The 72,089-nt window shown below is 35.0% G+C and overlaps 1 protein-coding gene across 4 annotated transcripts; it reads left to right on the top strand.

The window, feature by feature from the left end:
• The first annotated feature begins 21,047 nt into the window (after positions 1-21,047).
• Positions 21,048-47,760, top strand: TMEM106B (transmembrane protein 106B). 4 transcript variants are annotated; one of them, XM_038004678.2, is made up of 9 exons: positions 21,238-21,352; positions 22,034-22,121; positions 24,642-24,860; positions 28,283-28,346; positions 34,226-34,385; positions 39,759-39,899; positions 40,470-40,519; positions 41,147-41,200; positions 41,935-47,760. In XM_038004678.2, exons 3-9 carry the CDS (start codon positions 24,644-24,646, stop codon positions 42,071-42,073), a joined length of 825 nt encoding a protein of 274 aa, XP_037860606.1. In that variant the 5' UTR covers positions 21,238-21,352; positions 22,034-22,121; positions 24,642-24,643; the 3' UTR covers positions 42,074-47,760. The 4 variants fall into 4 exon arrangements, with proteins under 4 accessions (XP_007980221.1, XP_007980219.1, XP_037860606.1 ...); XM_007982030.3 differs by lacking the exon at positions 22,034-22,121 and having other exon boundaries at positions 21,048-21,352; XM_007982028.3 differs by lacking the exons at positions 21,238-21,352; positions 22,034-22,121 and adding an exon at positions 21,102-21,230.
• The last annotated feature ends 24,329 nt before the right edge of the window (positions 47,761-72,089 follow it).

Here is a 72,089-nt window from a genome sequence, read left to right as displayed (position 1 = left end):
TCCCTCATGAATAGATTGATGCCCTCCCTGAGGCAAGACGCAGGGATGGGAGTGAACTGCAGTGAGAACTGGTTGTTAAAAATAAACTGGCACCTTGCTCCCTTCTCGCTTGCTTTCTCTCTCACCACGTGAAGAGAGAATTTCTGCACATCTGATTCCTGTTAGTCTTCTGTCATGAGTGGAAGCAGCCTGAAGCTTTCATCAGATGCGCAATCTTTCAGCCAGTGAAATTATAAGCCAAATAAACCTTTTTTTCTTTATAAATTACCCAGCCTCAGGGATTGTTTATATCAACATAAAAAGATTAAGACAAAGGTTAAAGACATTTTTAAAAATTTAAACACCATTGACAACTTTTTTTTTCAATTTGAAACTAAATTGGAAGTATTTCTCTAAAGGGCAGAATTAGCTGGTAATGAATTAGCTGGTAATTATGGTTGACAGAATGATTCAGTGCCTTCTTGCTTAGTCCAGTACTATCACATTTTGGTTGACACTGTTGACACCTTGAGACAATCAAAAACAGACTGTGGAAAAATACTTTATTAAAACTCCATCTTAAATTTCTTTCTCTGGAGGACATACTGAGGCCATCAATGACTCTTAAATTTGAGTATTTCCATCCAGCATCTAGAACATTAAATATACCAGGACTGCCGAGTGTGGTGGCTCAAGACTGTAATCCCAGCACTTTGGGAGGCCGAGACGGGCGGATCACGAGGTCAGGAGATGGAGACCATCCTGGCTAACATGGTGAAACCCCGTCTCTACTAAAAAATACAAAAAACTAGCCAAGTGAGGGGGCGGGCGCCTGTAGTCCCAGCTACTCGGGAGACTGAGGCAGGAGAATGGCGTAAACCCGGGAGGCAGAGCTTGCAGTGAGCTGCGATCCGGCCACTGCACTCCAGCCTGGTGGACAGAGCGAGACTCTGTCTCAAAATATATATATATATGACTTCTAGCTATCTAAAATAATAATCCTTGTATTTCAGGCAGTATGGCTTAGAAGAAAAGGAAGTGCATTCGATTTCCAAGTTATAATAATGTACAAGATAAATAGGATATTACTAGAGTTATAGCCTACAATGTAATTCATTATTTAGAACCACATAACATTTATTGTGAAATTTCCAAATTCTGTAATCATCAATTTATAAGGTATTGTCAGTATTATTGCATTATAGTCGTTTTAAAGGCTTAACATTTATATTCCCAGAGTGCTCGCGGTGATGAATTCATTATAAAGATAATGTTCCAACTTATACAAAGAAAAAGTAAAGGAGACAAATCAACATACTGCCCTCATATTTTGGAACATTTTCTTGCAGTCTTAGCCTATTCAATGCATTTGCAGTTCTGTATCCTCCATTTTCTCTTTGCATTATTATTATTTCCCATATTTCTCTAGAGTCCTTTTGGCAACATTTCAATAGTAGATCTATTAATATTAATTTAATTAGCTACTTCCACATTTTTGAATTTAAGTTTTATTTTATTTTGTAACTTTGAAAACAAAGATGAAAAATACTCTTAGGAATATTTCAAACTTGGTTATTACGTATTTCTGGTTATAAGACTTTTTTTCATAAAAAAGTTGGAAAGAAGATTACACAAACATGGTAAAAAAAACAAAACAGAAAAAACTCCTTTACTCACCATTATACAGAGATAAAATTTATAAACTATGTCTCTAGATTCTTATTTATCTTTTCAGAAAGAGGCAATCTATAAACTATCCTTTCCTCTAGGAATGCTTTGATATTGATATTCTTTACCAGATTTCTGTGACTCATTGCTTCAGTATACTGATCCAGTTTGTGTGGTCATTAGTAAATCATACTGAATTGCTATTTATAAGACAAATTTTCATTAGCATGATAAAAATTAAGTCTCAACTGAGAATTAGAAATTAATAAAAGAGAAAAAATAAAGGATTAGATAACAAATACTACTTAATTCGACATGAATATTCATATTCAGTAAATTATGCTAAAATATTCATGTTAAATAAAATATGCTAAAATATTTATATTAAAAATATGCTAAAATAAGGTCATTTCAAAAATATTAAAACAAACTGGCTTCCTAGAGTCCTTCCAGACTGATGAGGAGAAGCTTATAGATCATTCACCATCCTTTGGTCAATGATATCTTTGATTGATAGTATAAGATATCATCTTTGTATTTTATCTTATTTACATCTAAAGTCATACATCATAATATGTTTCTATGTTAGCCACTTAGTGTAAGTAAAATAGTATATTTACGTTAGAGACTAAAAATTTATCATAACATCCCCCTAATAGGCATGCAATCCTTAAAGTGTGGCATCAACCTTATAAAGGGGAAGGTGGATTATCTGCATATACATACGCATACAAATATTCATATATCCACAAATTTGGATTCAGATCCATCTGAATTTTCAGCCTTGTGCTTTCCAGTCATACTGTTTCTTCTCTATATGAGAAGGCATAAGCATAAAAATAACCATTCTTTTTGTGTTTGTTTGTTTTTGTTTTTAAACTCTTCTGCATCTAAGAGGTAAAAATAGATTCTTTTAAAAATTCCCTAATTAATTATAGCAATAACCAAGACATGTACCCATGTGTAAGCAAATTATTGTAAGAAACTTCAGAATATTCTGTACCAATATGTAAACATGTCATTGTAAGGAACTTCAAAATATTCTGAAGTAAACTTACAGTAACAATACCCACAAGCTAATGTGTTCTGTGACAACTTAGAAAGCAATTCTTTTTCTGTGTGACGTTTCATATAAACATGGTAATTTAATCCAAGTTTTATGATGTATTTACCATTGTAATTTATTGATCATTCAACAGATTTTTTTAAATAGACCACTTAATAACCATATTACAATATGAATAATATCTAGAACAAAAAAAAATTCTGACTTTGGAGTTGGAGATCAGCCTGGTCAATATGGTGAAACTCCATCTTACTAAAAATACAAAAATTAGTTGGGCGTGGTGGTGGGTGCCTGTAGTCCCAGCTACTCGGGAGACTGAGGTAGGAGAATCTCTTGAACCTGGGAGGTGGAGGCAGCAGTGAGCCGAGATCATGCCACTGAACTCTAGCCTGGGAAACAGAATGAGTCTCCATCTCAAAAAAAAAAAAAAAAATCATTCTGACTTTGAAATTTAATATTTTAGGCCTTTGAATAATGCAGAAAAGTATTTAGAGTATAGATGATGAATTAACTAGTTGATAAGAGCAGCATACTAACGAGATTTTGGGTCCTTTACACTTCATTTAGTTTTGCATATCTTTTGCATATCTCAAAAATATACCCTTAAATTTTAAGACTGTGTGTCTTGGATTTGTATGTAATGTGCGTGTGTATATAAGTGTGTGAGACAGAGGAGTGAGCACACTGAATTAAGGTAAATGATACTTATATTAAGAGCTATAAGTACATGTGTTTCTTACACTGGATTGATAGCACTGTTTATTTGAAAGTGACATTTAACCATATTGCTTGTTAATTAAGTTACAACATCCTCTAAATCTAAAGTCTATTATGGTCTCCATTATATCATGTACAATTCTATAATTGATAAAATAGTTTTGGTGGGTCTTTTCAGCATATTTACCAGTGCTAATTCCAGGAATTAAACCTATTTATTCAATTGCTGTCCTGTGGCCTCAAAAAAATAAAATAAATAAAATAAAATAAAATAAAAACAGTCACTAAACTGCAATGCATCTTACTAACTTGATATAATAAAATCATCATATGTGTATCATAGAGCAGCTATAGTGAAACAAAACACTCTCTTCCCTTTTCGAGACTATTAAGAAACCAAATTTGATAGGTAGAGTGAATCCATGGGGAAAGCTCAGATAAAACAGTAAAACAATATAGATAGTGCTGCTCTGTAGAATTATGATCCTGTTAAGGAAAATTTCTCTGCAGAATGTTATCTAACTATCATCAATGACTGCTACACTGTTCACATTACAATAGCTACATTGTGTAGCAAATGGAGAGTAGATCTGTTTCAAGCATGCAATATCATATTAAAAGACTGATGCTTGGCCATTATTCAGGCATCTCATTTCTCTCCTCAAAGTTAAAACATACATGTCATGATGTTACTATCAACATTTCATGATTATATCACTGCATTTTCCTAAAAAAATTATTTAGCATTGACTATGTCTAATTTTTATTTACCCAAAATTTATTTACACAAAATTTTATATTGATGTTAATGTGATTAATCAAATAGTATTTTGTTATGCCATTGTTACTACTGATTACAGCATTTACAAATGTCTAAGGTAAGTCATTACAAGCAGGCCATTTTCAGGCATTTCTACTGTACCACAATGGTGGTGGGTTTTTGCTAACATAAATTTGTAATTTGTTAATGTAAACTAAAATGTTTTAAGAGAACACTTCAGTTCAATCTATATAAGCATGCTGATTTATAGTCAGTGAGCTATAGCAAAACAAAAAGCTAAGAGGCTTTAAAGAGAAGAGACTGGTGAGGTGGAAGTACATGGATGAGAAAAGCAGTAGAAAAACAAGAAAGTTAAGTCACAATCACATGAATTTTTAATCTTAAAATCAATATTCTTGAAACAGTAAACTCTAGAAAATGTTCTCTTTTCCACTAGGAAGTGGAGGAAATGGAGGAGGAAAAATGTTTACGAGTTGCTGGGCGTTCCAAATGAGGAGAAGAAAACAGTGTTCCGTTTTTCTGCCTCTAGAGTAGAGGTGCTACCCATCACTGTTGTCAAACCCTGTGGTCCATTTTAATGAGTGCTCTCTGAGTGGCTTTGATTAGCAAGATATTTTTTAAGTAAGTCTTCCTTCCTTTCTAGAGTATGATTCATGAGCTTTACAGAGAGGTTCAAATGCTTATGAGAATTCCATGCAATAAGTGTGTGTGTGTGTGTGTGCGTGTGTGTGTGTAAAGAAACAAAGAATTGATGCTAGTGAGGAAGTAGACAAGTGAGCAAACACAAATAGAGATAATTAGTAATAATGAAAGATGAAAAAATGACTACCGGATGAGTGGAGTTAATTAATTTTCCCTATTTCAGGCTTTAGCACTATTTGGCTGGAGAAAATATACATGGTTCAAATGACAGTAAAATATTTTTAGTCTCTTTAAGATGCATTTATTCAACAATTATTTATTGTTCACCTATAGTATTTCAGGCATTGTGATCTCGGATAAACTTACTTTTCAAACTTTCTGATAAACATGAATTTTAGGACTTTCCAAATTCCTGATAAACGTGAATTTTAGCTCTTTTGCTTTTTTTTTTTTTTTTTAAAAAAAAAAAAAAAAAACAGGGTCTTATGCTGTTACCCAGTGAGTGCAGTGGTGTGATCACAGCTTACTGCATCCTGGAACTCCTGGACTCATGCCCTTCTCCCACCAGCCTCCTGTGCTCTTTTTACTTAGTATCTTGTGAGTTCAATTTGTGAAAAATGTTTAAAAGGTGGATGAACATTGTAATAAAAAAACACCCATTTAACTTAAAAATACAGGAAGAAACTTTGAATTCGCATGTTTTACTTTGGAAATCAGAGGGAGAAGCATTCCTACAGGGCTACATTTTCTCTTTGAAAGAACACCTGGTCTGCCTTTTTGCCACACCTGAGAGATGCCTAGGCTATTTACATATCACGTTAAAAATTTCAAAGATCTACAACCACCATAAGGATCAAAATTCTTTCCTGAGGCACTTTTTCAAAACAAGATTTATATTTACTAATTATTATGTAAAAAAATATTAATTGGGGAAGTAGTTGAAAGTATTGTATTTCTCGTCTAGTTTCTATGTGAGGTTCCAATATGAAAAACATATCAGTGGAAATTGGAATGATTTGTACCAAGAGGAAAAAAATTGTCTTTACTGTAAAAATAATATACTATGAAAATAATGATTATAACAATTATTACACATCATTTCATCTGTTGGCACCTAGGCCTTAATGCTTAAGAAGAAACACTTCAATACTTTTTGGCTGTTTTTTTACTATTTTAAACAACTTGCTTTCAGATACTGTGGTTAACAGTGTTTTGGTTCAATAATCTTAATACTATATTCAGAATTATTAGTTTAATATCAGTATAAGTTAGTTTATAATTAATACTCCAGGGGCAATTTTGTACTGGTATGCAAAAAGTAAGATGATGAATGTATTTATGCTCTTTTCAACTTGGATTATTTTTTCCAAAATTAGTAGAACTCTGTAGTCTTCTTATTGCCTTAATTTGAGTAGACCACATGGCAGCTACCCAGAGAATACCAGAAAATCCGTAATAGAATAAGAGATAGGTACAATACACTCACCCACCAAAAATAATAATAATAAGCTGTACCTGGAACTATAAAACTGGCACTAAATATTTTATAAGGAATATAAGAAAGACATCAACCTTTTTAGAAATATATCCAATAAAGACATGCTTAAAACAAACTTTGAAGAATTACAAAAAATCCATGTAGACTAAGAATTACGAAAATTTTTAAAACCAATATAGGACACAAACATTGAGAGACACAACAGAATAGCTAATGCATTTGGAAATCACAAGAAGTAAACTCAGAATTGGTCAAAAAGAAGGCAACATCCCTACATATACCAGAACAAATTGTATTGCAATTTCTTAATAAAAAGGGAATCTGGAAACCCACTGTTACACATAATTATGTTCAGTTGATTGCAAAGTAAATTTTATAGTTTTCATTCCATAATGACTTCAGTGGTTCTAAACATAAACATAATTCTTTATAGATTCCTAATAAAAGAATCGTCCCAGGCATATTTGCAACGATGACCCCTATGTTATTATTCTAGCCAAATTCTGGTGCCAGGAGTAGGAAGACAAACTAAGCAGAAACTTCTCACAGATTATTGTTTTTAACAAGGCTTATTTTTGTTTGGGTGCTCTACTTATCATATATACATGCCTGATCTCTTGTGAAACTAAAGCCTTATAGGAATGTCAAGGTTAGAAGTGAGGCTCTGTAATTTTCCATTAGTCATCAGTTAGTAGAGTCAAGCAGCAAAGTGTGTCTTTTGATTGGTTTACCTAGCTGGTGCCAAAGTCTATTCAAATGTCTCCTAATGTTGCTTACTTTTGTATTTGTGACTCAAAGTACTATGTCAAGTATTCTATGAGCTTTTCAAAATATTTCAATAAAAATAGGTTTGCAAATGTAATAGGAATTATTATATTAAGAAAAAAGTTCAAATAAATCTATAAATGAGTGGGGAAAAATGTACTTCCATATAAATCATTAATTCTTAATAATGAGGATAATAAAAGTAAGACACTGATGATATACTATATACTTAACATTAGCTATGGAAAAATGATTAGCCAGTAAAAACACACAAAACAGCAATCTGTGTGATGAGCACATTGCAAGCAAAAAGTAGAGCAGGAATGAACCACAATGGCAGGAAGAACAAGCCAGGAAAGTCTGAGGAAGAACAAGGATTGCAGAATCCTGGCAAAGTGTTTACAGTTGGGTTCTCTTGCAGAAGACATCAGTACCCACCTAAATAGCCATCCTGGCAAAACTCTGGCCCACATGCCTAGGGGTCAGACAGTGAAGGGGTAAAACCTGCAACAAATGTGACCAGCTAAACAAAAGGGCACACTTGTGTGGAATTAATCCACCAAGTCTGCAGGACAAAATTCTCATTTCTTTTTTCTAGTGTCTAACAGCATTCTCAAATTCCTTCTTTCAAGTACATCATAACTGCCATTATCATCCAATATCAGCTCTTTAAAGCTACTCAACTTTGTCTCTTGGTTCCTAGGAGTCAGTCTGTGTCTACTGTCTGTTTCAAAATTTTGGATATTGCACATGCCCATTTTCTGTCTTCTGAGTCTCTTTGTCCAATTAGTTTTTTATTTTATTTTATTTTTATTTATTTTTTATTATACTTTAAGTTCTAGGGTACATGTGCACAACATGCAGGTTTGTTACATATGTATAGTTGTGCCATGTTGGTGTGCTGCACCCATCAACCTGTCAGCACCCATCAACTTGTCATTTACATCAGGTATAACTTCTAATGCCATCCCTCCCCACTCCCTCCTCCCCATGATAGGCCCCAGTGTGTGATGTTCCCCTTCCAGAGTCCAAGTGATCTCATTGTTCAATTCTCACCTATGAGTGAGAACATGCGGTGTTTGGTTTTCTGTCCTTGCGATACTTTGCTGAGAGTGATGGTTTCCAGCTGCATCCATGTCCCTACAAAGGACACGAACTCATCCTTTTTTATGGCTGCATAGTATTCCATGGTGCATATGTGCCACATTTTCTTAATCCAGTCTGACACTGATGGACATTTGGGTTGATTCCAAGTCTTTGCTATTGTGAATAGTGCCACAATGAACATACGTGTGCATGTGTCTTTATAGCAGCATGATTTATAACCCTTTGGGTACATACCCAGCAATGGGATGGCTAGGTCATATGGTATTTCTAGTTCTAGATCCTTGAGGAATTGCCCTACTATTTTCCACAATGGTTGAACCAGTTTACAATCCCACCAACAGTGTAAAAGTGTTCCTATTTCTCCACATCCTCTCCAGCACCTGTTGTTTCCTGACTTTTTAATGATTGCCATTCTAACTGGTGTGAGATGGTATCTCATTGTGGTTTTGATTTGCATTTCTCTGATGGCCAGTGATGACGAGCATTTTTTCATGTGTCTGTTGGCTGTATGCATGTCTTCTTTTGAGAAATGACTATTCATATCCTTTGCCCACTTTTTGATGGGGTTGTTTGCTTTGTTCTCATAAATTTGTTTGAGTTCTCTGTAGGTTCCGGATATTAATCCTTTGTCAGATGAGTAGATTGCAAAAATGTTCTCCCATTCTGTAGGTTGCCTGTTCACTCTGATGGTAGTTTCTTTTGCTGTGCAGAAGCTCTTTAGTTTAATTAGATCCCATTTGTCAGTTATGGCTTTTGTTGCCGTTGCTTTTGGTGTTTTAGACATGAAGTCTTTGCCCATGCCTATGTCCTGAATGGTATTGCCTAGGTTTTCTTCTAGGGTTTTTATGGTTTTAGGTGTAACATTTAAGTCTCTAATCTATCTTGAATTAATTTTCGTATAAAGAGTAAGGAAAGGATCTAGTTTCAGCTTTCTACTTATGGCTAGCCACTTTTCCCAGCACCATTTATTAAATAGGGAATCCTTTCCCCATTTCTTGTTTTTCTCAGGTTTGTCAAAGATCAGATGGCTGTAGATGTGTGGTATTATTTCTGAGGACTCTGTTCTGTTCCATTGGTCTATGTCTCTGTTTTGGTACCAGTACCATGCTGTTTTGGTTACTGTAGCCTTGTAGTACAGTTTGAAGTCAGGTAGCGTGATGCCTCCAGCTTTGTTCTTTTGACTTAGGATTGTCTTGGAGATGCGGGGTCTTTTTTGGTTCTATATGAACTTTAAAGCAGTTTTTTTCCAATTCTGTGAAGAAAGTCATTGGTAGCTTAATGGGGATAGCATTGAATCTATAAATTACCTTGGGCAGTATGGCCATTTTCATGATATTGATTCTTCCTATCCATGAGCATGGTATGTTCTTCCATTTGTTTGTGTCCTCTTTTATTTCACTGAGCTGTGGTTTATAGTTCTCCTTGAAGAGGTCGTTTACATCCCTTGTAAGTTGGCTTCCTAGGTATTTTATTCTCTTTGAAGCAATTGTGAATGGAAGTTCATTCATGATTTGCCTCTCTGTTTCTCTATTAATGGTGTGTAAGAATGCATGTGATTTTTGCACATTGATTTTGTATCCTGAGACTTTGCTGAAGTTGCTTATCAGCTTAAGGAGATTTTGGGCTGAGAAGATGGAGTTTTCTAAATATATAATCATGTCATCTCCAAACAGGGACAATTTGACTTCTTCTTTTCCTAACTGAATACCCTTGATTTCTTTCTCTTGCCTGATTGCCCTAGCCAGAACTTCCAACACTATGTTGAATAGGAGTGGTGAGAGAGGGCATCCCTGTCTTGTGCCAGTTTTCAAAGGGAATGCTTCCAGTTTTTGCCCATTCAGTATGATATTGGCTGTGGATTTGTCATACATAGCTCTTATTATTTTGAGATACGTTCCATCAATACTGAATTTATTGAGAGTTTTTAGCGTGAAGGGATGTTGAATTTTGTCAAAGGCCTTTTCTGCATCTATTGAGATAATCATGTGGTTTTTGTCTTTGGTTCTGTTTATATGCTGGATTACAATTACTTCTTAAAATAAATCAGAAAATGACTAATAGTAAACATGAAAGAGAATTTAAGACAGATAACAACATTTTCATGATATTTACTACATGCATTATATTTAAAAGTGATACCAAAATTATTTATGATCAGATGGAGCCAAGTATACAGGAGAAAATACAGCTGTCCAAATATAGAGTCAAAGAGTCAAGTCCCATTAATTATTCACCCCTTTATTTTATTTTTCATAAAAGTGATTTATTTCAAATTATAGTAATATTAACATGTATTTCAAAACCAACATATCATTTCTCTAATTTATGAAATGATATTGTGAAGACACTGCAATGAATGATAAAGACACAAAGACACAAAAAGGGACTTTAAAATTTACCCAGTTACTCAAGGTCAGTAGAGGCAATGGGTACAAATTCCAGGAAAACAGTTTGGGCAACAGAGATCAAAAGAGAAAGCAAAAAACCTAGGCAACATAGGCCAACCAAAGGCAAATCTTGTACACAATTGAAATTTATCGCCCAAGTCTGAATATTAATGGGATTTATAGGATACCAACATCAAATAGGTCCCTGAACTAATGAATTGGATTTGTAACTTTATTGAGGAAAACAAAGTAAAGACTTTTGAGCCTCGTAAATGAAAAGCCAAGACAAATCAGAACCTCCATGCTGAAAGACAATGTAAGATAAAGAGAAAAAAATAGATTGTAAAACTTTCTCTAAGAATAAATTTTTAATAGTTTATTGAAGTGTAATTTACATATAATAAACTATGTATTTTAAGTGATCAGTTCAAAGAGTTTGTGCAATTGCCCGCAACCCTGTAACTGTCACCGAAAACGAAATGAAGAATACTTATACAATCCCAGAAGTTTCCCTTATGTTAATTTTCCTGTCAATTTCTACCTCTACCTGAGGCAACCACTTTCTGCTTTCTATAACCAAGTATTTATTTTGCCTTTTCTGGGAATTCATATAAATAGAATCACATTACATGAATTATTTGGCATCTAGATTTGTTTGCACAACAAAATGTTGAGACTTGTCCATATTGCTTATACCAGTAGCTCCTTTTCATTGATGGAAAGAGCATGCCATTATATAAATTATGAATGTACAAATATATGTCACCTTGCTTATCCCGTTGATGGATATTTGGTGTCTTTTTTCCTCCAAGTTATGACTAAGTATAAGGCTGCTATGAATACTCATGTACAAATATTATTGTGGACATGTTTGATGTCCTTGTAGATCTCTGGGTCTAGAATGCAGGTGTTTATAAGAAACTGCCAGTTCTCAGTTGGGCACGGTGGCTTATGCCTATAATCCCAGCATTTTGGGAGGCTGAGACAGGTGGATCACCTGAGGTCAGGAGTTCGAGTCCAACCTGGCCAACATGGTGAAACCGCGTCTCTACTAAAAAATACAAAAAAATTAGCCAGGCGTGGTACTACTTGGGAGCCTGAGGCAGGAGAATCGCTTGAACCTGGGAGGTGGAGGTTGCAGTGAACCAAGATCATGCCACTGCATTCCAGCCTGGGCGATAAGAGCAAAACTCCATCTCAAAAAAAGAAAAAAAAAAAAAAAAAAAAAAGGAATGGAAGAAACTGCCAGTTCTCTAAAGAATTGATTTTTACATCCTGCTAGTAATACATGAGCATTTTTAATTATTTCACACGTTTATCAATAAAATGTCCATGTACCCCATGCCCAGTTTTCCTATAACACCTTACATTAGTATGGTACATTTGTTACAATTAATGAACCAATACTGATACATTGGTCATACTTTATTCTGATTCCCTTAGTCTGTACTTAATACACTCTTCCTGTTTCAGGATTCCATCCGAGAAGTATTATTACATTTAATTGTCCTGTCTTCTTAAGCATGAAACTGTGACAGTTTCTCAGACTTCCACTCTTCCACTCTTTTGACGACCCTCACAGTTTTGAGGAGTACTGGTTAGGTATTTTGTAAAATGTCCCTCACTTGGGATTTGTCTAATGTTTTCCTCATGACTAGGTTGGGTGTGATGGTTAATTTTATATGTCAACGTGGGTGAGTCACGGTGCCCAAACATGTAATCAAACATTATTCTGGATGTTTCTGTGTGGTTTTGCTTGGGTAAAGCTTATATTTAAATCAGTGGACTTTGAGTAAAGCAGATTGCCGTCCAATAATGTGGGTGGGCTTCATGCAATCAGTAGAAGGCCTGAATAGAACAGAAGTCTGACCACCCCACAGCAAGAGGGAATTCTGCTAACAGATGGCGTTTGGACTTCAACTGTAACATTGGCTCTGAGTTTCCATCCTGACTGCCTTTGTACTGGAACTGCTACTCTTTCCTGACTCTCCAGCCTACCAGCCTCCCCCTTCAGATTTTGGATTCACCAAGTCTCCATAATCATGTAAGTCAATTTCTTAATATAAACCTCTCTCTCTCTCTCTCACCCACAGACACAGACACACACACAGACACAGACACACACACAGACACAGACACACACACAGACACAGACACATACATTCTACTGGTCTATTTCTCTGGAGAATCCTAACCAATACACTGGGGTTATAGGCTTGGGGAGGAAGACTCAGGAAAAAAAAAGTGCCATTCTCATCACACTATATCTAGCGTACATAATATAAACATGACTTATCCCTGTTGTCAACCTTGATTATCTGACTGAGGTAGTATTGGTCATTTCTCAACTGTGTTTACTATTTCTCTACTTACTATACTATGCTCTTTGGAAGGAAATCACCATATGCAGCCCACACTTAGGAAGTAGGGAGTCATGTTCTGCCTCCTTGAGGGTGTTATATTTACATAAATTATTGGGGGCCAGGTGCAGTGGCTTATGCCTGTAATTCCAGCAATTTAGGAAGCTAAGGTGGGAGGATCACTTGAGACCACAAGTTTGAGACTGGCCTGCACAACACAGTGAGACCTCATCTCCACAAAAAAATATATATTAATAATTTTTTTTTAATTAACCAGGTGTGGTGACACACACCTGTGGTCTTAGCTATTCCAGAGGCTGAGGTGAGAGGATTACATGAGCCCAGGAGGTCAAGGTTGCAGTGAGCCATGATCTTGCCACTGCACTACAGCCTGGGTGACAGAATGAGATCTTGTCTCAAAAAAAATGTGTATATATACATATATACACACACACATATGTATACATACATATATACACACATATATGTGTATGTGTGTATATATATATAAAATATATATTTGGAATTCTTCTACATAGGAGATTTGTCTATTTCCCCCCACTCATTTCCTTAGTCATTTATTCATACCGGTAAGAACTCATGGATGTATATTTTATAATTTCGGTTATCATCCAATACTACTTTATTTATATTAATATTATTGCTCAAAGTATACCAGCTTTGGCCATTGGGAGTTCTTTCCGTTGCCTCCTGTGTCCCTTTGACAGGCCCTCATTACTCTCAGTTCCTGTGAGTTGTGTGTATAACTGAATTTGCTAATATTTTATTAACATATTTGTACCTCTATTTTCTTTTCTGATAATATATTTATCAGGTTATGATTTCAGGGCTATGCTGCTTCATAGAATAAGTTGGGAAATGTTCCCTCCTCTATTTTTAAAAGTTATTCATTTATTTAAGATTGGTTTTATTATACTTCTTCACTTAATGTTTGATATAATTCACTGGTAAAGCCATCTGAGATTTGAGTTTTCTTTGTGAGAAAGTTAACAGTCACAAGTTCAATCTCCCTAATAGAAACAGGGTTGTGGAGATTTTTCTATTCTTTGCCAGTTGGGTAAGCTATATTTTAAAAAATATTTATTCATTTATATCTAAGCTAATGAATTTATTAACACAAAACAGAGCTTTTCCACCTCAACATTATTGGCATTTGGGGCCAGGTAGGTCTTTGTTATGATAGGATAGTGTGTATTACAGGATGTTTAGCAACTTCCTTGGCCTGTGTCCACAAGTTGTGTAGTAACTTTCCTCCCAGGTTGTGACAACCAAACCATTTTCAGATATTGCCAAATCTCCCCACTGGGAAAAATCACCACCATTTGAGAGCTACTGTCTTAAAGTTATTCATAATATCCCCTTGTTATGTCTTTAATGTTTGTAAGATTTGTAACAATGTCTCCTCTTTTTAAAACGATATTAGTTATTTGTATTTTCTCCATTATTTCTTTGTTAGGGGTTTACTAATCTTTTCAAAGAACTGACTTTTGACTTTATTTCTCTTTTATTTCATTAATTTCTGCTTTTATATTTATTATTTCATTTCTTCAAAGTTGGATTTTGTCTTCTCTTTTGTTTGTTAATGTAGACACTTAACTAGTTCCCTATAAGCCTTTATTTTTTTATTTTAGGCATTAATGTTATAAATTTCCATTTTACTGGTAATTTGGGTGCATCCAACAAATTTTGATAAATTTTTATTATCATAGATTTCAAAACATTTTTCATTTTACTTGTGATTTGTGCGACTCATGAATTACTCAGAAGCAAAATACTTAATGTCTGTATATTTTAGTATTTTCTAGATAATTTTCTGTCACTGAGTTTTATTTTAGGTCATGAATCATATACTCTGTGATTCTGGTCTTTTGAAATTTATTGAGACTTCTTTTTTGTATGCTGTCACCTGATTAGTTTATCTTGTTGGGTGTTTGTGCAGTTGAAAAAAAATGTGCTTTTTAGTTGATGGATATCATATTCTATTAACTCAATTATGTCAAGTTAGTAGATGGTGTTAATGAAATCTTCTATATTTCCCTGATTTTTATTATTCTATCAATTACTTATTATATACTTGACTATTTCCCCCATGTAATTCTGTTAAGTATTTCTTTGTGTTTTATAAGTGCTACATATTCTTAAATAATGAAGACTTTTATCCTTATGAATGTGCTTCATATCTCTGGTAATACTATGTGAGTTGAGGTCTTACTTTTCTGATATTAATATGGTCATATCTTTCCTATGCTTATTGTTTTCATGGTATATTTCCCCCATCCTTTGATTTTATGCATTTTTTTTAAAAGTTTGCCTTCAGTCAGTCTGGGCAAAATAAAGAAATCCTGTTTCTACAAAAAGTAAAATAATTAACTTGGCATAGTGACATGTGCCTGTAGTCCCAGGTTCTTGAAAGGCTGAGGTGGAAGGATCACATGAGCCCAGAGAAGTCTAAGGTGTAGTAAGCCATGATTGTGCCACTGTGCTCCAGCCTGGACGACAGAGTAAAATCCCATCTCAAGAAGAAGAAAAAAAAGAAAATTGCCTTCAGTAACAAATTACTACTTAAAAATGTAAGAACACTGCAACGCTATAATTCTATTTACATTCTCTCCTATACAATATGGCTTCATTGGCATGTATTTTACTTCAACATATGTTATAAACCCAAAATATACGGTTATTACATTTACTTTAGTCAATAATCTTTTAAATATATATGTCTCTATAGATAAATATGTAGAGATATGATATATGGGATACACATAAAATGAAGATAATACAAAATATTTCTATATGTTTATTTATATATCAGGACTTCCATTTGGTGTCATTTCACATTAGCATAAAGAGTTTCTAGACATTCTGCTGGAGGTGTTCTGGAATAAATTTGCTCAGTTCTGTCTGTGTGAAAATAGCTTTCTTTTGCTTTCAATTTTTTTGCTAGATATTGAATTTAAATTGATATATTTTATGTTCTTAGACACTTCAAATATGCTATTCCATTTTCTGTGGCCTCCATCACTTTTGATATAGAAGTTAGTACTGATATTATTATTGTACCCCAGTATGTAATGTGTATCTTATGACTAATTTTAGGACTTTTTCTATTTGCTGTTTCCCTAGGTTTAGTGTTCTTTAAATTTGTTTTTTGTTTTGTTTTGTTTTTAGGAGTCACTGAGTTTCTTGAATATATGGATTTACATATTCAGTCAGCTTTGGAGATTTCTAAGTTTTTATCTTTCCAATATTTCTTCTATTCCCTTTCTGCTCCTTGGATTCCAAGTACATATATGCTAAATGATTTGATATTATCCTAAAGATATCAGATGCTCCCTTCCATTTGTCCTTGATTTTGCTCTTTATATTCAGTTTATATAATTTCTACTGACCTGTCTCAAGTTTACGGGGTTTTTTTCCCTCTGTTATGTCTAATTTGGTGACAATCCTAAAAAGTGAACTTTTTACTTCTAATATTTATTTCTAATATTTAAACTTGCTTTTTATAAATAGTTCCCATCTTTTTGCTAAAATTCCCTGTCTGTTCATGCATGTTTTCCACTTTTTACATAGATGCTGTAACATATTTATCAAAGTGATTGTAAAGTCTCTGCCAGATACACCAAATCTGGGCTATTTCTGTATTTTCCCTTGTTAACTATTTTCTCTCTTGACCATGGCTCACATTTTCTTGCTCCTTCATGTCTCATAATTTTTACTATAGGCTAGATATTGTATAAAAGAAAACAGAAAATAATATGTACCTCAAAAAACATCTTGCCATTTTTTCTATCAGGATTATTGTTTGGAAGGCTGAATCAAATCTTTCGACAGTGAGTCAAAAACCCACATTCTGGGTTTTGTAAAAGTTTCAATTCAGTTTACTATTGCTTTCAAATGTGTTGAGTTCTTGGCACTGGCAAAACTCTCAAGATTAATGTGCACCTACTAGCTCATACCACCAAAGTATTCAATACTTTCTTAGCTCAAACACCTAGCTTCCAATATCTCAACAGGTTGTTCTATTTACTCTCCAGTCTTGCCTGTCTTTCCTGTGCCTCAGGAGAGTTCTGGGCAGCCTGCCACCCTCCCTCCAGCCTTCAGAGAGCTGCTGCAGTACAATGTTTAAAGGCCTAGAATCTGCAAAGAAATTTATCTCAGCAATCATGCCCTACCCCATGCCTTTGAAATACGACATTTGAGCACTTAATGAAGACCTTTGGGAGATAATTGGAGAATGAGTGCACACTCATTCTCTCACTGGAACGGCATGAGACTGTAATCTATCATCCTGGTCCACACATGTCATTTGGCAGGTCTCCCTTTGGCCCTGTTTATGGTGCATTCCTCCTCCCACTGTTTTGTAGGTGATTAAAGCAACTATAATTCTATTCCCTCTTAGGAAGCTCTCCTTATCTTTTGGATTTAAGTTTACTTAAATTTGTGTCTTCATTTTTTTGATAAGTTTTTTAAAACTGTTTCTTAAAAAAACCTTGTCTACCTTGTGTTTATTATGAAGAAATAGTCTTTTATAACTTATAAATCCTGTTTGGACTCTGTGTTTTCCTTATTTTATATTTGGAACACCTCCTTAAGGATTTCTGGACCCAATTCTCCTCTTTTCAGCAGCAGTGATGATCACTTAGAAAAAGAGTGAAAATATCCTCTTTTTTCCCCCTAACCAGTTAACTTTACTCACTGTCATCACTTATCTTTGTGTAGTAAAAGTTGCAGACAGAATTCACTCTTCCAAATTTAATACAGATATTCATGCCACAGTGGTTAATAGCTGTGGCTTTGCAGTCAAAATATCCGAGTTCTAGTTGCTAGCTGTGTGGCCATGTGCAAATCATAATACCTTGGATCCTCTATTTCCATTGTTTGAAATAAGATATGGGATAATAACAGAACCTAATCCATAGCATTTCTATAAAAATTAGATGATATAAACCACACAATGCCTAGCACAATAAATTCATTCATTCCCTAAGTGTCATCAAACTCCTAAAATTATTCTCACTAGAAATTGTGATTATGACAAAAACCCTATAAAAGATGATTTGGATATTTGGGAAATAAAGTTTTAACACATGGGGAGAGATTAGCTCCATGCAGGTGTGAAGCAAGATGAATGAGACCGAGGAAATACAGAAGATCCTGCCTAAAAAGGAGTACAGAGACATAAGTAAGAGTTTCAGATAGGTAAGTTATCTGCAGAATTTAATACAGACCTCTGCTTTTAAAATAAAGGGAATGACAAAGTTGTGTCAATAGAGTCAGGAGTTTACTGCCTGTGAATTAAGTCAGGTGGCACAGGGGGAAATGGTAGTTTTGCTTATGGTAGCTGTGCTATGTATCTGAGGCACTATCTCTGAAAATCAGTCAGAAAAACTTCAATCTTTTCAACCCCAGGTTTCCAATGTAATCTAACCAGGTTTCTAACATAATCTGACCAGCATGACAGTGGAAGGGGGTGAGCTGAGAGAGACTTATATATTAACATTTGACAAATTATATGCTTCAGAATAATTATGTTCCTTATCTGATCATAATTTTTAACAGCTAATTTCTAGAAAAGTGATTTTTGCAAAAATTTTAGTTATGGCTGACTGCTATTAGGATTTGGGGGATTTGGGGAATTTACCATTAAAGGAGATAAAAGAGAATTGAAATGAGAGATAAGGCTGTTTTCAAGATCTAATATAACCTAGAGAAATCCCTTAGCTTCAGCACCATACTAAATATAACCAGAAATCATTAAGAAAGAATGTTCTTCTATTCAAATTTATCCCAGACTGTTAAAATCATTGGCCTTTACATCTGATAGCACCTAGACCAGTACTGAACTCAGAACTGAGGAAATCGTTGTCAATCAAATAATTGGAAGCTTTTCAGAAAATTTTCCTTTCAACATGTGCTTTGATGAAAAATAAGGGCATAGGAACAAATGTACCAAATATTCAATATCTGTCTTTAAAGTACTTCCTTGTTATATGGATGATAAATTTGTCCTAATAATATCTAATATTTACTGATTGCCCTGCAGGTATCAGCTCCCATCTATAACCCTTTGAGATAGACATTATTACTATCTTCATTTTGCAGATAATACAAATTAGGTATAAAGAGGGCTGAGTATTTTGCACACTCTTACAGAGATTTTGTATATCTCTGTCAGGCTGGGCTCATTTTCAGGCCATATGGCTCCTAAGGCTGTGCTCCCAACCCTGCCACTAAACTACTTCTTACAGAGACATTCTCCTAGGAAGACTTATTCCTATGTGAATTTCAGGAATTTGGATAAAGAACTGTGCTATGGCTAGCATGTTTTAAGTTAAATGATGAGGTTAATTGAGAAAATACTAAGTACTCCCTCAAGAATTAAAGAAAAAAAGTAATTTTTTCACTTAAGAATAATATGTTACATTATAGAACCATTTGCCAATTTAACAATAATAAAGAAAAAACACAAATGCTCTCAAACTACAGGCAACTGTTTATATTTTGTATAAATAGTTTCAAGGCAGATATGTAATATTTCAAGGCAGATACGTAACATACATTTATATCTATGTGTTATCTATATGTGAATATACTTTACATCCTATTATAATACCTCATATCCTATACTTTGCATCCTGATTTTAATTTTATATCACTCTATGTATAACATCCTTATAACATGATTTTTACTGGCTTTGTAAATAATCAATAGATGGCTATTCCGTAATTTTAAAAACTTAGTAATTCTGAAGGGAACATTATATCTCCACAGGTGGACTGTAAATAATTTTGAGAAAAAATTTCCCCCATGATTCTGATTTGTTTTAACCAAACTATTAATCTTGAAATTTCAAACAATGTTAATGGAAGACACCCTGACCCTCCCCTTTGGAAAATATGGGCTAAATAAAAGGGATTGAAAAATAATGATTTTATCAATGTCCCTTGTTGGACATTGAGTTGTAAATGGACACACCTCACACCCAAATCTTTTTAGAGGTCTCATTTGGTTTAGGATACTTCTGAAACAGTGGAATTGCTGGGCCAAACGATGTGAATATTTTAATAGTCTTGATACATATTGACTGCCTGCCAGAAAACTTAGGAGTTTTAAATCTCCGACAACATTGTATGACAAAGCTCATTGTCTCACATATGGATCTACAGTAATCCTTTTAAACATTACATTGGATGTTGCTCTGACTTGTATTTTCTACTTTTACATAGCTTCATTTCCCAATTGCCGGAACACACTGATCCTGTTAGAAGAGAGAAATATATGACTCTCACTTCCTTGCTCCTGTGACTATAACAATGCCTACCATTCATTAAACGTTCAACTCTCCCCAGGCAATGAGACTAGAGTGTCCTTAATATTATTACCGGCATCTCACTGATCCCCTCAAACCGACTTTTTGTCGTTGTTCTTATCTTCTAAGTGAAATGACCTAGACATTGGGGGAGGGCAGCCCCCACCCACAGCGAAGAGCTGAAGTACTGGGATCTGAAGCGGGATTTCACACACCTGTAACTAGCACCAGTGTTAAGGGGTGGGGAGGGGCAGCGTGGGCAAAGCAAAACGAAACCGAACAAAAACAAAAAATACGGCCTTGCCGCTTGGTGTTTCCTTCTAGTTGACAAGTTTCTAAATTAAAATAGAAGTAGCTTTGCTTCTGTCAGTTGCGTGTGTACGGACCAGTTTATCCCATTCCTAGAGACCAGAGTGTCAGCGACAACTCGCATTGCGTGAGCAAAGAGGCTGCTCAGCTGAAAGCTGAGGCAGATAGTGCACATGTTTCCCCTTTGCAAAAGAAAATGGTCTGACATGGGAAAAAGGAAGAGTGACTATTCCTAGGTAATTCGTGGCTAGAGTGGACACACTTTACTTTGAAGTCTGGGGGACACCAAGGTAATGAAACCCGGAGAGCGCACAATCTCACACGATCTGTGCCTCAGGGCTCATGCAGGAGGAAGAAGGGCGCATGCGTCAGGCGCACGCCACTGGCTCCCCCGCCCCTCGGGGAGCACTCTGCGCAGGCGCGGGCGCAGGTTACAGCGGCGCCTGTCCTCTGCTGATGCCGTCGTTGTTCTATCCCTCCCCCGTCCCAGCTCTGCGGCGGCCGCGCGCTCCAGGCCGGTCGCTCCACCCCCCGGTTCCCGGGACTGTGGACTCCGTGACCCTGTCCTTGGCCCTGTCCGCGCCGAAGCAGCCCGGGACTGCGCAGCGCCCCGCGTGCCGGTGAGCGACCCCGGACGTGCAGTCCCCAAGTCCCCTTCCGGAGCGGGGCTGAGCTGCTGCGCTGCGGCTTCGGCCGGGCCTGACAAGGAGGGGAGGCCGGCTGGGTGCTGGGCCTGCCGCAGGTACGGCGGCGCTCAGGGCTCGAGATCGAGGTGCTGTTTCGCCTTTTATGAGGCCCAGCCAGGGAACACCGGGCTTCGGCCCAAGCCCGGCCTCTGGGTTGCCTCTAGGCCCTCACCCCTTGAGCGCCAGGTGGCCCTCTTGCTTTTGCTGTTGATGAATTTTCTTGCGGTGGTGCCGGGATGTTATTTTTCAGCTTTACAGAGTAGACTTTATGCTAGGTGTTGTTTATGGAGCTTTTTAAAGGCGCTGGTTTCCTTCGTTCTCAAGCCCTTTTAGAACTAAAACCAGTGTCTGCACAGACGATCAGGAGCCATTTAAATTGGAGTGCTGTGATATATTTTTTCCTCTCCAAATTGAGTCTGATATCCATGTTGGCTTTCAGTAAAGGAGGGAACCGCTATAATAACATTGAGCACCGAGAGGTTGGAGAAGAGGGTCTAGCACCCCTTTTTTAAACCATTGAGTCTCCAAGAATAAAAGTGGTTAAACTTGTCAGTTCTCTAAGGAAAATCTAGTAGAGAAGGCAAGGGATTCCCAGTTTTTGACAAAGTCTGGCACTTGCCCAAACACCTACCTAAAACAATCGATCACGGCAGCTGTTAGATTAGGACAGAAAACAGGCCCAAACGGAGAACCACTTGAGTTTTCCTTTCTGTGTCTTTTCTCTCAACGCCCTCCAGTAAGATGCAGCTTACACCCTGGCTCTGTGGACTGAGATCTCAGAAAGGGTGCCTCGAAGGCTGAAAGGGTGCCCTTAAGACCTTGCTGGTAAGGCCCAATGATCCCAGTTCATCTAGTGTTCCGCATAGACCCCAAGGTCATTGTGTGGGGACAGTGATGTTAAGTCTTCCCTAACCTACCTGTGGCTGGCAGGTGTTGATTTGACCGGGGTATTGTGTCATTGAGCTAAATTAAGACAGTGATTTTTTAGAAGTAATAAATCATTTGTATTTTTAATGTGGGCAATTATTTTTATAAATACATAGTTTTTTTTTTTTAAAGACTGAAAATCGCATTTTACAGTTTCGTTTGTACACCATTTGTATATTGTTTTCTGTTTGACAGCAACAAGTGGATGGCATGCGAGTTTTATTTTTTTATCTTTGTATTTATTTTGTATATATTCATGGGCAATTTGCTACAAGTGCAATTTGCTACATTGATATACGACATCCTAGTGAAGTCAGGGCCCTCAGTGCATCCAACACTGGAGCAACACACATTGTACCCACCAAGCAACCTCCCATCAGGCATGCCAATTCTAAAAAGTAAAAGTTTCTTCATACTCTAGGATGAATTGACTTATTTGGAGTATCTGTTTTGTTTAATCAAATAAGTGAGAATTTTTGAAAGAAATACTATCTGTCTTAATGTCTGTAATCTATTTTTAGGAACCGCTAAAAGACATATCAAATTTAGAAGGAGTAGAATTATGTTACTTTTAAGTTTTACTTTTTCACTTTATTTTTTCTCAAGATATAAGCAGGAAAATGCCAGCAGGGTGTACTGTATGACTATTAAGTTCTTTTCAGCTTTAAAAGGGTATGACCTTAAGTATAAAGTTACTTCATTATCTACTTGCAGAAGTTATTTTTGTGTAGGCACTAGTCCTAATTATTTCTACTTAGATTTTTACATGTGTATTTAATTTTCCCATGTTATTTTGATACTCTCATCCTAAAAGTTTGAAGTTAGTATTCTAAATTTTGCTGCTTTGTAAATTATATTTAATATTTTGGAACACTGGCTTCATAATTTTAACTCTGTCAACTGCTGAATGAAAAAAACTTGCATGATTTTGGAATTTGGGGGCTTTTTATTGTTGTTGCAAGTGTTTAAATGTTTAAAGCAAGAAATTTAAGGATGGAAGAGTGGTGATTGTATTTATCACAAAGGTGCACGAATTTTCAGAGGCTGAAACGTACTGTTTTGAAGTTACTTGGACATATACATCAAATACCTAGCTATCATCTACCCAAAGCAATTTTTGCCTTTAGTGCCGACTGGTTAAAAGGTAGAATGTATTTTTATTTTATTCTAAGGAAAATGAAACCTGCATGTTTCTTTTCAGAGAACCTGCAGATGTAGACTTTTGTCAAATGTTAATGTTTGAAAGCCCATTCTCATCATAAGCATGATAGGATATCATTTCACATTATTTTCTTTAAAAAACACTTCTGGACTGTAGTAAATGACTCCTTTGTTTCAGACATTATTTTGATTGGATATTATCCTAATCCAAAAGGTAGTTTGAACATTCTCTTAAAGTTTGTTCTGTAAACCAGAAATAAAATTCTGAGCCCCCCAACTAACTGAGTGGACCCTGCTTCTCTGTCAAGGGCATTCCAAAGTAAACCTAAAAATGTGGTTCTGGCCATGATGTAAAGGTGGGCGGAGGGGATTGAACATACCTTGTTATACCTTCCTCTCTTTGGAATTCAGGCACAACTGACCAGCATTGATGAAAAGAGAGATTTTAAAACTAACAAAAGAGTCTCTTTGTAGCAGTAAGATATCAAATCCCAACCTGACTCTAATATAGAATCACTTGACAGATAGCAGGCCCTGAAAGAAATCAAAATATCTTACCCCAAATATATTTCTTTGAAATAGTCTTGCAAAGCTGTCTCTTGTGGGGAAGATCCACATTCTGTACAGAATCCCCTTTCCTTTCCAGATCTTTTCCTTAATCCAGCAGAGATTTAACCAAGAGCCTGGAATATTTTAAGGTGTAATAAGAGACATTTACAAACTGTTCTCTCTCAAGCCTGCTACCTGGAGGCATCATCTACATAATAAGAACCTTGGCTTCCACAACCTCCTCCCTTGTCTTAACTACAAGCATTTCTTTCTGCTGACTTCAACTCCTCAGGTAGAGTTTAACCCGTTTCAACCAATTGCCATTAGAAAATATTTAAATCCACCTTTGCACCTATGACCTGGATACCCCCCAACCTTCCACCCCTGCTTCAAACTGTCCTGCTTTTCTGGGCTGAATTAATGTATAACTTACATGTATTGATTTATGCCTCTGCCTGTAATTTCTGTCTCCAAAATGAATAAATCAAGCTGTAACCCAACTACCTTGAGGACATTTTCTCAGGACCTGTTGAGACTGTGCCTCAGGCCTTGGTCACTCATATTTGGCTCAGAATAAGTCCCTTCAAATATTTTACAGTGTTTAACTCTTCCTTTACTGTTCTAAATTAATTAGTGTAAATATCTCATAGAGTTCTTGAATGTACTTTTTTCCCTGAAGTTTACTGTAAGATTTTTATTTTTCTTTAGACATGGGAAAGTCTCTTTCTCATTTGCCTTTGCATTCAAGCAAAGAAGATGCTTATGATGGAGTCACATCTGAAAATATGAGGAATGGATTGGTTAATAGTGAAGTCCATAATGAAGATGGAAGAAATGGAGATGTCTCTCAGTTTCCATATGTGGAATTTACAGGAAGAGATAGTGTCACCTGCCCTACTTGTCAGGGAACAGGAAGAATTCCTAGGGGTATGTGTTATTGCATTGCTTTCCCTTTAAATAATGATTTCAGAAATTTGCTCAAATACTATAAAAACTATGGGTCTCAGGAACCACCTGTTTTAGAAGACTGTTAGAATTAAAGTTGAAACATCATATAAGTTATCTTCAGGCAAAAAGATGCAAAAGAAACAAATAAAAAAATATTAATTAAGGTTCCTAAAGCAGTGAAGAAAACCACCTCACTACCTCCAGTATTTTTTCATTCCCTTCTACTATTATAACAGATATTCACTGTCTTGTGAACAAAAACTTTTAATCCTATTTGGCATCTATAGAGATGACATCATAGTTATTTGCTACTTTGCTATATCAGATGTTAGAAGCAATTTAAGTAATTTGTTGACCTAATTTTTTTTTTTTTTTTAAGAGATGAGATCTCGCAATTGTTGGCCAGGCTGGTCTTGAACTCCTGTCCTCAAGCAATCCTCCCATCTTGGCCTCCCAGAGTGCTAGGATTGTAGCAGTGAGCCACCATGCCCAGCCAGAATTAATGTGTAAGGAAGCTTATTCTTTCATGTTATTTTAAAAATTTTATTATTTTTAATAATAAGGATAGAATTTCCCCATGTTTCCCAGGATGATGTTGAGTTCTTGGGCTCAAGCCATCATCCAGCCTTGGCCTCTCAAAGTGTTAGAATTACAGCTGTGAGCCACCACGCCTGGCCAACCTAATATTTTTAATTCATTATCTAAAGAAGAAGAATAAGCTGCCTGTGCCGTAATCAGTTATTTCTAAAAGAAACTCTATGAAGAGGGATGGTATGTGAAAACGAGCCAAATTGAAAAAAAAAAAAAATTGTTTGTGATGTATCACAGGGGACGTCAGAAGGAAATAATCCCCTATGTGCTGCTTGTAAGTTACTTTAGGAACAGTGGCAATAAGTAGAAATAATAAAGATACCTTATGCTGTTCTCATTATCTTCTTGGTGAAAGTTGATATGTGACCCTGGAGACACCCAGAGGGAAAAAGGACAAAGTGAAAGTATAAAGTATACCAGAGTCTTAAAATTGCTGTGGGTTGGAATTGAAGTTTACATTTGCATTGGCCTTTGAGTATGATGGTTTTATCTTCACAGGGATAATAGCTGTTTAAGAATAAAATAATTATTGTAGTTGAAGGGATTAATGCACCAGACTCAGGGGGTAGAGGAGTACTGTTTTACCAGTCTGGTTACATTTTTGAGGTGTGACTAGTAAACTTTTTTGGCCACCTGGATACAGATTATGGAAAGTAGGAAATCAAGGATAACTGCAGAGTTTTTTGTTTTTTTAGGTTCGTTTGAGCAACTGAAAGAATGTAGTAACGATTTATTAAAATTGAAAAAAAGATTATTTGAGTGTATATGTCACAGGAGAGTTCAGGAGCTCAAGTTTACACATGTATATTTGGAGATACCTATTTGATATGGAAATGGATATGTTCATTAGGCAGTTAGTTATCATAAAGGTCAGGAATTCAATTGCAGGGCCCAGCCTCAAGTTATCAATGTATAGATGACACTTAAAGCTCAGCTGGATGACAGCACCAAGCTAATCAGTGCAGATAGCAAAATGAGACCCTGTGGCATATCAGGGTCAGTGAAAGAATTAACAAAGGACCCTGAGAAAGAACAGCAAGAGAGGAGGAATCACTGTGTCTGATATCATGGAATATAAGTGAAGAAAGTGTACCAAGGAGAAAAGAGTTACCAAATGTTGGATGCTACTGATAGATTAGGTAGTGTGAAGACTGAGAACTGACCATAGGATTTGGTGACATGGAGGCCACAGGAGAGTTTAAAAGAGCAGTTTTGGTAAAGGCATGTGTAGCATGTATAGAGTGGGCTCAAGAGTGCATAGGAGATGTTACATAGAGAGAAAACAGATTTTCTGAGGAGTTTGACTCCATAGCAGAGAGAAGAGAGGTGGTCCTTAGAAGGGGCTGTGAGGTCAGGAGAGGGATTTTTTTAAATATATGTGTATATATATATAAGATGGAGTGAATAATAGACACTTGTATGCTGATGAGAATTATCTGTAGAGTAAACATTCGTAATTCAGGAGATAAGAGGAACTATTGGAGTAATGTTCTTGAACAGACGAAAGGGCAGATCTGCTGCACAGGAGCAAAGAGCTGCTCTTTTTTCTATAAAGGGTAAGTTGTTAACACGGGTAGTTTATTCTTGGTAATAAAAGAGAAGGTAAAGTATGGACACAGAAACAGCTACGTGGATAGATGTGATAGTAGAAGCTTGTAGAAATTATCTTCTGTTTATCACATAATGAACTAAGAATGAGGATAGCGAAGAAGATATTAAAGATTTGAAGAGAGTTGAAGTTATAAAATTGTGGTCTTGGAGAGTCAGCTTGAGAGTATGAACTTGGGCAATGTAGTATGATTGTTTACTTCATTGAGTGCTACTTGACATGAGTGATCAAAAATGAAACCAGTTGTGTATTTTTCTGTGTCCATGTTTAGCTGTGTTGATATACGCACAGGAGCCAGAGGGCTGGTTTTAACCAGGGTTGTAGTTTTAGCCAAATGAATACCGCTAAACAAGGTGAGATATGTAAACACACAAAAACACAGATATCCATATTGTATGCATTTGTATAATTTTTTATAATTATATATGGGTGTGATGGGGGAGCACAGACGAGAGGAAGAGTATAGAAGTGTTGGAGGGAATAACAGAAGCATTTTAGAAAGCTTTTAAAGAGAACTTGACTATCCGGTACCTTAATAGTTAATATGATAGGCCAACTTCTAATAAGCTTATAAAACTGGCATTTAAAGGTCCATTTATCCTTTAAACTTACGTATTTAGCTCTACCCAAGAAAGAAATAATGGATTTTGAAGTGACTTTAATGTGAATTGGGGTGAGACCTGAAAGGGCCCTGGAAGACTCATTATGTAGGGGGCTCTTAAAGCTTGAGACTTCTACTTCAAAAGCCAGTTTTGGTTTTTGAGTGGGACAATGTCAGAAGCTCTGCAGTAATAGAGGTTTCAGGAAAGGGAGATAGCAATATGTTTCTTCTTTTATCATCCAGACAACCAAATCAGAGTCTTAATGGACAACAGTGAAGCAGAAGGAAGGCCTGGTAAATTTAGCTCTTCTGAAAGCTGGGACTTTTTAAATTTTTTTTCAGTGGAAGAAAAAGTAATGGAGCCCTTATTTGTTACAATTTTTTTTTTTTTTTTTTTTTTAGCTCGACATCTAGGTATGAAAAACCACACTGTCTTCTCTAGAACTTCTGCTGTGTACTTTCTGAAGACTTAGCAATTTACTAAAGGAAAGAGATGAGTGCCAGATGATATTCTGGTCTTTCCAAACCAGATTGTGATGGGGAGCCATTGTATTTTTAACTAATCATAGTAATTTCTAAACCTACTTCTTTCACGTTTAGGGCAAGAAAACCAACTGGTGGCATTGATTCCATATAGTGATCAGAGATTAAGGCCAAGAAGAACGTAAGTGATTCTAAGAACATGGCAGTGTTTTATGTTTTATTTTTTTTTTTTGTATTTTTTCAAATTATGTATACATAAACAACTCTAGTTAAAACTATTAAAAGGAAAAATGCTGTCACGTTGTTAAATTATGTCATCATATGCTTTGTATCCTTAAACAGACAAACAAAAAAGGAATTTCTGTTTGGGGTAAGGTCTTGAAAGCAGTATGGTATCTTTATCTTCTCAAATCTATGGAAATAGATCTAGAATAGCAGTAGGAAACACATACACTCACATAAAATTTTCATTAAAAATTAGATAAGGTATGCTCCACAACCCCAGAATAAAAATTGGTATTTAAACATGATGACAACAGGGACCCCAACTGGCTTAGCAACTGTGTGGAGGTTGTGAAGGAAAGCAAAAAGAGAGTTACTAAGGATCCTATGAGCCCTGATACACAAAGCAAATACTTTGTCCCAAAAGAAGAGGACACCCAGCAAATATTTCCAAGAATAATCTGCAAAAATGACAAGATTTGCATGCTGTAGCTTGGAGAAAGTACAAAAAGACCACAGAGATGTACTAAGCATCTTCGAGAAGATCAGAAGGAACTGGACCATCCTAAATCCTCAGCGACCTTAGGCAATGTCAAAACAAAAATTCTTGCAAAAGGATACAGATACCTATCCTCAAGAAAAAAGTTGTTGAGTAGAAAACAGTGTCTACAGGACAGGAGTTAGGAATGAAGGAGAGAACACATTCAGATATTAGGGAGATCATCTCAAAACTGTGGAGATAAATACACATGGAGGCCATGTTTTCAAATACTTTGTATGTCAACAGAGGATGGATCCCTTGAACAGTGAAGCTAGCAAAGTGACGCTGGCATATTCCATCACCAAAAATGGAACCTTTTCTTAAAAGTACAAAAGCTCTTTTCATTTAAACATGAGCAACTGGAAAGGATCACAACAAAGCATTATACAAATCTACTTTTTAAGAAATTGAAGAAAGTAAGCTGAGCAAAATACTGACACTTTAATAAAGGCATGTGAGAAGAGCAGATGAACACTTTAACTTAATACTATATATAGAAGCTACAACTGGACAGCATAAGGCAGAAATTGAGAAGCTCAGAAATGAGACAACTAAACAATCAGAGTATGTGAAAGGAGAATTTACAGACCTCTGGAAAGAATTAGAAGAAAAACACATCCACAAAACTGGAAGAACACAAGTACAAATACGTTGGAAGTAGAGTCAGGGAAATAAACAGGAGGAATGAAGACATACACAACAAATTAAACGATTTGAGAAAAAATGTCTAAAAGTCAAATAAACTGAACATGTGTGTAATTGGAGCATCTGAAGAAGAAAACCAAAGGAATAGAACTGAACAAATGCAAAACATTAAATCAAGAACACAGAGACCTACATATTGAAAAGACATCACAATCCTGAAAAAAATCAACCCATGTTAGTGAAATTCTTGAACTTTAAGGTTAAGAAAACAACAGCAAAACTCCTAAATACCCAGGCAAAAGGATCAGTTAATTTATAAAGGTTAGAAAATCAGATTGACATGCTGCTGCTTGACTACAGTGCCACAAACAGATAAGCAGTGGAGTGATGTATTTAGTCATCAGGAAAATAAAACGAACCAAGGATTTTATAAATAGTCTGACCTTTTATTACAAAATGTATAAACAGATATGAATATGAAGGAAATTAGGATGAATCCCTTCATAACCTAAAAGTGGGAGAACTTTTTAAACTATGATTTTAAATGCAGAAAAGGTAAATTTGATAAGTAAACTTTTACAGAATGAAGACAAAACCTTAACTGAAGTCAAAATACAAATAGCAAACTGAGTAGTAATGTTTACACATCATATCACAGACAGAGGGCCAATATCCTTACTCTAAAAAGAGCTTCAGAATTTGCGAAGAAAAAGGCCAACCTCCAAAGCGAAGTAGAAGCTACGAACAGCCAGTTCACAAAAAAGAAATGCAAATGACTTTTAAACATTTGAAAAGATGTCCAATCTTGCTCATAATAGAAATGCAAATTAAAACTACACTTAGATGCCATTTCTGTCACATTGGCAAAAATCCAAAATGTTGACAACATACTTTGTTGGCAGTAGTGACTGAAAACAAGTATATTCATTCCTTGCTAGTGAATGAAAATGTGGCGTTATTTGCCAAATTACATCTGCATTTACTTTTTGGCTCAGGAATCCTACTTTGAAAAATTTATTCTAAGGATAGTTGTCAAATATAGTAAATTGTATTTGCACAAATTATTCATTGTGCCAATGTTTGCAGAAGCAAACAACTGGAAACAATGTAAATACCCATAATAGAGGACTGATGGAATGAGATATTACATGTACACAATGATAAAATGGAAGAACTATTTTACTACAGTGTGATATTGAGAATATGTTTTTCTTTGAAAACACCACACACTCACACCCACACACATATACACACAGACTGACTTATAAGCCCTAAGGACTAAATAGATTATGATGGATTCACCCGCCCATAAGTAATTAAAAATAAAACACTAAAGTGTAGAAAATCGGATAAAACCAAATCAAACAAAACAATGGGATGATAAACCAAATCTAATAGAATTGGTTCCCCTCAGAGTTTGGGAAGGAATTTGGAAGAGGGAGTGGATAAGCAAGTAAAGAGTGTGTGTGTGTGTGTGTGTGTGTGTGTCTGTGTACATATTTTTTTACGTAAAAGATAAAAGTGAAAGTAACTGCCAAAAATTGAGATAAAAGGAAACATTATTCTAACTGTATATGAAATTGGTGACACTAACAAAACTGAAAGATTTTAAGTGACTTGAAAACATTGTGCTATGATTGTAGATGTCTAGTAAGTTGTGTTCCAAATGGCCAAGAAAATCACAACAAATTTTAAACTGTACTTAATAGTTGTATTATTAGGAGTACCTTTGGTGTAATTTGGAAATTTTATATGTAAATAAGTAATTATGTAAATCCCTTAGGAAGCAAGATTTTTAGCGTTAAGAGCAAAGAGATACAAAATCAAAGAAATTGAATTTTCCACTTTTGACCCAAATAGAATAATGCCTGAAATACTTCCACCTGAAATCACTAAAAAAATGGACAAATATAGTAAACAATATTTTCCAACATTGGACATCAGCCAGCACAGGGCAGTGATTCCTGAGAAAGCAAAAACAAAGGAGATACGCCCTATAATTGCACCAGCAAGCCCTGTGATTGTACCAACTTACTGTCTGAGGAAGGTTCCAAGCTGCAGCACAAGGAAGGAACCAACCCAGGCAGAGCTCAGAGGTCTTCCTCAATTGAGGAGGTGGAACTGGGTGTCCAGAAAACCAAGCTGACTAGAGTTTGCAGGGCTGAGTACCAGACGGTAGAGAGCTGCAGAGGGTGCTCTTAAGACTGCAGCTGCGTCCTGGTCAACATATATGTGTGGGGAACATACTTGAGGCTGAGGAAAGACTACCCAATAGGAGCAGAGGGAATAGTCCTCAGAGCTCACACAAGGCCAAGAACAGTTGTTTCTCAATTTGTAATAAAATTATAATATTTTAGGAACAACTCTGAGTCCTTATTCCTTTACAAATTAAGTGAGTTGTGGTGAGATTAGAAAATTATCAGTTGCTTTTGTCTGTATACTTTAGCTATGTCATTTAATCCTCAAACATGGATTTTAAAGTGGAAGAGAAGTAAACTGCGTTAAATACTGTGGGTAGGAAATGGCAAAAATGGAATTCTAACTTGATTGCAGATATACCACACAACTTTCATAACTTCATCAGCACCTTGTAACTCCCAGGATTTGGGTGTTATCGCTAGAGCCGTAAGAAAAATCATTGCTAATTAATTTTGTGATGGAGACATATATTTTGTCAGTAAACTAGCCAATGTTTCAATTTGGAATGAAATACTACATGAAATGTTGTTGTATTGTCCTACCAGGTTCAATAATGTTTGTTATGGCTAAAACCTTGATATACAGAGTAATTTAGAACATGATTCATTTATTCACAACTAGGACTGACTCATAAGCCCTAAGAACTAAATAGATTATGATGGATTCACCCACCTATAAGTAATTAAAAATAAAACCCTAACGTGTAGAAAATCCAACAAAGTTCAGATTTTATTATGATGTTAAATTCTTCTTATGCTTTTTTATGTATTTTGGTGTATTGTAGATACTATAAACGTGTTTAAATTTCCTATTAGGTAATTCAGTGGGGATCACTACCCTACTCAGGTTGAGAGAGTCCAGAATGAGTAAGTGGGAACTACTTTGTTTGCTCAAGACAACAGTATGGGCTTCGTAGCAGTGATATAGCAAATTTGTGTTTGCTTATATTATTTTGTTTTTTAATAAACCAGTTTGCTCTGTTCTTAACTTGGGTGGCTTAAAACACTAAGAAGTATTTTAAAAATATCTGCAGGAGGCACTTTAATAGTTGTAATACATACAAAGATTAAATCCATCAGAGCATTTAGAAAGGAATTGGTGGCGAAGAGAGAGTGGAAGAAACAATAAAATGGAAAATTTTTGTATAAGTAGAATGTAAGGAAAATAAGAAATAATTGTCATGCAAGACTCAAATAAAAAAGGATGTTGTAGGCATCCAGCAGAGGGCTTGTATATTAGAGAGAACAGGAAATAGTCCTTTGGAACTCTGGGTTTGAGGTTAACCTTGAAAAGAGGAAATTTTTACCTACAAATATTGGAAAGAGCAAGAAAAGGAAGAAATACATTTCAGGAGAGTTAGAAGAATGTCAAAGGCATGTAAGGATTAGTTTCTTCCTTGTCTTATACCTGTGTAATATATCTTTTGATTAAAAAAAGAAATGTAACAACACCTTCAAAGCAGAGTTGATCAATGTAAAAAATATTTTAAAAACTGAGTACATAAGTACTTTGAGATGAGAATACTCAAAAAAGAGACTATAGTAAGAATCATTTATTAGGCATGTAGTTATGTCATTTTTTTTTTTTTTTAAATATGGAGGATGTGCAGGTTTGTTAGATAGGTAGATGTGTGCCATGGTGGTTTGTTGTACCTGTCAACCCATCCCCTAGGTTTTTAAGCCCAGCATGATTAGCTGTTTGTCCTCATGCTCTCCCTTCCCCATCATTATTTTTAAGATGGTTCTGATGAGCAGTCACTTTAGGGGATCATGCAATGGCAAAACTCATGTAAAAATTCTGCTTCAGTGAATTCAGAGGGAGTTTTGAAATGTGTATTTGTATGAAGCGCCTCAACTTGATTCTAATGTGAAAACTGCTCTGGCAATCACTAAAGTAAATGTTCTATTTCTTTTAAGCCCAAAATTTCAGTGTTTAAAAATGTGATTACATTTTTTTTTTTTTTTTTTTTTTTTTTGAGATGGAGTCTCACTCTCTTGTCCAGGCAGGAGTGCGGTGGCACGATCTCGGCTCACTCCAACCTCTGGCTCCCGGGTTCAAGCTATTCTCCTGCCTCAGCCTCCTGAGTACCTGGGATATCAGGCACACATCACCATGCCTGGCTAATTTTTGTGTTTTTAGTAGAGACAGGGCTTCACCATGTTGGTCAGACTGGTCTCAAACTCCTGACCTCGTGATCCACCCGCCTCAGCCTCTCAAAGTGCTGGGATTACAGGCATGAGCCACTGCGTGCCGCCGATTTCATCTTTTGAAGGGAACATCTTAACACTTAGTGCTCAGAGTCAACGATACCCAATACTTTCAAATGTGAAAATTTGGTAACATTTAATGTATGTTGCTGCTAATATACAGGGGAAATTGAACATATCTTCTCTAATGTTACATTATATAATTCTTGATGCACATGTACTTAAATACCCTCTTTTCCTTTTCAGAAAGCTGTATGTGATGGCTTCTGTGTTTGTCTGTCTGCTCCTTTCCGGATTGGCTGTGTTTTTCCTTTTTCCTCGCTCTATCGACGTGAAATACATTGGTGTAAAATCAGCATATGTCAGTTATGATGTTCAGAAGCGTACAATTTATTTAAATATCACAGTGAGTATAAATTTATATGAAAAATGTTTAACTTCATTCTTTTATCCTATTAAGCAGCACCTTTGTCCCCATTGAGAAGAGGTGTTTGCTAAATGTGACACTGGTCAGTGTGCTTTCTGTATGCCTTTGCTGTATTGACCTTCAGTACCATTTCTGGTTCTGCTAAAAATAGCAATAATAAATACTGGCAATTCTGCATATGCAGAATCATTTAGCATTTGAAAATGTCTTTAGGAGGGTAAAATAAACTAAAAAAAGAGAAAAGGTATTACAATTTACTTTTCAACATTTGACTCTGAATAACTTCTAGCAAAGTGTTGACATAGTTGATTCGATAGATTTTATAAATGTAACATTTTCATTTCATTGTATTTGGGAAATGCAGTTTTTGCCACCTTTAACAGACCATTCCTTTATCAGCTTTAAAGATGACATACAAGTGACTGGTTTCTGTTTTGTAAATTAGCATATGTGAAAATGCCCTGTGGTTTTTTTTAATTATACTCTAAGTTCTAGGGTACATGTGCACAACGTGCAGGTTTGTTATATATGTATACAGGTGCCATGATGGTGTTCTGCACCTATTAACTTGTCATTTACATTAGATATTTCTCCTAATGCTATCCCCCTACCCCACCACAGACCCCGGTGTGTGATGTTCCCCACCCTGTGTCCAGATGTTCTCACTGTTCAATTCCCACCTATGAGTGAGAACATACTGTGTTTGATTTTCTGTCCTTGCAATAGTTTGTTCAGAATGATGGTTTCCAGCTTCATCCACGTCCCTACAAAGGACATGAACTCATCCTTTTTTATGGCTGCATGGTATTCCATGGTATATGTGTGCCACATTTTCTTAATCCAGTCTATCATTGATGGACATTTCAGTTGGTTCCAAGTCTTTGCTATTGTGAATAGTGCCGCAGTAAACATACGTGTGCATGTGTCTTTATAGCAGCATGATTTATAATCCTTTGGGTATATACCCAGTAATGGGATGGCTGGATCAAATGATATTTCTAGTTCTAGATCCTTGAGGAATCGCCACACTGTCTTCCATAGTGGTTGAACTAGTTTACACTCCCACCAACAGTGTAGAAGTGTTCCTATTTCTCCACATCCTTCCAGCTTCTGTTGTTTCCCGAACTTTTTAATGACTGCCATTCTAACTGGTGTGAGATGGTATCTCATTGTGGTTTTGATTTGAATTTCTCTGATGGCCAGTGATGATGAGCATTTTTTCATGTGTCTGTTGGCTGCATAAATGTCTTCTTTTGAGAAGTGTCTGTTCATATCCTTCACCCACTTTTTGATGGGTTTTTTTGATTTTTTTCTTGTAGATTTATTTAAGTTCTTTGTAGATTCTGGATATTAGCCCTTTGTCAGATACGTAGATTACAAACATTTTCTCCTATTCTGTAGATTGCCTGTTCACTCTGATGGTAGTTTATTTTGCTGTAGAGAAGCTCTTTAATTAGATCCCATTTTTTAATTTTGGCTTTTGTTGCCATTGCTTTTGATGTTTTAGTCATGAACACCTTGCCCATGCCTATGTCCTGAATCGTATTGTCTAGGTTTTCTTCTAGGATTTTTATGGTTTTAGGTCTAACAGTTAAGTCTTTAATCCATCTTGAATTAATTTTTGTATAAGGTATAAGGAAGGGATCCAGTTTCAGCTTTCTACATATGGCTAGCCAGTTTTCCCAGCACCATTTATTAAATAGGGAATCCTTTCCCCATTTATTGTTTTTGTCAGGTTTGTCAAAGATCAAATGATTGTAGATGTGTGGTATTATTTCTGAGGGCTCTGTTCTGTTCCATTGGTGTATATCTCTGTTTTGATACCAGTACCATGCTGTTTTGATTACTGTAGCCTTGTAGTATAGTTTGAAGTGATGCCTCCAGCTTTGTTTTTTTTGCAAACAATGTGTGTTTTTTAGAACATTGTTTTTGGAAGGACTGTGTAGCCTTGCCACTCATGAAAACAAAACAAACAAAAAGCTCAGAGAGGTTTTCTACCTGTTTTACATGTTAACATTTGTTTGAAAAGAGCATGGTTTGCTAACTGTTGAATTAGGAAAAGGGATGATGTATATTGGCCAGCCATGAAATATATCTGAGTGACAGTGATCTGCCAGGAAGAGTGATAGTTGTTTTTTCTTGCAGAGGTGAGTTACAGTATGATTAAGGTTGAGGTAGAGATGTCTGTAGTGGTTGTTGGAAAGAGGGAGGTTTGTCGGGACAGTGAGTGAGACGGAATGTTATGTTAAAGTGGAATCACTACTTAATTGCAGAGAAAAAGTAACTCCCGTGGATCCATTTATCCTTATTGCTTTCTGTCAAAAGTTGCTGGTTTAAGGGCTTTTTCTTTAAAAACAATATAGGAAAAATATATATATATATATATATATGTGAATAAAACATTTATAACACAATGCTAGTTGTAAATTATTTTACACAACTGGGGAATTGTTGGGTATTTTCTCAGCCCTTTGGAACAAGGAACATATTTTCTTTTTTGTCCACTGTTTAAAACATTGACCAGACTTTTTTTGGCCTACCTCCAAAGCCTTTTTTAGTGTCAAAGAACATAAATATGTACTACTAATAAAAAGCCATGTGATGTTTTCTTTTAAGTACCATAAAGTATATTTAAATGTGAATATCATACTCTATTTTAAATAATTGTGCAGAAATTCTCACATTTTGGAATACTGCCACTTAAACTGAGACAGACTGAATATTAAATGAAAAATAAGATTATTATTTGGATGAACATTAAGTTTAACTAGACGACAATAAGATGCTGAATTTTCTGTACATTATCAGTATTTTGAAAATTGAACTGCTTTGCTTTCTTAAAATTAGTACATATTAGTAGTACTACTTTTTAGTAACATTTGTCTTTCTACTTATGAAAATATTTGTCATTATAAGACATTTGAAAACTATAAAGATTTTTACTTCTACTACCTAGGTCAAACTATTACCACATACATATATTTATGAGCAATGCATATACATTTACAAATGTAATCATTCTCATGTGTAAAGGATACACACACACTCATTCACATATATACAAATGCACATTTCAACTAGGTCACAGTACATTTTCCCGTGTCAAATGGTCTTGTGTAGTCTTTTCCATGATCATATTGTAATTAATTCAACCATTTTCTTAATGGATGTTTAATTTTGCTATTACAAATATTCAGAAAACATCTATATGTTTAAACTTTGTTTCCATTTCAGGTTATTTCTTTAGGATAAATTCCTGAAAGTATATTTGCCAATTAAAGATGATAGGTAGTTTAGGGTCTTTGTTAATAATTACAGTGATCTCTTTTCATCTTTTAAGTTAAATGAATTCTCACTACTCTGAGCAACAGATGTCTAACCTTTATTACTAAATTTTTATTTATTGTCTTATTTTTTCGTTGTCTTAATTCTCATAAGCATTTATATTCTCAACCTGTTTTATGTCATTGATCCTTTAAATATTCTAATGAAACTTATGGACAGTACAGAAAAAGACAGGTACCAGCATAATTTTGCATATACAAAGACTTCCAAGATTCTTCTAAATTTCAATCCTTGGTCTTATCAGGAGATCCATTGACCTCAAATTAACTATATCTTTCCTATCATATCTAGAAATGAAATTGACATGAACATTAAGAACCAGCTAAAACGTTTATATATTTAGATAAAGGTTATTTTTACTATGAGAACTTTTTTGAAATTTCTTTACTTTTGTGACTATACCAATGTAAATGACTCCATAAATGTAATCATATAATTGCTGACTCTAGCATATTCGTTCATCCTTTTTTACTAAAACTATTTTCTCTCCTTCAACTGATCCCATATTGCATCTTTTCATATCTTTCTCCATATTCCTGTTAACATGTATATATATACTCACATATTCAGCTTTATAAAAATAAGTATTTTTTAAAAATATTATTAAGTACTTACTTACGTACATCTTGGTTTTCCCATTTGTTAATACCTTGTAAAAATCTTCCCTGATTATCTGGCTTGGTTCTTTTTGATGGCTCCATAATTTTTCATATAAGGACTTAATATAATTTATTCATTGTTTTATGAATAGAATTCATTTTATTTTCAGGATTTTTTTTCCCCATTTCAAATAACACTGTCATTAGCATCCTAATGTTTTTATTTCTGTGGAATAGGTGCTCAGAAGTAGGATTGCTAGATCAAAGTCTGTACATAGTTCTAATTTTAATGTATATGACTGAATTACTGATGAAATGGCTGTAATACTTCACATATTTGCTAGCAGTATAAAAACATACCCTTTTCCCATATCTGTGCCAGGAATAGAATTTGTTGCTTTCTATAAATTATACTAGTTCAAGGAATTTAAAGCAATATTCCATTTTTACTTAAATTACCTTTTTCTTAACTGTAAATGAAGTTGAGCACTGTGAAATATTTTTGGCCATTTAGCTTTGTACCTTTTTGATTTGTTTATGTATATTGTTTGTTCTTTTTTCATTTTCTGTTAGAGTTTTGTCTTTTCAATTTCACGGGCTCTTTCCATATTCTAGATTATAACTGATGTTTACAAATATTTCTTCTATTTATCATTTAGTGTCTACTGATTTTGTTTATGATACCTTTTGGTATGACTGTTTTAGATCTTTTATATATCTGTTATTTTTTATTTAACATTTTTAAATTTTTTAATGACTGTTTTCTACAGTAATTTAAGACAATAATTGTAAATTAGAAATGTATAAGGTGATCCCAGCTATTAGTTCTTAGTTAAGCATGTGAATGATGTAACCACATTTCTCCCCAACCAACCAGACTTGAATCTAGCCCATTTCTTCTTCATAGTGAGCTGGTGTAAATCTATACTAATGTATAAGTTGAAATAGCAGTTTCTTTTAAACAAAAAAGATGATTTTAGGTACTGTTGAACATTTTAAATGATCATCTTTATATTTAATAGAATAGCAAACAGCTTACTAATAAAGTTTGTGGAGACATGTATATATATTGAGTTAGTAAAAATGTAGATTAAATCTTAAAATTATTTTTATTAAACATTTGCTAAGGCCACAAATAAATTTTCTGACATTAATTTGTCCATATTCTGAAACTATACATTTTCTGTTTTTTTAAATGTTGAATCATGTGTTTATTCTTGGCATATTACATACATAGTACTCATGCATAAAACCAAATAATTGGTTTAATTTTCTTTGACATTGTGGTATTTCTTTTTCTTAATTAATGAAGCATAGCCACAGCTGAAGTTACTTTCTTTAATTTTAAATACATATTTGTATGTTTATTTTTAGCTAACTTGTACATTTTCTGTCTCCTTTTTTGTAGAACACACTAAATATAACGAACAATAACTATTATTCTGTCGAAGTTGAAAACATCACTGCCCAAGTTCAATTTGCGAAAACAGTTATTGGAAAGGCACGCTTAAACAACATAACCAATATTGGTCCACTTGATATGAAACAAGTAAGACTCAATTATGAAATGCCTTGTAAGAGTGAAATGAATATCAACTTTGTATATCATATAACTTGAAGGAGGTGGGGGATTTCCTCAAAAACTTGATTTAAAAATGTGTCTCCGCTGGGTACAGTGGCTCATGCCTGTGATACTAGCACCCTTGGGAAGCTGAGCTTGGTGGACTGCTTGAGCCCAGGAATTCAAGACCAGCCTGGGCAACATGGTGAAACCTCATCTCTACAAAAAATACAAAAATGTGCTGAGTGTGGTGGTGTGCACCTCTCGTCCCACCTACTGGGGAGGCTGATGTGGGAGGATCACTTGAACCCAGTAGGTCGAGGCTTGCAAGCCGTGATCGCACTGCTGTACTCCAAACTGGGTGACACAGTGAGATCCTGTCTCAAAGAAAAATAAAAGAAAAAGAAATGTGTCTTGTAGACTTACAAGATGAAATCTTTGAGAATCAAGCTTGTAAAGGGAGAAAATTTTCTAATTCTTTGAAGTTATGAAGTATATCTGAAATATTTGATGTTTTGATCCTGTTCACTATTGATTTTTTTCCCTTTTACCTTTCAGATTGATTACACAGTACCTACCATTATAGCAGAGGAAATGAGTTATATGTAGTAAGTTCTGATTTATAACTTTTTATTATCAAGTAATGAAATGTATAAAATAAGGTATTAAGAATATACATATTTTTTAATTTCCATAATCAGTCAAAAAGAGTACATTATGCAGTATTCTGGTTTCTGGTCCTCTCTCTTCTTTTTCAACATATATAATATTCATGTATATATACACATAAAATTTGTTTTTTTTATTTCAGAATTAGGGTCATATATACCATGTCACTTTATTTTTAGTAACTATGTTAACTATGTTACTATGTTAAACTTAGTTACTATATTAAAATAATTATAAATTTTCATCATCTTTTGAAAGCTTAGATATAGAATTTTAGGGTAAATAACCTAGTTATCAAAATTTCAGAAGATGAGCAAAATATGTAAGTAATTTATAGCCTGCATTTAAACAACCCTGCAACTGCTGTGGTGTGAATACATACATGTTTTTCTAGTAAGAAGGCATGAATATATCAGTCATTGTTTGAAGTATAGAAAATGCTCAACCAATAAATGCTTATTATATATTCTTAAGTAGCATCTGTTAGCTTTAATATAGGAAGGAGAATTTATATTTATAATTTATAATGTAATAACTTGTATTCACGTTTTAATTTCTTTTAACAGTGATTTCTGTACTCTGATATCCATCAAAGTGCATAACATAGTACTCATGATGCAGTAAGTACGAATCTTTTTTGAAAGAGATTTTTCTTGTCAAAATTCTAGATTTATAACATTGGCTTATAATATACACAACATCTTTATAAATGCCACCTCAGTTGGGTTTTAAGCCTTACAAGAGTGCTGTGAGGTTGAGTAAATATCACCCACTTTAAAAATCAGGAAATGGTTGGTCACAGAAGTAGTGAAAGACTACATGACTGCTAAATAGTGAATCTGGATGTCACAAGAGTTCAGGAAAATGGAAAGGATATGGTGAACTGAGCCGCACATCCAATTCCTTACTCCCTTGATAAATAGTCATTAACAGTAATAAGAAGTAGTAATATTATTGGTTTGTAAATTGGGTGTTATCTAAGCCAATAAAACATTGTTGGTTACAGGTTTGGTGTTTTGACCATTAGCTGACATTTGATTAACCTTTTTTTCTATGATAAGAGAACCATGGTCACTTTTAAGCATATAATAAACTTTTATATTTTTAACGGAAGATAATTGTCTTAAAATATTACATTTATTATGTGTAATTATATCGACAGGGTTCACTCAGCTATCCATTTTTGTTGTCTGTTGGGGAAATGTTCCTTAAGAGGACTGTGTGCACAATATTAAATTATCATTAATCAAATATTCTCTTCTAGGAGATAATTTTTATATGTAAAAGTAGTCTCATTATGGAAAAACTTCTAATATAACTATTAAATGTCTCTCCCCACTTACATTATTTTTAGAGTTACTGTGACAACAACATACTTTGGCCACTCTGAACAGATATCCCAGGAGAGGTATCAGTATGTCGACTGTGGAAGAAACACAACTTATCAGTTAGGGCAGTCTGAATATTTAAATGTACTTCAGCCACAACAGTAAAAACTGGAAGAGATGGATTTAAAGAAGAAATATCTATTGATATTTCCTACACTCTCAGTGAAGAGGTATTTCCTAATAGGAGATCTTAAATTGAACCAACCTAAAGTTTACACTTCTATTTTAAGAGTACAGTTAAAAGTATGTGGACCTGCAGTTCTTGTAACTCTCCACTCTGTGTTAATGATGTATTTGTACTAGAATCTTTTACTTGAATCTAAATTTACTGTTTGACTTCCTTCTCCAGCCTATCCCCTGCAGGGAAAAGCTGATACTTCCCCTATAGTACAATAAATAATTATTTAAAAGTCATCGCTCCAGTCACTACCGAAAACATAATTTTGGTGATAAACATAATTTGAGAAACTTAATTTCTGAATGTTTTTATAGAAAATTACTTAAAGTCTATTATTCATGGAAGACTTTTAAATAACCTTTTTTCCTGTTTTATAAATTCCCATTGTTATATGGTAGTATTTCAGCTACACAATATTTTAGCTTTCAGCTAAACATTTATAGCTTTTCATTTGTTGACGCTGTAATCATCTGCATGTTTTTGTTACTTGCTTCACGTTAGTGATTGCCTAACACTTGTAAGCCAAAATAATCTTTGCAAAATTCCATACCTAAAATTTTGAAAGTCCCTGATGTTTTCACACGTCTTTCTGTATTATAGTTTTGTGAAATCTTTGTGTGATCTTCAAACATTATCATTTAATGTACAATACTGTAAATAAACTGTGCATGGCTTTTGTACAGCTTTAGTAAATGTCAAATAAAGTGGTACAGATTCATTAAAACAAGTTTCTCGTAAAAATACAATAAATAGGAAAACGAAATTCAGAAACCCATAGATTGGGAATAGGTTCCAATTACATGTTGGATCTGTCATAAAATAAATTGGGAATATTTTGATGCTCCATTTTTTTTATGTTGCTTTTCATGCTAGAGAATGGTGTATACATATTTTCCAACTGTTAGGTACCCAGTTATCAATTTTATCAATGTTTTACAGAAGGAAACTTTTTTTTGATAGATATTGTTCAAGAAATCCTATCATTAAATGATGGTGGCTATATCAAAATAAAACTTATTTAGAAATTTAATCACTTTGCACATCACTTGGAATATGATGCCTCTAGTAGTTACTTTTTTATAGTTTTCTACTTTTAGTTTTAATTTTATTTAAAATTGTTTTCAAATATAGATTATTGACTTACTTTGCTGTTTTGTATTTTCAATATCATTTTTCATTTAATTTTTTTTGTTTTTTCACTTACCAAGTTCTAGGGACATTTAAAATATGTATCATTAAGTGTAGGAGTGATGATACCAAAAAATGTAGGTGGGTTGAGATTAATTTCATTCTGTTTTCTCGTGACAGAAATCAGGTTTCCCTTTCCCCATCCCCTAAGTGCCTAACTTAGGTCTGAAACAGCCTGTTTATTAGTCTGACTCTCTCAAGCGTAAAACGTAAGCTTTATTTGTTTAATTCTGCCTTTAAACACACTCAGGTTTCCCCTTAATTTTCATATTATTTTCTCCAAGTTTTCCTGAGTGAATATCTTAAATTCGTTGAATGTGCTTTTTCTTTCTTTCTTTTTTTTTTTTTTAAACACTAGTCTTCCCTTAATTCATTGCTAACTCAAGCCATCCTTGCTATTAAACCCAAATCAGTCCTTTAAGTTCATTATGGCCTTTCTAGTAAAAAAACAACAACAACAACAAAATCCTTCATTTTCATTTTTCTTCTATATTTTCTGACTACTACTGCGTACTTCTTTAATACATTGATTCTGTTTGGTTTTTTTGTTTGTTTGTTTTGTTTTGTTTTGTTTTGTTTTGTTTTGTTTTGAGACGGAGTATGGCTCTGTCACCCAGGCTGGAGTGCAGTGGCCGGATCTCAGCTCACTGCAAGCTCCGCCTCCCGGGTTCACGCCATTCTCCTGGCTCAGCCTCCTGAGTAGCTGGGACTACAGGTGCCCGCCACCTCGCCCGGCTAGTTTTTTGTATTTTTTTTTAGTAGAGACGGGGTTTCATCGTGTTAGCCAGGATGGTCTCGATCTCCTGACCTCGTGATCCGCCCGTCTCGGCCTCCCAAAGTGCTGGGATTACAGGCTTGAGCCACCGCGCCCGGCCTCTGTTTGTATTTTTTATATCATTCTCATTTTCTCATTTGACATGATCTATGTCTATATATGATATAGGTCCCCTTTTGTCTCAACATTTTTAATTATGTGACTTCAAAAATCACCTGTATCTCTAGTAGGGCTTCCAAATCTGCTTCTCCATATGTGGCCAGTCACTTGTTTGCTTTCATATTTAGCTAGTGAGCTACACATTTACTAAAATGTGTAAATTTTACACATTTAGTGACTGTGCAAAATCAAAAAAATGTTAAAAGACATTTTATCATATCCTTTCTATTATGTTCCCACCCTGTCTTCATGTCCCATTTACTTCATTATCACCATTCATTTAAAATTATCTTTTAGATATGCTCATACAAAAATCAATCCTTGTTTTCTTGCTTGTGTCTTTTAACCTTAGAAAATTTCTTGCTTATGGCTTTTAACCTTGGAAAATTACATTGTGTAAATTAAACAGATTTTTCTGATGATCTGTGCTTCTTATATCCTATTAGAGTACATGCATAGTATCTCCTGAAAAGGATGGAAAGTAGAAGAAACATTTGCTTTTAAGTCACTTAATTTTGAATCTTTTTTCATTTTTTGAATTATTTATTTTTTTTTTTTTACTACATCTAGTTTCACTGGAGTTTGAGTCAGAAAAAAACAAGAATTTGCAACAAGTAAAAAAGATAGAAGAGAAATTAAGATGGCATGTGACTACTTTCAGAGAGAGTTAAGTAACTGTCAGAATAAGCCTGGAACAAAACAGGCTGTCAATTAATAAAACTACTAACACACATTCAGGTGAAGCAGAAGTATAGCCATAAAACATCCAGAAAGAGTGAATGAGGCTTTTAGCTTTTCTTAGGTCAGTGTCCAGTGTGCTTTTTCCCATGGGAATAGGATAGGTATTAATACACTTTTCTAAACTGCTCTCAGACCTTATCCAGAGGACATGGTAAAGATATGTTACAGAAATTTTTCTGATACTTCCTGTAACTTTCTTTTAAGTTACACCCTAGTAGACTGGCCATTCTAATAAAATCCAGTACTATAACAAACGTCTGTATGTTGATAGCACATTGGCCCTTTTTAGAGTTCTTTCCTATGTTTTTCTTATATGATTTCCCACAGTTCCATGAGTCCAACAAAGGAGAGTAATAGGCTCCTTATCTTTTAGAAGGGGAAGGAAAGGCATGGAGAAGTTGAGGGACTGGCTGAAGATCCCATACTTAACTAAGTAGTATAATTGGAGCCAGACCAAGTCTCTCTGTCTCCCATATCTGTGTTCTGTCGTTTAAAATATATATTGGAAATCCCTGCTGACTCAGATTGGTATGATTAAAAATGAGAGGAAAGTTCAAATAGTAGTGACAATCAAACTAATACTGCTGGACTAAGATTTTGGTAGCATCTAAAATGTTTTAAGTGGAGAATGAACACTTATAAAATGCTTTAGAACATAATCTTTAGCTTAATTTTCTGTTAAAATTTAGTACCCCTTCATCATTCCAATAAAGACTGATCCATTGTCTAAGGAAATTATTTATAAATAAGAGATTAATGTATTTGAGATTTGAAATAAGAATAGTGTGAAAATATTAGATACCACATAAATTGTTTGAAATTACTAAATAACCATCTTAAGTATGGGAACATTTAAATGGCTCTATTTTGTGTACAGTTTTCCTGTGCCTTTTTTGTTAGGCCAATGAAGCAATTATTTTCTCTAAGAAAATGACAATAAAATATAGCACACTTCAGATTGTCTGATTTACAGTTTGGAAAGGACACTGCAATGTTCAAATAGGTAGGAGACCATCAAAAACACAATTAAAATAATGTGTTAGGAGACTTGAAACTTTAGTCCAATAAATCCTTCATGGTTCTTAGCCTTATTATTGTGATATAATTCTAGATATTTTCTTGGAGGTCATGTGCCCAACTCTCCCCCACCCCATTTTGTTTGTCTTTAAAGTTCTTAGAATAAACAGTTATTTATATAATAATTATATTTTATTTAAGAAAATAATTTGTTAGATACTTTTTAAGAGATGTAAATTTTTAAATTTACAAATACATATGGGTCTTTGATAAGCAATATGAATTGAATTTCAGGTTACTAGGGTTATAAGCAAAAGGTTGCTTACCATAATGTCATTAGGTCAGGATTTTTAGCTCACATCTGGAAGCAGCAACTACTTGACTCAAGTACATATAAAAGTAATTAGTTTTATTCTCTCTTTTTTATAAAATTGGGTTTCAGATAAGATGTTTATCTTACACTACTTTCTCTTAGGGAAAAATTTTACATGTTTGAGATGGTGGAGTAAAAAGACTATTAAACATTTCTTTTAAAAAATTATTTTTACATTATAACAATATATTTATGATGTGTTTAGATCAAAAATTTAACTTCTGTGTCCCAGATCTACTTTCAAAGTGAAATTTTCATTTGTCAGCTGAAATTTCTGACTAGAACTAACATTCGTGTATTTTTGTGCTTAGTCAGAATACAAATTTCACAGTGAATTTTTGAAGTTTGTCCTTAAATTGGATAAAATCAAGTGATTAAAGTTACTAAAGAGAGAAAAATGGTAATTTCCATTTTTAAAACTAATTTGGTTGTGTTTATAGTTACTCGTACAAGTATTTATCACAGACTCTAAATTGAAAAATATAGTATGATCTATATTTGACCCTAAAATTGTTCCATAAATTAACAAAGATATGGCAAATTTTTCATAACTAAATCTAAGTCTTCTAAAAGGAAGCTGTTACCCTTCTGTTTTTAATTACATTAATTGAAATGTGTTTAAGAGATGATTTCAGCATATTTTGTATATTAAAAAAAAAAAAGGATTAGTATTGGGCCAATGGCCAAAAGGTAATATTACTACCATGTAGATTGTTATAGTTCAAATTGTCCCACTTCCCCCAGAATTTTAGAAACTAGAATTCTGGGAGATACTGTATCAGCTGTAGTTGGGTAATTCCAAGTGCTGATAGTACTATTCATCTTTTTTATTACTGTGTCAGATGAAACAAATGCCAAGTTGCAAAAGATGCAGATTTTTATTATATAATGGTTTTAGGCGTAAATTATTAACAAGCCATGCCTTGTATGTTTCATCTTATATTTTTCTTTAGAACTAAACTATAATAGATTTTGGAAAACGATTTGATGTGCTTGCTCACTTGATTCACTTGGTCAGATATTTGAATGATGGTATTACCTAGATTCTAATCCTTGATTCTAGTTATATAATAAATAATAATATAGAATGTGAAAATATGTTTGGGCACTTACTGTTTATATTATGTAGTAGCCTCCATCATGATACACTACATTTATGAATTGAGCAGTTCTGTAATTGTAATTATTATTGCTGTTCATGTAACAAAACATGCTTATGATAGTAGCAAACAAATAGAAATGCCCCCAAAATGCTATTTTTTTAATTCAGTTGTAACTATTACTCTTGTAGTTGTGTATGACACAATAAAATTTGTAAAAAAAAATTTAGCATGAAAAATAAAATTTGTATCACTCATGTATTTTGGCTATGCTTTTGAAATTTCCTTGACATAAACAAATCAGTGTAGATATTGAAAATCTTTTACCTTTAATCTTTTTCATCCTTATAGTCCTTACCTGAACTCCACTTTAGCATTCTCTTTGATTTCTTTCATTCATTTAACTTCCAATCAGTGCTCAAGCTTTATCCCTTCTACCTCTGTAATGTCTCTGGAATTTATCTCATACATGAAATTTCCCTTGATATTATGGACGTACCTTGGAGATACTACAGGTTTGGTTCCACCCCATATCGATCAAGTGATGTAATAAAGCAAGTTACACACCTATTTTTGGTTTTCCAGTGCATATGAAAGTTAGGTTTACATCATACTATAGTCTATTAAGTGTACAATAGCATTATGTCAAAAAACACAATATACATGCCTTAATAAAAAAAAATAGTCTCTGTGCAGTGGCTCCCACCTGTAATCCCAGCACTTTCAGAGGCCAAGGTGGGAGGATCACCAGAGCCCAGAAGTTCAAGACCAAACTGGTCAACATGGCGAGACCCTATATAAAATACACACACACACACACACACACACACACACACATTATTGCTAAAAAATGTTAACAATCATCTGAACGTACAGAAGTTTGTACTCCTTTTGCTGGCAGAGGATCTTGTCTGGATGTCGTTTGCTGACATCCATGTAGTGGTTACTAAAGTTGGAGTGGCTATGGCAATTTCTTAAGACAGCAATGAAGTTTATCACATCTATTGCCTTGTCCTTTCATGAAAGATTTCTCTAGCATGTGATGCTGTTTTGATAGCATTTTACCAATGATACCTTTTTTCAAAATTGGAGCCAGTCCTCTCAAACTCTGCCACTGCTTTATCAACCATGTCAACCATGTTTAAATAATTTTCTAAGTTCTTTATTGTCATTTCAGCAATGGTCTCAGCATCTTCACCAGGAGTAGATTCCAACTCAAGAAACCACTTTCTTTGCTCATTCATAAGAAAATTCCTCATCTGTTCAAGTTTCGTCATCAAGTTGTAGCAATTCAGTCACATCTACAGATTCCATTGCTAAATTTTAGTTCCTTTGCTATTTCCACATCTGCTGTGACTTCCTTCACTGAAGTCATGAACTTTGAGGGCAAAATTATCCATGAGAGTTGAAGTCAACTTCTTTCAAACTCCTGTTAATATTCATATTTAGACCTCCTCCCCTGAATCACAAATGTTCTTAATGGCATCTAGAATGGCAAATCTTTTCTGGAAGGTTTCAATTTACTTTGTCCAGATCCATCAGAGGAATCACTACCTATGAAGCTATGGTCTTACAAAATGTATTTCTTATATAGTAAGATTCAAAAGTCAAATTTACTCCCTGATCCATGGCTGCAGAATGCATGTTGTGTTAAGAGGCATGAAAACAACATTGAATCTACTTGTACATCATCAGAGTTGTTGGGTGAGTAGTGATATTTTGAAAGGAATTCTTTTTTCCAAGGAGTAGGTCTCAACAATGGGCTTAAAATATTCAGCAAACCGTGTTGTAAACAGATGTGCTATTATCCAGACTGTTCCATTTATTGAACACAGGCAGAGTAGGTAAAAGTTTTAAGGGTCCCAGGATTTTCAGGATGGCAAATGAGCATTGGCTTCAACTTAAAGTCACCGGCTACATTCACCACTAAAGAGACTCAGTCTGTCCTTTAAAACTTTAAAGGCAAGCACTAACTTTTCTTTAGCTATGAAAGTTTTAGATGGCACCTTTTTGTAAAAGAAGGTTGTTTTATCTAAATTGAAAATATGTTGTTTAGTGTAACCACTTTCATCAGTGATCTTGGCTAGATATTCTGGATAACACTGCAGGTTCTCCATCAGCACCTACTGCTTCACCTTGCACTTTTATATTATGGAAACAACTTATTTCCTTAAACATCATTAACCAACCTCTTGGTAGCTTCCAACTTTTCTTCGATAGCTTCCTCGTCTCTCTCAGCCTTCATAGAATTGAAGCGTGTTAGGGCTTCGGTCAGATTAGGCTTTCACTTAAGGCAATGTTGTGGCTGGTTTGATCTATCCAGATCACTAAAACATTCCCATATCAGCAATAAGGCTGTTTCATTTTCTTACTATTCATGTTTTCTGGAACACTTTTCAATTACTTCTAGTAAGGAAATAGCACTTTTAATTTCATTCAAGAACTTTTCCTTTGCATTCACAACTTGTGCAAGAGACCTAGCTTTCAGCCTATCGTGGCTTTCCAAGATAGTCCTTTGTGAGAAATGCTTGATCACTAGGTGTAGTTATTTCTAGCTTTTAATTGAAAGTGAGAGATACGTGACTCTTCCTTTTACCTGAAGATTTAGAGGCCATTGTAGGATTATTAATTGGCCTAATTTCAATGTTATTTTGTCTCAAGGAGAGAGGGATATGGGAACAGCTGGTTAGTACAGCAGTCCGGACACACACTTTTTTTTACTATGTTCACTGCCTTACATGGGTATGGTTCATGCTGTTTCCAAATACTTAAAAAACATAAAGATCACGGATTGCAGATCATTAAAATAGGTTTAATAATAATGGAACCTTTTGAAATATTGCAAAAATTACCAAAATGCACAGAAACATGAAGTGAGAACATGCTGTTGAAAAAATGGCCAAAATGCACAGAAACATGAAGTGAGAACATGCTGTTGAAAAAATGGCACTGATAGACTTGCTGGACACAGGATTGAAAGAAACCAATTTATCAAAACCACAATATCTGCAAAGCACAATAAGGTGATGCACAATAAAAAGAGGTATGTCTGCATTTCCTTCTTTTTTACTGAAAAAAGCCAAAGTTCTTACTCTGGTGTTAACCTTTCATTAGCTGGCTACAATCTCAGTTCACAATCATTTCTTACTGCCCTTCAACTATGTCCTGACCAAATAGAGTTCTTTCTCATTGGGAACAGTTCATTCCTTTATCCTTTTGCTCATTCCATTCCTTTTTTCTTAGAAAATTATTTGCCCATGTTTTTTATCCCCCAATTCACATGTCCAACTCCTCTCTACTTGTCTCCCTCCAAACTTACTCAAACACTTGGTGAATTTTTTCTGAATGTTTTTTCTGAACATTTACTTTTAAAGCAGTTGCCCAGTCACAAAGTTTGAACTCAAGTTTTTTTTTGTTTTGAACTCAAAACTTGTTTTAAACTTTTGTTTTCATCAACTTCTTTATTTAAACAATTTTTGTCAGCTTAGAGTTTGTGTTTTAATTACTCTTTAAAATAGTAATTATCAGGTAGTATGATTTGAAATTATATGGAATGTGCCCAAAATTATCTCTGAAGAATAATATGGAAAAATGAAAATTAAAAGATGTATTACCTGAATGTGCTCCTCCTAGCCAGTTTCTCAAGGAAAAAGAATCATTAACAAGTTTGTGAGGCTTTTTTTTCTGGTAGATTTCTGTTTCTTTGATCAATGGTTTTTTCAGAATTTTTTTAAGGTTGTGAAATACATATTTGTAAATAGCATCTTGTGTAGAATCTTGATATATGACAAAACAGCTGCTTTGATTTGAGAGCAGACCTGCAGACCCAGACTGCTCACCTTTCCAGGGACCCCTGAATCATTGGCCTAGAGGGTAGTGTACAGTCACTTCTTCAATGAGAACTTACTGAGTGTGATTCAACAAAATTGCTTTGGTTTATGGGTAAAACAATTTATAACTAGGCAAACGTAGGCTTAAATTTATATTTTATAAATAGCACTGAAAATGATAATAGACAAATGTAATTTCTGATTTTTAAGAAATTATTTTCCGTTTTAACATATATTTTAAATGTTTTGTCTTCAAAGGGAATCCTTAAAACATATATTGGAAACCATTGATTTCTTATTTTCATTTCATGAATTTCAGATTCATGAATGGAATATATTAATAGCATTTTTTAAGTTACCCCAAAAAGATGAAATACAAATAATTTTAATCCCAAATCTATTTCAGATACTTAACTCTTATTTTTTATACTTTAAGTTCTGGGATACATGTGCAGAACATGGTTTGTCACATAGCTATACACATGCCATGTTGGTTTACTGCACCCATCAACCTGTCATCTACATTAGGTATTTATCCTAATGCTATCCCTCCCCTAGCATTCCACCCCACGACAGGCCCCAGTGTGTGATGTTCCCCTCCCTGTGTCCATGTGTTCTCATTGTTCAGCTCCCACTTATGAGAACGTGTGATGTTTGGTTTTCCGTTCCTGTGTTAGTTTGTTGAGAATAATGGTTTCTAGCTTCATCAATGTCCCTGCAAAGGACATGAACTCACCTTTTTTTATGGCTGCATAGTATTCCATGGTGTATATGTGCTACATTTTATCTAGTCTATCATTGATGGGCATTTGAGTTGGTTCTGAGTCTTTACTATTGTGAACAGTGCTGCAATAAACATACATGTGCATGTGTCTTTATAGAAGAATGATTTATAATCCTTTGGGCATATACCCAGTAATGGGATTGCTGGGTCAGATGGTATTTCTGGTTCTAGATCTTTGAGGAATCACCACACTGTCTTCCACAATGGTTGAACTAATTTACACTCCCACCAACAGTGTGTAATTTCTCTACATTCTCTACAGCATCTGTTGTTTCCTGAGTTAATGATTGCCATTCTAACTGGTGTGAGATGGTATATCATTGTGGTTTTGATTTGCATTTCTCTAATGATCAGTGATGATGAGCTTTTTTTCATGTTTGTTGGCCGCATAAATATCTTCTTTTGAGAAGTGTAAGATACTTAATTCTTTAATTTAAAAAAATACCCTCCCCAAACTAACAAAATCAAATTTTCTGCCTTGTTAATAACTTGTTAACATTTTTTAATTTTAGAATAAATCTAAACAGAGACCCCATTCATATCCGTAACAACCTATGTAAAGTTAAGATTAAGGTTAAATCACATTTTTCACAGAGAGTGTTTTACTGACATACAAACTATGATCTGATATTATCTAATTGTGTCCTTACTGGATAACTTGTGTATTTTTCAAGTTAAAGGATTTCCTAAAAAATGCATTACCTGAATGTTTATGTCATGTGTCACACATACTTTCAAAACATAACCTTCTTCAACCAGTATCTTCCTTCCTAAAATACTGTTAATAGCTGGCTATTTTGTAAGCCTGTGTCTGGTTAAAAAAAAGAAATGAATATTTTCAATACTTATGAACCATAGAATTCTATATTCTTTTCATAACTTTTACCTTTTCCATAGGACCTATCACCATGTAAAATATTATACATATTTATACTGACTTATTTGTTTATTGTCTATGTACCTATACTAGAACATAGTAAACATGAGAACAGGGAATCTTGGTTATTAATTACTGCAGCACTCAGCTACTTATCACTCAAACATTTGTTCTTGAAAAGAACTTCAAATAACATCATTAAATTTTTATAGAATCTTTAAAAAAGCTTTAATATTTTCAAGGTTTTTTTATTTATATAAACATTGTTACTTCACTACTAGTGATTTTAATAGTGGCATTGTCACATGATTCAAAAAGAGGAGGCCAATACATTACCATTGTATTAAGAAGTCAGTTCAGGCTTAATATATGTGACTACTGTAGGTCAACCTCACATTTTAATGTATGAAGAAGATTGTATGAACGATCACATCAATTCATTTAAATAGTATGTATTTTGATACTAATTAAGTTTTAAGAAGAAATGTATCATTATCTTGAAAATAAAAGATAATTTGAAAAGCATGTCATGCTATTTATAACGGAAAATTTGTTCAGCTCACACAAAGCCATACATTGACATTTTTGTTTCTTAAACTTTGTGGCACTCTATAGTCTTTGAACTTATTTAATACCTGTTAAGAGATATAACAAACTGAAAAGTTATTTCAGGAGTGTTTAATGTGTTTAATGGAATGACGTTGATGTACTAAGTAATAGATAAAATGTTAAGAGCTTTCTCGGTGTCAGGCACTATAACAAGCATTCTTTAGGCATTATTTTGTATAATATGTACAGCCTTATGAGGTGGGTACTCTTATTGCTATTTTCCTTTTTACAGTTTAAAAACTGAGGCATAGTTCAACTTGGGGCTTTAACTTTGACTTGCTCTTTCAACCTAAAAGCTAACAACTTTGACTTGCTCTTTCAACCTAAAAGCTAACAACTTTGACTTGCTCTTTCAACCTAAAAGCTAACTCATTAACAATGTTGGGAAAATGGTACATTGTTTTATTTTTGCTCCACACTACTTAGGTTTTAACTTAGGCTGGCTTTTAACATCATAAGACTTATTAAAGGCAAAAGTATTATGTAAATAGTACCACAATATTCCCTTTATGAAATTATATTTTTCCAAGTATATTTAAAGATCTAATTATGACACTTAGAATTGCAAGAACTCAAAATGATGTGGTGATGGGTACCCAAAGTTTCAATCCAGTCAACTATAAGCAACAACTGTACACACAGCACTGTGTTTGGTTGTAGGGGATACAATGATGAAAGTATACAGTCTCAAACTCAAGACAGTTTAGTGGCCAAAAATACACTGTTTCATCACCTTTATCTCCTCTACACATTACCCTCTTCTTCTTCTATTCTTCATTATCTATTTCAGTACTACAATGGAGAACAGAGCAGCAGTACAACTGAGGGGCTGGGAGAATGTGATACAGGGTAAGGAAGATCATGAGGAGTCTAAACAGAGCTTTCTAGTCATTGTACAACAATGGGTTGGAGGCGTGCCAGCCCTCTGGTGGCCACGGGAGTCCTGGGGTGGCTGGTCATCTCAGACTGGGAGCTTCCTCGCTGGTTTGCCCTAATGGACTGAGCAAATGTTTTCTGTGAATGCCATGAGGACAAATGTTGGGAAGCCCTGTCCTCTAAGGAGGTGATAAAACAATTTCTCTTTGTTAATCCTATTAACTCTGATAGAAAGTACTCTGTGACATATTTCCCAAGCTTTGATTGGAATAGACTATACTTTTACCTAATTTTTCAAGGCAAATCCGGGTTTTAACTTAGATCTGCTTTTACCCTTTTATGACTTATTGAAGGTATATAATTTTTAAAATATAAACATTTATCTTAATTCAAACAATAGTAAGATAAAACTGACTTGCCTGAATGGCCATCTTATATACCAGTTCTGAGTATACAGGCATACTGACTCACAAGAAAGCCAAAATGACTTTAGATAGAGTGCGTTTTTAAAGCAACATGATTTTAGGTGCTGGAAGCATTGTTCAAATACTCTTTTCACTTATCAGTTGTGGCAGTACAGTATTCAAGGACACTTGCTCTCAGTGGTAAGCATTTTTAGTTACTTTATCTAGAGCTGTAGATAAAATACTAGCAGCAAACTGCCACTTTAAATTTTTTTTACAAACTACCTATTTAAATTTTTAGACAGTTCATTCTTAAGAGTATTCCAGTTGAGTTGAAGAGACATTTACCCAGTCCAGTTGGCTATATCCAGAATTAACTGGGACTCAGAGTAGTGTAAATATAACAGACATATCTTTATTTTGAAAGTCTAAGTTATTTTGTGGCTGAAAATTTGAAACATTAAGGCAGCCCAGTAAACATTTCTGTTTATTCTTTTTATGAGCAGTATTTTCTATTTCATGCCATAGGTAATATAATCATCTGATTATTTGGCCCACTTGATTTTCAGCCTACTCACAAGTTTATGATCTTATGATTAAATTTTTTAAAAGACAAGACTAACACAAACTCACCCTCTGTAATTCAATCCGTTTATTTTAGAGATCAATTTTTAAACTTATTTTTGAGACAGGGTCTTGCTCTGTCACCTAGGCTGGAGTACAGTGACACGATCACAGCTTACTACAGCCTCAAACTCCCAGACTTGAGCGGTCCTCCCACTTCAGTTTCTCAAGTAGCTGGGACTACAGGTACATGCCACCATTCCTAGCTAATTTTATTTTATTTTATTGTTTTACTTTTTGTAGAGATGGGGTTTCACTATGTTGCCGAAGCTGGTCTCAAGCTCCAGGGCTCCAGTAATCCTCCTGTCTTAGCCTCCTAAAGTGCTTGGATTATAGGCATTAGCCACTGTGCCCAACCAGTTATCACTTTTAATCAAAGTGTCCAAGTAGGAATTTACACTTGAACTCAAAATTAATGCAAATAAACTGCGATTTTTTTTTAGATTAGAAAATATGTAAAAGATTTATATCAATCACTAATGGCAAATGTGTGGAAATGGTCTCAATTGTGTACTCTTTTGGTAGAAGGCTGACTATACCCTCACTGGAGAACAATTTTTCATTCTCTCTCCATTTCAAATATATGTGCCTCGACCAAACTCCTCTTTTTTTGGGAATTTTTTATCTGAAATATTTGCATGAATAAATAAGTAGGCATTTCAAATTTTAACATTAGATTCAACATATACTACAGTATATATTTTTCTTAACTCCGATTATTTTGTTTAAAAAAAAGGAATACCTCTACCCTAAAACAAGAAGAGGAATTTCCAATTGACTAGCAACTGAAAAAAGAAAAAGACAGGATTATATTAAAGGGAGAAGGTAATACATCGGACAACAGTATTCTAAAGGATGGAAACAAGAGGCTACATGCCTGTAAGGGTAGGGCTGGGAGGAAGAGAAGAGAGTCCATAGGAAATGTCACAGTGGGACCATCTCAGGGCCAAACAATAGGAGCTGTACCAAACAAAATAACTCCAAAATATAGAAAGCAAAAGGCGGTATTACAAACAGAAAATGGTAAGTAAACCATGTTAACAGGAGATCTACTTCTTCCTCTGAAACAAAAAGGTCAGAATATTGAAGATTTAGGTAAAAAATTTAATGATCTTTGATCCATTAGTTATGTATGGAGATGTTTAACCCAAACCAGAGAGTGCACATTCTTTTCAAATACACATACAATTTTGTCAGACCATTGCTGTATACAGTTATATTACTATAATATATCTTGCTAACATATGTTAATATAAATATATATACTAATATAAACTATATTACTATACACTGTTACATAAGTCACTTCTACTCACTTGAATGCAATCCAACTAGGAATAATAACATTTTATAAAGCTAGAAATTTAAAAGGTTTGTAACTCAAGACAAAGAGGACATTAAAATGGAGATCATTTACAACTAATTCCGGTCATTACATTTCAAAAACTTCAGATATAGCCAAGTGACAGACAGGAAAAATTATAGCCTAAAATGCATTAGTTAGAAAATGAGAGAGAATGAAAATATTTAATCTATATTTTCAACTCACAAAACTAGAAAAATTTTTTTAAAAGCCACAAAATTGTCCCACAAAAAAGAAAATTGTCCCACAGCAAAACCTGACAACAGATAAAAGCCTATAATAATAAAACAAATATTTCTAAATTTCGATTCTAAAAATCAGGACTTCTTTTTCTAGCATTGTGGTGGAACAGGTGTCTAGAAAGACCTTCTCAGCATAGAAACCCTAAAAACACTAGAAAAATAATTCAAAATAAGCACACAGCTAGGCTGGCGAGAGAGAGAAACCTCTGAAGACCGTAAATCACTTAGATTCGAATGACCAAGACGGTTACATATCAAAGAAAGTATGTTGTGTATCACAGCCAAAAGACCACAAACACAAAAAAATAAATTATTCATACTTTCGCAAAAATGGTGAAGGTGGGAGAATGAACAGGTGACAATAAAATTAAATAAACCCCAGACAGTTCCAAAGCCTCATTCAATTTCAGCATACAGTTTAAAGCCTAGGCTCTTCACGGGATAGAGAGTCCTTTCTATGAGGTCCAGAATTAGCTTCTCATTTTCTGGTGACCTATGTGCTAATGAACATCTGTTTTCTCTCAGCATAAGCAAATAAAGATGGCTGCAATAATGCTGCCATGTAACAGGGGAGAGATGGGAATTACACAAAATTACTACTGCATGGCACATATCAAGTATTACTGGGCCAGAACTGCATGGAATCCTTACCCTAGAAGTGAATTGTGTTCTTTGTTTAGTCAAGTTGACAGTTCTAGTTCCACTCTCTGGGAAAGTCTCACTTTATTGTTCTCCACAGTTCCATCTGAGAGGATTTCTGGGTAGGGAATGGGTGGCCACAGATACGGATTATAAGGATAAAGAATGGGAAGGAAGAAAGGGCGCCTCCTTTGTTTACACATATGGTATTTCAAGAGAAACAACTGAAAAACTATTCAAACTGTTCATAAAGTATCTCAATTAAGTATTAGCACACAAAAGTAACTTTCCGATATTACATTAGTAACCAATAATAAAATACCAAAAAGTTCACTATAGTAGCAGTGGTAAAGTATTTCAAAATAAAACAGATAACAAATGCATATAAATGTATATAACTTATAGAGAAATAAATAAGAGTCAACTGTGAAATATAAAAGATGTGAATAGAGAAATAGACTGGTATAGACTGAATATATCCCTCCAAAATTCGTATGTTGAAACCCTAACCCCAATGTGATACATTAGGATGTGGGGCTCTTGGCGGGTGATTAGATCATAAGGTCAGAGCTCTCTGAAATGGGATTAGTGCCCTCATAAAAGAGACTGCAGAGAGTTCCCTCATCCCTTCTGACATGTGAGGCCTCAACAAGAAGATGGCGGGCTATGAACCAGGAAGCATGTCCTCAGTAGACACCAGATCTGCCAGTTCTTTGATGTGGAACTTCTCAGCCTCCAGAATTGTGAGAAATAAATGCTTGTTGTGTTATAAACCATTGAGTTTATGGTACTTTATTATCACAGCGCAAGCTAAGACATATACCTTGATTATGGATGAGAACATTCAATACAGTAGTCTCTTCCCAAAACAGACTTATACATTCAGTGGTATCCCAATAAAAATTCTAACAAAAAAATTTTATGGAAATGTATGACAAGCTGATTCTAAAACTTTGAGGAATAAGGTGCAAGACTAGCCAGAAATTTTTGAAAAATAAGCCAAAATTATAGTTTTGCAATACAAGGTACTAGATCATATTTTAAAGCTATAGAAATCAAAACAGCCCATTATTGACCAAGAAATAGAAAAATAGGTTTTAGGGACTGAATACAGATTTATAAACCATCTCATTACTTTAAAATTGGCCTTTAAAACTTAAATCCCTTCATAAGAATTTTGGAGGGATATATTCAGTCTATACCTTTAAAAATACATACTATTTAATAAATAGTATCAGAATTCACTATTCATTTGGCAGAAAAAGTTAAATTTATGCCTCACATTTTTAATAAAATCAAATCTCAAGAGATTTATTATCTAAATTTGGGGTCAGACACTTCAACTCATGAGCTGACTGCCCATTTTTGTAAATAAAGTTTTATTAGAACACAATCACACCCATTTGTTTATGTATTGTATATTGCACCTTTCATGCAACAGCAGCAGAGCTGAATTGTAACACAATGAAGACCATATGTACTGCAAATCCTAAAGTATTTACTCTTTGGCCCTTTAAGAAAAAACTTGTCCAACACTTGATGTGCTCATTAAAGAATTACCATACGGCATTTTTAAAGGGGTAGAGAAAATAACAAGGAATTTTTTATGACCTTTGAATATACTAGTTGTTATTAGTTATGGTGGGCTAACTACTATATCAAATAATCCTGGCATCAGTGGTTTATCACAGAAAAAGTTTACTTCTCACATGTGTCCTGGTCCTAAGCTGATTGTTTTGTTGCATCGTACTCTCTTAGGGGTGCAAGATTTTACCATTTCTTAAGACCATGAAGCCCTGGCCTACCTCCTCTGCTTCTTTTTAGCTAAAAAGAGAGGAAAAGAGAGAGTGAAGGATCTTGTGGGAGGATTTTTAGGTTCCATTTCCAAACTAGCACACACCATTTCTGCCCACATTCCACTGGAAAAAGCTCAAACATCTCCAGCAAACTACCTAAAAAGCTAGGCAGTTAATCACATAATGGACCCAAGAACTCTGCTCCGTATACAGCCAATCTTAGGACCAACTGCTAGAATTATATTGGCTAGCCACTGACAAGCTCAACAATATGTACAGCTGAAGAAATAACAAGACCATAGGTCCATGCCAGAATGAAGAGTCAGATGGGCACAATATGATCCAAGTACTAGTTAGGACACGAAGAAAGATGAGGAGTAAATCTGTGGCAGAGAGAAGAAATAGATAAAATATCTGAAATAATAATAATAGCCTGAATTTTTCCTAAGCAGGAGAAAGTTCTCAAATTGAAAGGACCCAGAGTATCCGAAAATATTAAAAACAAACAACAAAAACCAATTCTTCCAAGTCTTTCCTAGGAGGAGGTTTATAAGGGAAGATTATGGGGAATAGATGTCCCTTAGTGTGGATAAAGCCTCAATCACATTTTTATCCAGTTTTTCCATTCTTCTTTTTCCAGTTTTCCTTCCCACCACCTAACATGAACAGAAGTTCTTGTTTGAAACCCAGGAAGGAGGAATGAAACCAAGAGAATTTAATTATAGAACCAGTAAGATTGATTGTCTATGTGTGTATGTATGTATGTATGTATTTCAAGGACTTGGCTTACATGATTGTATAAGCAGGTTCATAAGAGAGACAATCAGGAAAGGACAACCATAAATGACTTAAACTCAACAGGCACAGATTGAACTGCTGTTTATAGCTGGAGTTTCTGCTCCTGAGAAAATCTTGGCCCAGCTTTTAAGACCTTTTAACAGATTCAGTCAGGCCCACCGAGATTATCCAGTATTATGTTTCTTCCTTAAAATCAACTGATTTGGGGCTTTGGTTACATTTTTAATATACCTTCATGTAATACTCAAATTAATGTTCAATTAAATAACTGGGGACTGTAGCCTAGTCAAGTTGATCCAGTAATGAAGCCATCACAAACTATAAATTGTCAGTTTGGTACCCATTTATACTTCCTTAAACCATATTTAATATCTAAATATATATCATATTAAAATTAAATTTCCATATAACATGATAGACAACTTCTCCTATAACTTAATTACTGAGATATAAATTTAATTATTAACACATCTTCTGTAGATGATAAGAAGACAACATAGGAAAGAAAAAAATACGTGATACACACATCCACATGAAGTCTATCCTCATTATTTGTGGAGGACAAATTTGCTAATTAGCCTTTTTGCTAATATTTGTTTGCTACCCTCAAATCAAGACTTCCATTGCTTCTTGAGTCATTTTGAATATAAGCAGAGTGAAACAATTTGCACCCAAACTGGCTGGAAAAGATGCACCCAATAGATATGCAGGTTTCCAACTAAAGTGGCAAAAAGCAATGCTCTACCTTCTCATTTCAGCCTTCATCCATAAGTGAGTGTCGTTTTATCACAGTCTATTTAGTACCACATGTTTGTTCTTTGTGGGGGTGATTTTGCTGTTTAAAATGACCCCTAAGTGGGCCAATATTTAACATTCTTAAAGAAAAGAATTTTCAACCCAGAATTTCATATCTAGCCAAACTAAGCTTCATAAGCGAAGGATAAATAAAATCCTTCACAGACAAGCAAATGCTGAGAGATTTTGTTACCACCAAGCCTGCCCTACAAGGGTTCCTGAAGGACGCACTAAATATGAAACAGAAAAACCAGTACCAACCACAGCAAAAACATACCAAATAATAAAGACTATCGACATTATGAAGAAACTGCATCAACTAATGGGCAAAATAACCAGCTAGCATCATAATGACAGGATCAAAATCACACATAACAATATTAACCTTAAATGTAAATGGACTAAAATGCCCCAATTAAAAGGCACAGACCAGCAAATTGGATAAAGAGTCAAGACTCATTGGTATGCTATATTTAGGAGACCCATCTCACGTGCAAAGACACACATAGGCTCAAAATAAAGGGATGGAGAAATATTTACCAAACAAATGGAAAGCAAAAAAACAAAAACAAAAACAAAACAAAACAAAACAAAACAAAACCAGGGCTTGTAATCCTAGTCTCTGATAAAACAGACTTTAAACCAACAAAGATCTAAAATTACAAAGCAGGGCATTACATAATGGTAAAGGTATCAATGCAACAAGAACTAAGTGTCCTGTATATATATGCACCCAATACAGGAGAACTCAGATTCATACAGCAAGTTATTAGAGACCTACAAAGACATTTAGACTCCCACACAATAATAGTGGGGGACTTTAACACCCCACTGTCAATATCAGACAGATCAACAAGACAGAAGATTAACAAGGATATTCAAGGCTTGAACTCAGCTCTGGACCAGGCAGACCTAACAGACATCTACAGAATTCTCCACCTCAAATCAACAGAATATACATTCTTCTCAGCACCACACTGCACTTATTCTAAAATTGACCGCATAATTGGAAGCAAAACACTCCTCAGCAAATGCAAAGAACATAAATCATAACAAACAGTCTCTCAGATCACAGTTCAATCAAATTAGAACTCAGGATTAAGAAACTCACTCAAAACCATACAACTACATGGAAACTGAACAGCCTGCTCCTGAATGACTCCTGGGTAAATAAGAAAATTAAGGCAGAAATAAATAAGTTCTTTGAAACCAATGAGAACAAAGACACAACATACCAGAATCTCTGGGACACAGCTAATGCAGTGTTTAGAGGGAAATTTATAGCACTAAATACCCACAGGGGAAAGCAGGAAAGATCTAAAATTGACACCCTAACATCACAATTAAAAGAACTAGAGAAACAAGAGCAAACAAATTCAAAAACTGGCAGAAGACAAGAAATAACTAAGATCAGAGCAGAACTGAAGGAGATAGAGACATGAAAAACCCTTCAAAAAATCAATGAATCCAGGAGGTGGTTTTTTGAAACGATTAACAAAATAGACCACTAGCCAGAATAATAAAGAAGAAAACAGAGAAGAATCAAATAGATACAATAAAAAATGATAAAGGGGATATCACCACTGATTCCATGGAAATACAAACTACCATCAGAGAATACTATAAACACTTCTACTCAAATAAACTAGAAAATCTATAAGAAATGGATAAATTCCTGGACACATACACCCTCCCAAGACTAAACCAGCAAGAAGTTGAATTTCTGAAGAGACCAATAAAAAATTCTGACATTGAGGGAGTAATTAACAGCCTACCAACCAAAAAAAGCCCAGGACCAGACAAATTCACAGCCGAATTCTACTAGAGGTTCAAAGAGGAGTTGATACCATTCCTTCTGAAACTATTCCAAATAGAAAAAGAGGGACTCCTCCCCTAACTTGTTTTATGAGGTCAGCATCATCCTGATACCACAACCTGGCAGAGACACAACAAAAAAAGAAAATTTCAGGCCAATATCCCTGATGAACATCAATGCGAAAATCCTCAGTAAAATTCTGGCAAACTGAATCCAGCAGCACATCAAAAAGCTTATCCACCACGATCAAGTTGGCCTCATCCCTGGGATGCGAGGCTGGTTCAACATACACAAATCAATAAATGTAATCCATCACATAAACAGAACCAATGACAAAAACCACATGATTATCTCAATAGATACAGAAAAGGCCTCAGATAAAATAAACACCCCTTCATGCTAAAAATTCTCAATAAACTAAGTATTGATGGAATGTATCTCAAAATAGTAGGAGCTATTCATGACAAACCCACAGCCAATATTATACTGAGTGGGCAAAGGCTGGAAGCATTCCCTTTGAAAACTGGCACAAGACAAAGATGCCCTCTCACACCATTCCTATTCAAAATAGTATTGGAAGTTCTGGCCAAGGCAATCAGGCAAGAGAAAGAAATAAAGCACACTCAAATAGGAAGAGAGGGAGACAAATTATCTCTGTTTGCAGATGACATGATTGTATATTTAGAAAACCCCATAATCTCAGCCCAAAATCTCCTTAAGTTGATAAGCAACTTCAGCAAAGTCTCAGGATACAAAATCAATGTGCAAAAATCACAAACATTCCTCTGCACCAATAATAGACAAAAAGGAGCCAAATCATGAGTGAACTCCCATTCATAATTGCTACAAAGAGAATAAAATACCTAGGAATCCAACTTACAAGGGATGTAAAGGACCCCTTCAAGGAGAACTACAAACCACTGCTCAAAGAAATAAGAGAGGACACAAACAAATGGAAAAACATTGCATGCTCATGTATAGGAAGAATCAATGTCATGAAAGTGGCCATACTGCCCAAAGTAATTTATAGATTCAATGCTATCCCCATTAAGCTACCATTGACTTTCTTCACAGAATTGGAAAAAAAACTAATTTAAATTCCATATAAAACCAAAAAAGAGCCCATATAGCCAAGACAGTGCTAAGGAAAAAGAAAAAAGCTGGAGGTATCATGCTACCTGACTTCAAACTATGCTACAAAGCTACAGTAACCAAAACAGCATGGTACTGGTACCTAAACAGATATATACACCAATGGAATAGAACAGGGACCTCAGAAATAACACCACACATCTAAAACCATCTGATCTTTGACAAACCTGACAAAAACAAGCAGTGGGGAAAGGATTCCCTATTTAATATATAGTGTTGGGAAAACTGGTTAGCCATATGTAGAAAACTGAAACTGGACCCCTTCTTTACACCTTATACAAAAATTAACTCAAGTTGGATTAAAGACTTAAACATAAGACCTAAAAATCATAAAAATCCTAGAAGAAAACCTAGGCAATACCATTCAGGACATAGGCATGGGCAAAGACTTCATGACTAAAACACCCAAAGCAATGGCAATGAAAGCTAAAATTGACAATGGGATCTAATTAAACTAAAGAGCTTCTGCACAGCAAAAGAAACTATCATCAGACTGAAGAGGCAACCTGCAGAATGGGAGAAAATTTTTGCAATCTACCCATCTGACAAATGGCTAATATTCAGAATCTACAACTAACTTAAACAAATTTACAAGAAAAAAGAAAAACATCAAAAAATGGGCAAAGGACATGAACAGATACTTCTCAAAAGAAGATATTTATGCAGCCAACACACACATGAAAAAAATCACATCATCACTGGTCATTAGAGAAATGCAAGTAAAAACCACAATGAGATACCATCTCACGCCAGTTAGAATGGCAATCACCAAAAAGTCAGGAAACAAGAGATGCTGGAGAGCATGTGGAGAAATAGGAATGCTTTTACATCATTGGTTGGAGTGTAAATTAGTTCAACCATTGTGGAAGGCAGTGTGGCGATTCCTCAAGGATCTAGAATCAGAGAAATACCATTTGACCCAGCAATCCCATTACTGGGTATATACCCAAAAGATTATAAATCATTCTACTATAAAGATACATGCACATGTATTTTTATTGCAGCACTATTCACAATAGCAAAGACTTGGAACAAATCCTAATGTCCATCAATGATAGACTGGATAAAGAAAATGTGGCACATATACACCATGGAATACTGTGCAGCCATAAAAAAAGATGAGTTAATGTCCTTTGCAGGGACATGGATGAAGCTGGAAACCATCATTCTCAACAAACTAACACAGGAACAGAAAACCAAACACCACATGTTCTCACTCAGAAGTGGGAGAACACATGGACACAGGGAGGGGAACATCACACACCAGGGTCTGTCGCAAGTGGTGGGCTAGGGTTGGGATAGCATTAGTAGAAATACCTAATGTAGATGATGGGTTGATAGGTGCAGCAAACCACCATGACACATGTATACCTATGTAACAAAACTGCATGTTCTGCACATGTATCCCAGAACTTAAAGTATATTAATAAAAAAAAGACTCCTAGGCACGATGCTCAAGTACTCTCTAGTGTTCCTAAGTACGAGACTGTGCTATGCCTTTAGAGAAGATATGTGTGCTTGAAAGGCTTCATTCAAGCATAAGTTATATGGGGAAAAGTAGTCCTGGTAATGTTCACTTCTCTGGTTTCAGCCTTATCAGATGTCAGCTGTGTCTCTACTTACCACCCCCATCCTTGCTTTTTGCTTTGTACTTTGTTTCTATTGTTGCATATGTTATTTCACCTGTATCATAAGTGAAATAACATCAATTAGCAATAATTTAGAAAAAATACTAGCAACATGTGTGACAAAGAGTTGTATTCTTTAAAACTGAAAAATCAATACAAGAAAAATGAGCCCTTTCATTTTTCAAAACAGTCTTTTCAGGTATAAAATCTCATCTGAGTTTAAATCAAAATTTCAATCTCCTTCTGAATTCAAAACTTAGCCACAGTTTAGGCCTTGGTGATGTTCACTTCTATATTTACCATGTAGGCAGTGTGTTTGTTTTGCATAGAGATATTTAATAAGTCATTTAAAGGTTAGGTTCCATAATCAGTTTTCTTTTATTCAATGCAAGAATACAACATTTCTATTATGAAATTATTTTTAATATGAAGATAGTTTAATGTTTTATTCTCCATGGTAGTAAATGATTTTTATGGAATAAGACTCTTATATATATTGGATAGACAATTGGAGATTATGGACATCAAGTTGATATTACTTTGTTAATCTTTACATGAAGTATACCCATTCAAACATACAAACAATGTAATGTAGGTGAATTATACTGACACTTTAAAGGTAATTATAGTGTTTAGATTTATGTAATCTCAAAGAACAAAGCAGCTACATGACTAACACATCAGCTGCCCTTTGCGTGAATGGTTTATGTATTAGTCATCTATCTACTTGGGACTCTCTTATGATTCTAATAGTACATTTCCTCACAAAGAAAATGTCACGACTTCCTTGGATGGAAACTTCTAGTTGTCTCACAAAATCTATTATCCTTTTCTTTCTTAGGGCCCTGTGTTTTAGGTGGGCCTATTGCCAATCAGTTAAAGATTACCTTTAGTAGCTTATCTTGTGGATAGATATGGCATACGATTAAATCTAGGTCAATAATATGCAAGCGGAAGCATAATATGAGACTCATGGGTAGTGATTAAAGAAAAAGGGCCTGCTCTTACGTCAATCGTCTTTTCTGTTGCCTGGAACCCAGACTTAATGATGGGATCTCTAACAGGTTTTTCAGACTATGAAGTAATTATAAACTTGGAAACAACACTGAAAGTGATGAAGCACATGATAGAATTCCCAGTCTTTATGACACAGTGAAGCCTCTCTACTGGTCTTAGATTTCTTAGCTTCAGATGTTTTTTAAGAAAGAGAAACTTCTATCACATTTAAGCAAATGTTATGTTTGACATTTCTGTTACATGCAGCTGGATCTGATAGAATCCTAAATTTTCTTTCAAAGAAGATTTATAATTTTTAAAATACACATGTGCTCAATATATATCTGATATTGGCAGCATGTCAAAGAGGACGACATGATCAACTTATTCTAATGTAGTTGATGGTATAAGTATAATGAATACTGAGAACCAACCACTGGATCTAGTCATGTGAGGATCATTGCTTGCTTTGAAAAGAACAGTTTTGAAACGACTGTTGACCAAAAAAAGGAGACATGAAAGGAGTCAAAACACATTTGAAGTAGGTTTAACAGAGAATGGGAAGAAAGGATTTGGAGAAGAGGATCTACACAAGTCATTTAAATAATTTTGTTGCAAAAGTGATAAAAGAGAAAGCAGCAGAGGAAATAGGATTAGAAGGTATGTTAGAAGAAAAAAAAGCATTGTTGCATGACTGTAGGTATGATCAAGGAAGAGAAGGAAATATTGCTAAAACACAGCCTAGACCAACTGGGAGGGATGTGATATAGAGCCCAGAGGAGCAATTACTTCAAATGGGAACATGGATGACTCATTTATAGGCCCCAGTGGAAAGGCAAAAGTTGTGAGTGGGGATGGTGGTAAGTCAGTAAAAGTAGTGGTGGAAGACTATGCCACTTATGTATTGCTACAGTTTTCAAGAAATACAGGAAGCAAGACCACTGGCTAAGAGTGATGATGGGGGAGATTTGGAGACTCGAGAAGAGTCGCTTAAGGGGATGCTTCTCAAACTTAAATACAGCATGCAGAAGAATCTCCTAGTATCTTGATAAAACTCAGATTCGTATTCAGTAGGTCTAGGATGGGGTCTGAGATCTGTATCTCTCAGAATATCTAGGTAATATCAATAGTGTTGGCCTATGGGCTACACATGGAGTAGCAAAGTTCTATGAGAAATGAGAAAGTTGAGTGAATCGGGAAAGTACTGAGTGCATAACAGCGTTAAGCATCTACTGGAGTTCATTGTTTTTAACTAAAAGTGAAACTAATCAGAATATTTGTGTGTTTTGTTCCAGTCACATTCAGCCTCATTTATTTAAGCCCAGAGTAGTTGGAAAACAGATTTAATCATAAATTTGGTTTTGTAAAGTGAAAATGATGAAGGAAGAGAGAGACGAATCAAGGGTGTGTGCACTGGAGAGTTTATAATCAGTAAATTTAAGCTGGGTTAGGAGTGAGAAGTGTTATGGAGTAACTCATGTGTTAAAGATCTAAACCCCAGTGCAATAGAATTTAGAGGTAAGGCCTAAGGGAGATAATTAGAGCTAGATGGGGTCATGTAAGTGGGTCCCTCATGATGAGATTAGTGGCCTTATAAATAGAGGATGAGAGAGACCCCTCCTGTCTTTACCAAAAAAAAATCTCAATGCACCCAGAAAAGATCTTTGCACTGAGGAAAGATCACATGAGGACACAGCAAGAAGGCAGCTGCCTGCAAACCAGGAAGAGAGAGCTGTCACCAAAACCTGAATTGGTTCGCACTCTTGATCTTGGACTTCTCAGCCACCGGGACCATGAGAAAATACATTTCGGTTGTTTAAGCCACCGCACTTTGTCATGGCAGCTTGAGCAGACTAGTAACGAAGGAGATGGAACAACAAGAAGATAAGGGTCAGCAAAAACAGATTCGTGAAAATGGTGATGTTGAAATTTTTGTGATGAAGAGACTAAATAATGAGATTATAGTTGGGGAGGATGCCAGGTACTAATAATGTCAAGGTCTAGGATATGACCATGGGAATGAGTGACTGAATTAGGGTGGAAGACAAGCTTTGGGGAAGAGAAACAGAGGCACCCACATTTTACAAGGACTATTCATGTTCTCATCAAAGACTGAAACAGAGAACAGAATGACAGTGAGTCAGGGGCGAAAGATTATAGTGACTGTTGTAACTGATGATACTTTCAAAGATACAAGTTTCAAAGAGACGAGGTAATAATGTGGTAGAAATTACAACAGTAGATACCTTTTGTTGAACGCCTTCTAATACAAGTTAAGCACTCTGTAGACATTGTGTTTGTTCACTCTCGCCTAAGCGCTAAAAGGCAGGTATATCATCACCATTTACAAATAAAGAATCTGAAGTTCAGAGAGGTTAATTAACTTTCCTAAGGTCACACAACTAGTAAGTGGATGTACTATGGTTTCAGAACCAATCAGTATGAATCTAAGGGCCCCATGATGGATAAGCTGCTTAAAGTTTTTTTTTCCTTAATAGTTTTTATATATCCAGAAGCAAAAGCAAGAAAACATTTTTTCAACAGTTTCATCTCCTCAAAAATAAACAGAAACTGGAGCTACAGCTAAAAGCCTCTTTCTTTCTTCTTGTTATTCAAACCACTCACTTCACACTACTTCATACACTTCAGTCTGTGACATGATACATAGTAGGTCTTCCAGACTTTAAAATTTAATGTCCCACACCTTTGTGATTTTTGTCGTTTCTACTTACTTCCTAAACCCAAATTCTATCTAATTTAGCTTTCTCCTAGGGAGTGATATCTATAATACCACAGTTTAGTGGGGAAATTATATTATTTTTCAATGCAGTGAAATAAAAAATTATTAAAGTATACTTATGTACAGAGAAAAATTAAATTCTATCCCACTGGTAGCAAGCATATTAAATTTGGGGAAATTCAGGGATGGAGGTTATGGCATTGGGCCAGAAGTCAAAAGGCCAGAGTTCTGGACTAGCTCTTCCACTTAGGGAGCTGCGCATTTGCAAAATATGTAGACTTTCAAAGCCTCTGTTCACTTGTCTCTGGAATGGATTTAGCACAATCCTGGCACATAGCATATTTTTCAATAAATATTAGCAAATATATCAATAATTTTCATGTCACCCACTGGTTACTTATTATCCCTCAAATATTTTGCCTCTTCTTTGTATCTCTGGAAGGAGATGAAATAGCCTCTCAACTATGTTTTCTAAAAGCTGGGTGTGCACTATTTCTGCTATGCTACAAGAAGTAGGTGAAACCAAATAACTCAAAAGAGACAATCCTAAGAAAAATGAGTTAATTTCATAAACCTGAGTTGTAATTCTCAGATGCAGAATATTAAAAAGCCAATACTTTTTGTTAAGAGCTTTCAGGACTCCAGGGGAAGCTTGATCTGTCTAATAAACTATAATGATAATAATCAAGTGTACCTCACAGGAGTACTAAGCTTTATTGACTCAATACTCGTGGAACCCTTTGAGCACCTCCAATGTTATGTAAGCATAAATGAATAAGTAGGGACATTACATACCATTGTTTTTTCTGCATTAAATTTATCTTGATAATTTCTTGCAATATCTTATAAGGTAGGCACTGTATGAGACTAATACATGAACAAAGATATGAAAGAAATAAAATATAATATATAGTAGTAGTTTCCAATGAAATAATTATACTCTTACATTAGTGAAAGAGAATGAGGTCATTATTGCACCTCTAAAAAGTCATTCCTCGATTGTAAAGAAGGCAAATGAGAATCTGGAATAGATACTTAAGATATAAATGTCTATAAAGAGTTTGAAAAAACACTTGTTAATCTTCTTTCCTATGGAAGAGACATCTAAGTTTTTAGATGCATTTTTTTCCACACTGAAGAAACTGTAATGATTCTTTCACTGTTTAAGTTATAACTTCATATAAATTTTATGCATTTTTATGTATCTTTCATCCTGCCTTTCCATCCTCTCCTCCATCACTAATATTATCTCTGTGCTATATTACTTTAATGTCCTAGTTTAAAAATAAATCCTCACAACCCTACATATGTTTATCATATTTTCCAAAACACATGACTGTAATTGTCATACTGTCCTGAATTTCAGTTGAGGTAGCTAAACATAGAATACAATGACCCAAGCAATCTCTTTAACAAACTTTGGTGTAATACCTGGATCTCCATCAATGAAAGAGTCATTTCTGTCAGAAAATATCAACCTTTAAAATCGAAAATCCCCTGAGAGAATTCTGCTGAGGAGACTGCTCTTCTCACCCTTACTTTTGTTCTTCTATCTAGCTGACATCATTTTCCTCAAGACAAAGGGAATTTGTAAGGGTGAGAGGAGGGGAAAGGTAATCGGTCATCTCTTCATGAGGAGAGTAATTCTGGGTGCAACAATCCTGTGCCAAGTTTTGAGCAGATTTCACTTCCTGAGACAGGACAGGGGATGTAGGGAGGTGGGAAGACATCAATACTAAATCCACATGCTTCCCATTCTTCCTTGGAGCAGACGAGATTGGCAATAAGCTGCAAAGTCACATGCCCAGTACCAAGATCATATTTCCATTCACTGAATATTATTCTCAGTATTCTGCTGAGCATTGACCTTTCATGTGCAGTTAATTGTATTTTATGCATCAAACACCCTGAATTTTGTCCCTCCAGTAGCACTATGATCAATAGAACTCTTAGACCTGGACAAGAAGGGGCTGTGCCTCAGCAGGTGCTAAAACTGCCCTTCACCACATACTCCCCACAGGGCCAAGGGCCAAGGAAATGTGGCCACTCAGAGCCTGTGCTCCACTTTGTAGACCATGACATGGGTACCTGGGACTCTGGATGGCTGTTCCAAAAGCCCCAAGCTCACTTCCCAGCTCTGCGGGGCTCTTTCCTGAAGTATCTCTTTCTGCTGACTTGCCGGCAGGGTGTGTCCAGTGCGAACCACAGTGGTGGTCAAGAAACAGCCCTTGGCAGAGATATCCATGGTTCTTTGTTGTGAGGGTGTCCTGAGGGCACTGGAAGTCCCTCAAATGCAGGATGCTGCTGGGGTAGCCAGGAGAAGCGGAAGGTGAAGTGAAGACAGCTAGAGGTAGGGGACCAGCTTCTACTATCACATTCAGTTGCAGACCAAAGGGTCTGAAAATTCTAAATTAGAATCTTGCCTTCCAGCCCAGCCTCAGGCTTCTTCTAAGATGTTTAAAGAAGAGCCTGTGACATAGGACTTGAGGTCACTAAGTGCACAGAGGATTCCAGGCATGGACTGGGTGAGGTAAAGACAAACCTCAAAGCCACCAAGAAATTTCTCCTGTTCCTGAGAAAATTTTTACAATCTACCCATCTGATGAAGGGCTAATATCCAG

Source organism: Chlorocebus sabaeus, chromosome 21, assembly GCF_047675955.1.
Source record: "Chlorocebus sabaeus isolate Y175 chromosome 21, mChlSab1.0.hap1, whole genome shotgun sequence".
Lineage (NCBI taxonomy): Eukaryota > Metazoa > Chordata > Mammalia > Primates > Cercopithecidae > Chlorocebus > Chlorocebus sabaeus.
This window is presented reverse-complemented; position numbering and strand designations above follow the sequence as displayed.

What these genes read in the sequence shown, in the direction of transcription:
- TMEM106B (XM_007982030.3), top strand. Translation starts at nt 24,644, where the DNA reads ATGGGAAAGTCTCTTTCTCATTTGCCTTTGCATTCAAGCAAAGAAGAT. An exon ending in CAATTTATTTAAATATCACA is followed by an intron (nt 34,386 to 39,758) that starts GTGAGTATAAAT and finishes CCTTTTTTGTAG; the next exon opens with AACACACTAAATATAACGAA. An exon ending in GAGGAAATGAGTTATATGTA is followed by an intron (nt 40,520 to 41,146) that starts GTAAGTTCTGAT and finishes TTCTTTTAACAG; the next exon opens with TGATTTCTGTACTCTGATAT.